General features: G+C 48.6%; 2 protein-coding genes and 1 pseudogene across 3 annotated transcripts; 2 read left to right on the top strand and 1 right to left on the bottom strand.

Moving 5' to 3' along the window:
• Positions 1 to 37,606: 37,606 nt before the first annotated feature.
• SMPD1 (sphingomyelin phosphodiesterase 1) lies at positions 37,607 to 42,223 on the top strand. Its single transcript, XM_028116944.2, has 6 exons — positions 37,607 to 38,106; positions 39,006 to 39,778; positions 40,299 to 40,470; positions 40,885 to 40,961; positions 41,158 to 41,303; positions 41,468 to 42,223. Exons 1-6 carry the CDS (start codon positions 37,807 to 37,809, stop codon positions 41,875 to 41,877), a joined length of 1,878 nt encoding a protein of 625 aa, XP_027972745.1. The 5' UTR covers positions 37,607 to 37,806; the 3' UTR covers positions 41,878 to 42,223.
• A 366-nt stretch (positions 42,224 to 42,589) lies between these two features.
• Positions 42,590 to 64,354, bottom strand: APBB1 (amyloid beta precursor protein binding family B member 1). 2 transcript variants are annotated; one of them, XM_028116911.2, is made up of 14 exons: positions 64,271 to 64,354; positions 56,709 to 57,455; positions 50,841 to 51,019; positions 50,684 to 50,740; positions 50,519 to 50,604; positions 50,341 to 50,404; positions 49,741 to 49,890; positions 49,238 to 49,365; positions 48,712 to 48,826; positions 48,487 to 48,571; positions 48,131 to 48,214; positions 43,570 to 43,685; positions 43,247 to 43,423; positions 42,590 to 43,162 (listed from the first exon to the last, which is right to left on the bottom strand). In XM_028116911.2, the coding sequence occupies exons 2-14, from the start codon at positions 57,439 to 57,441 to the stop codon at positions 42,995 to 42,997; spliced, it is 2,142 nt and encodes a 713-aa protein (XP_027972712.1). In that variant the 5' UTR covers positions 57,442 to 57,455; positions 64,271 to 64,354; the 3' UTR covers positions 42,590 to 42,994. The 2 variants fall into 2 exon arrangements, with proteins under 2 accessions (XP_027972712.1, XP_027972713.1); XM_028116912.2 differs by having other exon boundaries at positions 50,841 to 51,016.
• LOC148162645 (uncharacterized) lies at positions 63,541 to 64,962 on the top strand (annotated as a pseudogene).
• The last annotated feature ends 5,931 nt before the right edge of the window (positions 64,963 to 70,893 follow it).

Raw genomic sequence — 70,893 nt, 5'->3', positions numbered from 1 at the left:
ACCAGTGAGAAGCAGTGACAGGAATGGGGGAAATACCACTCATGGGCCGAGTTTGGTCATGGGCCAGTACTACTGTATTTGGAGTAGTGAAACCTGCTGGTGTCATTGATGCTCCTTGGCTTTCCCTGAAGCCAGCTCACCTGTCCAAGAGGAGTCACCATCATATTCATTGCCAGATGTGCCCACCCTGAAGGAGAGCCTATAGACTATGGTGATATCTTGGCAACAAAAGTTGAGAAAGGAAAGGAAAGAATGCACTGCTTTGCTTTATGTCTATTCCCTCCCCTTAAATAACCCTCTGCTTTGGCTCCTCACAGGACTTGCTTTGTTTTATCTACACGAGTGAAGGGGAGGCAGAAATAAGCTTTTTCTACAGCTGAACAATTTAAGCCCTCCCCCCCACACCATGATCCCAGGCTTAATCTAGGACCTGAGCCTCTATAAGATGCCTGAAGAGGGCAACACATAGGTCTTGGTTGAAACCAAAAGCAGTAACCATAGGGAAACTTTTGGCTTCCCCATGTAGTGCACAAACCTTGTGGGACCCGGATCTTGAGGAAGGGGTGTGCAGAAAGACCTCCTGACACGACTCTCAGAAAGTGGCCTGCACTACCGAGTCCTTGACTAAAGCTTGTGTTCGCCAGGTCAGGGACTCCCTCTCATATCTTTCCAGCCAATCAGGGACCATTAGAATGAGAGGGCAAAATAAACTGGGAAGATTTGAAATGTCATATATTATGAGGAAGAGGGAAAGAGAGAGAGAAGGAGAAGTTGGTTAAGACTAGAGTTAAAAGCTCAGAAAACAGATTGAGTTAAACATTAAAAGGGGCACCTGGGTGGCTCAGTCGGTTAAGCGTTGGACTCTTGGTTTCAGCTCAGGTCATGATCTCAGGGTCACGGGATCAAGCCCAGTGTCAGAAGATCACTGAGCTCAGTATCAGGAATTAAGCCATGCTTCGGTCTTCACGTCCAGCAGGAAGTCTGCTTCCCTCCCTCTCTGCCTCTCCCCCTGACACTCTTTCTCTCTCTCTACAATAAATAAAATCTTAAAAAAATGTACGAAATAAAATAAAAATAAGCTAAATTTAAATCAGATAAAATCCCATCACATTTGGATGAGAAATTGATGGTTGAATTTTAGAAGTAAAACTGATCTTTATTTTGACTGTCCTCTATAGTGCATCTCCTGTTTCCTAGGCTCTTAACCAGTACCTACACTGGTTAGGGTTTCTTTACGAGGTGAACTGACCCAAACCTTCATACCAGAAGAGTCTGAACCCTTGGTGAATTAGTCTAGAATTGTGCTAATATTTTAAGTAATCTTTACTACCATATATGGCAGAATAAGAAGTCATGCCAGGGCTCCTCACATTCTACCCATAATTCTTCAGGCCCCTATTATATTGGGTGCTACTTAGTCACTTTTTTGCAATAAGCAGAAGCCCACTCAAGCTACCCAGGCTTCACTAAACTGCTCTTCCCAGGATGAAAGAATCTTTCCCACTTGATACCATGCAGCAATGCTAGAGACAGTATCCACATTCTTTTGAGGCTCTATTGCTTGCAAACCTAGTTGTCAGAACCCCTTTCTCTTCTAGACAAGGATCAGTTGGTTGCAAGGAACAGAAACTATCTTGATTAATTTAAATGAAGGTGGGTTTATTATAAAAGAATTGGCAGCTACCCCAGCTCCCAAAGCAGACTGTTGAAACAATTTATTGAGTCTGGAGCCCTTCCTGAATTACCAAAAGGGAGGAGCCATTAAAGGATAATATAGCTTATTTATTCTTTCAATAGCTTCCCAGGCAGAGCAGGAAAGAAACCAGACCTCTTTTCTGAACAATAATGGGGCCCACTAACTGTGGGAAAAAGGCGAGATGTCCTTCTAATTGAGGAAATATATCCTTTTTCAATATGAGTCTAGATTGTACTCTCTAAAAATTAATGTCTGTTCCTGGGAGCAGTTGATGAGCTAATATAACCATTCTATTAATCAAATGAACTGACATGATCGCTGCTCACACATATAAGATTATGGAAAAGGAAATCTGGCCAGGAAGATCTAAATCCACAACTAACTACAGACCCAGAAGTTCTTCTTCTTCCCCCCGCCCCTACCTCCTCCCCTATACAGTTCTGCAAGACTTGGGTGAAAACAGGCATCATTTTGAACTAGCTTAACATCCTGGGGGCTCAACTCAAACTGGCACAGTGAGACTTGGGACGTTGGGGTGAGGTAAGGATGATGAATTTGGAGAGAAAAAAGATCCAAGAAGTGAGATCCCTTCCTATGATTGGTGTGGAGACTGGCAGGGTTTCAAATGGGACAAATTTTAAAAGGAGGCCCATGAAGAAGAAAACGTTGTCCAGCTAAAATCCAGGGAGCCTGAAGGATCTAGAACCGTACATACCATCCCTCTGAGAACTAAAGAAAGTCTCAAAAAAAAGTTAGGAGCACTTTATCCTTCCCCTCTTTGACACTGAATCTCCCTTCTGAAATTGCTTCAACTCTTTGGTGAAGAAACCTGCATATAATGACTTAGGCTGTTGGTAATTTGGGAGAGACTAAAGGAAGAGACCTGAGAGGGGAAGGAAGATCTGCCCCAAACACCTCTTCCTTTGATGTAATGGAAAGAGACCTAAGTGGGCTGTAATGAGGAGCTCCTGGTGGTGACAGGCTATATTGAGGGCAGGGGGAAATAACCATAATGATAGGACAGCCTGGCAGACATGACAAATTTGAGGGGCAATATGACTGAAGCTTTGGGGTCTTTGTGTAGATTACAGGACTCTACCCTCAAAAGAGGAAGTGAAGGAGGCTCACATTCCAAGTGACTGATATCATCCAGTTACAGTTAGTTCTAAACCTCCATTTCAAGCCCAAAGTTCCACACACTCTGATCCACTTCTACCATACACGTGCACACACACACACACACACACACACTCTCAGGGCTCCTACAATCCCTTGGGCTGCCTTGATTCTTCCAAATGAATCTGTATGCCAAGCACAGCCTCTTCATCAACTTTCACTAAGAACATTGAAAATTTCCTATTTCAAGAGATCAGAACTCTGAAGTTTCGGAGGGTTGGTCATGGGAAATGTCACATCAAAGTCGCAGACTCTACGCCCCACACTCTTACTCTCTTTCTTCCTTCTCTCTCCAGAGTAAGAAAATGCTTTTCCTTGCTCCAGCAGATGTTTTGTCCATACTCAGACTCCTTGGCTTCTTAGCTTCTACCTCAAGTGAGCCCGTCACGAAAGTTCTTCCAGAAAACTACAGTGCTGTCTCTTCAGCAAGTCCAGGGAATACAGTTCCCTCCATCTCAACAACCTAGGGTGAAGTGACCATCTCACTGACTCTAAGACCCAAAATAAGCCTGTGGGACTAGAATAAGGAGGTCAGAGAGCCCGTCTTCTGCCTCTGATTCTTAAAGATCTCCTGATCACTTATCTCCACTCTTTCTGTGTGCCTGCTCCATGCCGCTTCCCTGAAGCTGAGTCTCTGTACCTACTTATCAGCAAGGCACAGGGCCAGAAAATATCTCTCCCAATCCAGCTCTTGAGCCTACCATCAGATAATTAAAGTCACTGTGTCTTAGTAGAATTTCCTGAAAGATAAAGAGAATGAGCATCTAACTGGTAGCTTTGGGTGAGATCCAAACAGCTATTGCCCAGGGGTGAGGAAATGAGATGAATACTGTAAATACGGCCAACTCTTTTTTTTTTTTAAGATTTTATTTATTTATTTGAGAGAGAGAGCCCAAGCATGAGCGGGGCGGGGGCAGGGGCAGAGGAAGTGGGAGAACCAGACTCCCCGGTGAACAGGGAACCTGATGTGGGGCTCGATCCCAGGACCCCAGGATGGTGACCTGAGCTGAAGGCAGATGTTTAACCAACTGAACCACCCAGGCGCCCAATATGGCCAACTCTTAATAAGACCTGTGGGCAAGGATGGCACAGAAGCTTGTCTAACACAAGTAGCTAGTCTATTTATCCCTGGTGGTTGTTGTAGAGTTTAGAGGCTCCAATAAATAATACCCACCCCATTCTCTGCCTGAGTTCTGAATCAACTGAGAAATAATGCAAAAGAATAAGGTAATATGAGAGGTCAAAATAACAACACTACTGATAGAGTTGATATTGATAGATGTGGCTTTATCATTTAGTAATTGGGCTTCTTGATCCTGAACCCCAGGATTAGGGAAACTAGCCCACCCATTCATAGATTGTGCAAGAAAACCGTAGCTCTCCCAACTCCCCACTCCATCCTCCACCCCATCCAGGGAAGATACCTTTAATTTTACTTCCTGGAGGAGGAAAGTAGAATGTATATGTCCTGGGAGAGTCTGGCTAAAAAGAGCCAGAGGAGTTGTATTGAGCATATTCAATTCATTCTTTTCAAATTTACCAGAGAAATGACCACTTTGCCCCAAGGGGTCAAATCAAAAATCAAATCTGAAGCTGATCAAATCTCTATGTCTAACTACTAATTCACCAGCAATATATGAGACAAAGAAACATTTTCAATGATATCTAAGCAATTCATGCCTACTGTGGGACCTTCTGCATGATAAATGACTCAGGTTCCTCAGCCAATAAATTTCAAAGAAAAAAAAAGATGGAAAATAAATGTATAGATTAAAAGAGATCTAAGAAACTTATAAACTAATATTAATGGTTGGATCTTATTTGGACTCTGATTCCAAAAACAAGCTGAAAAAAATTATGAAATAATCTGGGAAATTTGAAGGCTAATTGAATTTTTAAGGCTAAATGAACATTAAATAATATTAAGGAAATAAGTTTGAGTGTCATAATGGCTTTGTGGTTATGTTGGTGTTTTTTTTTAAAGTGTTTTGAATTCCCACACAGTTGAGGGTACTGTAGTCAAAACCTTGTAGAGGTGAATTGGAATGTTCTTGGCTACTGTTCTCAGTAGATAAACTGATAAAGTCAATAGAATATGTCTGGCATACAAAAAAGTAAACTACAACTTTATAATTTGCTCACACTATGATTTCTCTCATTTTGAGAAGCTGCCTCTTACAGGGTTTCCTAAATTTAGCATCTTTGAGGGAGTCATTCCAGTCAGCTCTGAAATCCGGACTTTTTTTCTCTCTTTCTAGATTTATTTAGTATCTAATCACTGTTTCTGAGCTAATAAAAATTCAGACATCTTACTCTGTTCTTATACCCTCTTTAAGAGCAATTAGACCTAGATGCATCTCCTTTTCCCATTTTTATTCACCCATTCTGGTCTTCTCAACCTGTAGTGAGAGGAGGTTAGTCTCTCCATGGTTCTCTCTCTTGGGTGAGGTAATTCAAAACAGCATTATTTTGGATCAAGTTTGGAGCAGTCTGATGAATAATACAACTGGTAAACAATTGTTTTGCACCTCCCATGTCTGAAAGGCTCATATACAGAAGGACTCTTTCCTCCACGACTGAAGCCTTCCTGCTTCAGCTACCCCTGTTTATTAAGGCACTGCAGCCCACCAGCATCTCTGTGTGGCCCCTATGTGACCCATGCACAAATGCTAAGTCTAACAGCCATGTAGTTCAAGGATAAACTGCAGCCATTGTACCCAAGGCTCTTGCTTTTACTGTGGCTATGCCTTTTCTGAGAGCAGTGTGGCCAGCATGTGCTTGCTAGATTCTGTGTAGCAGGCATCTGCTGAGGCCAGTGTCAGCTGAGCCATTCCCACCTGCCCCACCCCTCGGACCCTGGCCCAGGGTGGTATCTGCCTAAATCCTGCCCTTATAAATCGTGAGGCCACCCACATGCACTGAGACAGAGTAATTTTGGCTGAAGGCAGGAAGGCCTGCCCCTCTATCCTAAAGCCAACACACCGTCCTGCCTCTATAAAAACAGATCCTCACCAGTAGATAAAGTCCCGAGTCATGGGGATCCACCAAGAAAAACCCCACACACTGGCACCAAAAACCTGAAGCTGCCATCCAGTTACAACAGATAAAAACCAACTCCACCCATAAACAAGCCATCCACATGACTCCATGTAAGCCACCACAAACCACACAGTCACAAATACATACTTACTAAAGTCCATACATACCTAAAGCTATGGATCCTGGCCTCACCAGAAGCCTCTTCATATGTTAGTTGGATCCCCAAATTCTACTCCTTGTTTATTTCTTAAGTCTTCTTTTTTTTTTTTTAAAGATTTTGTTTATTTATTTGACAGAGAGAGACACAGTGAGAGAGGGAACACAAGCAGGGGGAGTGGGAGAGGGAGAAGCAGGCTTCCCGCGGAGCAGGGAGCCTGATGTGGGGCTCAATCCCAGGACCCTGGGACCATGACCTGAGCCAAAGGCAGACGCTTAACAACTGAGCCACCCAGGCACCCCTATTTCTTAAGGCTTCCGATTCAGTGAAATTGGATCTTGAAGTTCTATGGATCCTCAGTAAATAGTCCCCTCTTTCCCTCTCCTCAGTTCAAAACCAATTAAAAGGTAGAAGTCAACCTATTACTTTTATTATTGATAAAGCTCATATTGGAGAAGGTGATTTATATAACTGGATAAACTTTCTAATAGTGAGTCCCAGAAATAAAGAGAGGTTTACCTACCCAGTTACAGATCATCCTGGAAAACGGTCTCCCTGCTGGGGCAAGTCCCTCAAAAACGTCCTACAGAACACATGCTTCTGTGGCCAGTCCGACTGCCAAAGAACGACATGGAAGAGCTGAACCAGTGTGCTCCCCCTTGTTCATCTCAAATTTTCTGGTAAGTTACAAACTTCTCTTCTGAGGAGAGAGGCCAAGAATGTCACTCCAGAGGAACTCCCTCTGTATGAAACAAACCCCTGAAAGGGAGGGAAAACCACTTTTCTCCAAGAGTAGTGTTAAAAAGAAAACCATTGGTACACACCACTTGCCTGAGGACCTCCGCCCCAGGCCACCTGCTCCTTCCACACTATCCTCAGTGCTTGTATACTGGGAAGCACCCTCTGCTCAGCCTCTAGCTCACCTTTCCTGCTGGCTGACCAACTGGGAATGTTCTATATCTTGACAGAAGTATAGGTTACATAGGTGTGTGCATTTGTGCAAATGCACTGTACTATACACAAAAGATCATTGTTCATGTGTGGATCATGTTCAATCACACTGTGTTGATGTTCACACCATCCTATGGATTTGCCAAAACCTGTGTAACTGTCTACCACAAAGAGTAAATATTACTGTATGTTAGAAGGGAAAAATTAATACCCCAGGTAGCGGGGGGAATGCAAAATAAAATACAAACCATAGCAAATGAGCCTACCTGCTTGACAAATGAATAACATAACTACAATGAAGGAGGTGAGCAGGAAACCAAATTTACTCTGGAAAACTATATTTTGAACAGATACTGTAAGACTGAATATAAAAGTACTGTCCATAAATTACTCTGTATTTCTTTTTTTTAAGATTTTATTTATTTATTTGAGAGAGAAAGAGACAGCATGAGTATGGGGGGGTGGAGGATAAGGGGTGAGGGGCAGAGGGACGGTGAGAAGCAGACTTCCCACTGAGCAGGGAGCCTGACAACAACTGGACAATGACATGGGGCTCAATCCCAGGACCCTGGGATCATGAGCCAAGCCAAAGGCAGATGCTCAACTAACTGAGCCATCCAGGGGCCCTATTCTGTATTTCAAAGATGTGTTCCTCATAATGATATTGATTACCAGTTCTGAAATGATGTGTATACTAGGGTTGATCAACTATGTATATATAATATAGTTTATGAGAGCCAGTGTCTCCTGTCAAAGAAATATGTTACAAACAGGGGAAAAGAGAAGGGTGGAATAAACACTGTGGTGTTAGATTGGAAAAGAAAAAAAAGAAAAGAAAAGAAAGCCACAGGACCAAAATGGAGTCACTTAAGCCAAGTCACCAAACCAGGTCTTAATAGTAACTTAATTGTGTTAACCAGGATGCAACGGGAAGTTACTCAAATAAGAGGGCTGAAAGCTATCAGCAGAAGGGGGAAGGGGAAGGGACAAAAGCAGGGAAGAACTATTTTTTTTGCAGAACCTACAATTGCAGCCAAGGCGACACCGAACTAGGTGTTTCACCTGATAGCCCCTTGCTAAGTGTGTCTCGCCTGGTATCTCCTTACTGAGCCAGTTTGAGCCGGATTGGAGCTGAGGACATGTGCAGAAGTCCCCCTGAGTTGTCCTGAAGTTACCTTTAGTTCATTATAATACCAAGATCTCCTTCTACGGCAGTTTTCTGCCATTTTTAGAACATATGATGTATGCACTAGCATGTTGCCATGCTAGGCATGCCCAGTTGAACCAGAAGTGCCTAAACTCCCTGCCCCGCCCACTAATACACTAAATCAAAGCTTCCTGTGCTAACCCTACAGGGAGACAGTGCTTTGAGAGCTATCTCCCTGTCTCCTTACTTGTACCAAGTAATAAAAAGTTCTTTGCTTACAAATTTCCTTCGGTTGTGTTCAATTTGATACCCCCAAGTGGCAAACCCCTGGAGTTCAGTTAGAAATGCAATTTCAATCTCCCATAGAAATGTGATCTAAACCAGTCAGTCGGAAATGTTCTGGTCAGCACCAATGAGGCTATCTGTCACATGGGCCCTGCCCATTCCCTGCGCTCCAAAGGAAGATGAGCTAATCTGCCTGGTAAGACCCCCTGCCATTTCCCCCAAGGGAAGGTGACTCTGCCTGAAACAATCCTTTCTTTTCCTTCTGCTAATAATGTCTTGCCACACCCTCCTTCCTATAAAAATCTTGTATTTTTGTACAACTTCTCAGAGCATCTCTCTACACCTGCTAGATGGGGTGCTACAGGATTCACAAATCACTTAATAAAGCCAATTACATCTTCAGATTCACTCAGTTAAAGTTTTGTTCTTTAATAGTCATCAAGATTAATCATCCTAGACAACGCTAGGACACCTTTTGTTCCTTTTCTGTTGTGTTTCATGAGAAATGTAAAATGACCAGTTTCCAATTTAGTGGAATCATTACTACAGCCCCCTAGTGGAAATGTTCCTGAGTTGGGTAGTAAAAGAAACTTGGTGTCAGGAAGCGAACATTTTGAGAATGGTTACTAAAGTATAATTATGAGTAAGGACACTCCCATCTTCCAAAGAACATGTGTCTTTTGCAGAGCTTTCTGCCAATCGGGCATTTTTGTTGTTACAAAAAAGCTGCAATGAATATCCTCAGGGCCCTTCTGTCAAAGAGCCTGAGAGTCTAGTGGAAGAGACTAATATTAAGTCAATAGTTATGAAAATAATTACTTAATTATCATCGTGGTAAATGTTAGAAAATGTTGGGACAGGGCATTATGCAAAGATCTAACCACATGGGGTTGAGGGTGAGTCACAAAAGGCTAAGGAAGTCACATTTAAGGAAGTCACTAAGAAAGTGACATTTAAGCTGACACTTGAAGGATGACTAGGAGCTGGTCAGGCAACAGGGTAGAGATAGGTACACAGACGAGGCGGAAGGGTCAGTATATGTGAGGGCTTCTGGGCGGGGTGTGCACCACCAGCACACCACATACACCAGTGCATACAGGCAAGAGAGGTGGGCCCTTTAGGGAGTTAGTTGCTAGCGCACCTGGCTGCCTGATCCTTGGAATGGGGCGGGGAAAGGTGGAGGGTGGCAGGGACCGGATAGCCAAGGACTTCATGTGCAACTGGGAAGGGCTTTGGCTTTAATTTATCCCATACACGGTAGAGGGCTACTGGAGGGTTTTCAGGAAGGATTTTCGGAAGCTCTAGCTTGTGGCAGTGTGGAGGGTGGTCTAGAGAAGGATAAGGCTGAAGACAGGAAAACCAGGTTGGGGACAGAACCAGCTGTGTGACCTTTGTTTGGCAAGTCACATGGCCTGGCTGAGCGCCAGTTTCTCCATCTGAACATGGGGATGATAATTCCTACTTTACAGAGCGTTGTCATGGTGGCTGCGATAAAGTGTCACAGACGTTAAATGCTCAGTAAATATTCACATTTATTATTCGCCTAAATTCTTCATTCTTCCTAACTTTTCACATCTACTTTGGTACAAAATCCTATTCATCCTCCCTCCTAAACACCCCTATATCTGTTTTCTCCTCCCTATCTCCCTTCTTTACTTAACGCTCATAAATTATAATTTGGTTGCCTACCGGGGTTCCTGCATGCAATCTGTTCCTCCCCCAAGCCACTCCACACCTTGGCTACTGGCAAATTAAACAGAACCCTGAATTTCATCTGCCTACCTGAAAACTCCCCTGATTCTTCATGCATTAAACAGCCATAACCAAATCCCCAAATACGGGTTATAAGATTCTTAATGACCCCCCCCACCTGTGTATCTGTCATCCCTACTCCTTACCATTCTCCCAGGCCATCCCCATCCCTCTACTGCAGACATTTGGAGTGCACAATGATCCCTCAACACCCCATGCTCTTTCACACCCCACATCTTTGTTCACACTTTTGCTTCTATTCCGGGAAAGTTCCTCACAAACAAAAACCCTGATCATACTTGGAGACCTTGGGTCAATGTCAACTCTTTCTTCCTTTATGTTCACAAACTCTCCAAATTCTATATTTCTTCCTTCCCTAGACTTCTACAGCATTGGGTACATCCTCATAGTCCTTATCACATGTATTATAATTATTTTGTTTATATTAATGTTTCACCTCCAAGACTATGGATTTCTCAACAACAGCAACCTTCTTTAATCACCCTTGTAACCTCCCTCAGTGCCTAGTACAAACTCTATCAGGTACTAGACCTGCTGAACAACTCAAGGTATGAATGAATCAAATGTAAAAAGTCACACTGCATTTAGTCGGCCTGGCAATTAAGAGGACTTGGCCTCTAGGCGGCCTCTGTTTAGGGGATCTGCTTGGGCAATCGTAGCCTGGTTCCTCCCTGCCTCCAGGGAATCTGGTTAGAGGAGCAACTAATTCCCTCTCTCTCGGCTCACCTGCTTGCACCTGGACCCCACCTTGGGAAGCCAGCCAGCAGCCCTGTCCTCCTGTGAGACTGCAGTGCCATCTACTGGTGACTGGAAGACCTGCAGATCAGGCTGAAGGAGGAAGGGGAGGAGGAATTAAGGGCCACTTCGGCCTAATCTGACCATAGAATCTCAGTTATTGGACCCCACGCTGGACAGTTTTCCCCACCTATATGAGCCCAGACTTGATGGAGGCCTTATCTGTATTTCCCATTGACCAAAGACCCTCAGCCATCTCTCAGTGGTCAGAGCTCTTTCTTCAAACCTCTCAAAGCCAGGACCCCCAACCCACAGTCCCCTCAGAAGGTAGAGACCCGAAACATCCTCCTTGGTCCTCTCAGGGAGTAGAGCCTCTCACTTAGGGCCTGTTGGCCACACTTGAGAATCTGTGACAGAAGCCTCTCCTTTAGACTTTGGTTAAGCAGATGCCTCCATCAAAAGCTTCAGTAAGCAGGGCTACCGACAGATGCCTCAGTGATGAGGTACACTTCCTCAGGTCCTCCATGACCAGAGCACCTCGTTAGGCCCCTCACTGACCAGAGCCAACCCTCAGCAATGTCAGTGACGGGGGACCCTCACTCAGACCTCAGTAATGACATCCCAGGTCAACCCCCTCAGTGACCAGGACCCTCACATAGACCCCTCACTCAGTTAGCCAAGCTTTTCCCTCTGTTCCCCCCAGCCCCTCACTCAGCCTCTCAGTGAGCCAGTTCTCACTCAGGTCTCAGTGACAGGGTCTCTACCTCAGACCCCTCCTCAGGCATGGCATTACTGAAGTAGAACCACCAAAACAAAACTGAAAAAAAAAATTTTTTTAAAGAATTTGATATTTGCAGAAAAGCATCAATGTAACCGTCACAGGATAAACCTGAACTGTATTACTGAACTAAACTTATTTTGTGGTTTGTTTTACTTTGAATGACATAATGGAGACCAACCACAATCTTTAACATGTTTAGACCTTTCAGAGTCTTGATCCAGCCCCATTCCCTCAGGGACCTAGTGCCCATCACTTAGGGCTCAGAGATCGAGGGGCCTTCATTAAGGTCTAGTGAGCATAACAAGAGCTAGACAGTCCCTCCAGACCGCCCATCTCCTTTCTGCTTCCCTCTGGTCCCCAAAGAAGCTGCCAAAGCCCCCTGCCTCCAAGACCTCTACCTCCTGCTTTGTCCCTGGGCCCCTTGTCCAGACAGGGGCCACAGCTGGGCCCAGGTCTCATGAGGAAGAGTGAGCCTGCTGGGCTAATTGGTAAATCCCAGGGATAATCTCCCAAAAGGTCAGCTTTGGCCACCTCTGCCCCAGCCCACATGCATCAGAAGTGATTAGCAATAACCCTCCTTGAAACGTTGCTGCCAAACAGTAATCCACATGAACAGTGTAACAGATAAACAAACCAACTTCTACTTTTACCCCAGGTCCCCTGGGAACATAGTACAGAGTGCAAAGTAAATATGATCATGGAAGAAACTGGTGGGATGGCTGTAGGAAATTGTGACTCACCATCCCCACTCCCATTCCCAGTCCTCCCAGAACCTTTTGTTCCCTCTGTTTTGGCCCAAACAGGCTCCCCTGCACTTGACCAGACTGCCCATGGAGTCCCTTTAAGCATTAACCACTGCTGTTGGTCGCCAACTGCCCCAAGGCCTATTTTCCCCTTTCACAAACAGATCCTTCAGCATTAAGGCTTCTTTTCAAAGAAACAAAACCATGCCCTGCTTATCAAAATTATTGTGGGCCAATCATTCAATTCATTTGTTCGTTCATTTATTCATTCATTCATTCCTATCACACATCTTTATTGAACTCTACTATGTGCCGGGCCCTGGGCTAGATGTTGGGGATACAGCAGTGAATAAGACAGTCAGAATCCCTGCCCTTGTGGAATTTACCTCCAAATGGGAGACACGGATTAGATAAACTACACAGTTACTTATTTAATAAACAGTATGATATATGCTGCAAAGGAGTGCGTCTAGCATACATCTAGGCCTGTGCTATATGCTCTGGGTGACTATAAAAGAAGTGGGTAAGACATAAGTATACTGTCAAAGAGTTAAATCTAGGTGGAAAGCCAACCTAGAGCTCCTGCTAGGGGAAGGAGAAGGTTGGAGAAATCTTGCACTCTAAATAAAGTCCTTGAGAGTATCTCAAGGGCTCCTGATGACTGGAAAAAATGAAATGTGGGTAAAGGAGCCCAGAAAAGAGGGCCAACAGGTCAGGGCTGGGATGCTAAACTAGCACCAACAGGCCAAACAAGAAAACAAACTAAATTTAGAAAATGTAGCCTCAGAGAGCAGCTGGTAGTACCAGCTGAGTGGGAAGAGGGGCAAAAAGGGAAGGCAGGGTTTCTTAGAGTCAGGGTAAGAGGCGTGCAGGCTTCCCTCAACTGTTCAATCAGTCTGCACCAATCAATGTCAGGCATTGTGCTGGGCACTAGGGATACAACAACCAACAGAAAAGTTTAATGGGAGAAATACACACACAACACAATAATCGCTATAAAATATATGCATGAGGCTCAGTGGTGACCCACTACTAAGCTTATCCCTATAATAATGTCACCCTCACTAATTTGGGAGAAAAAGGGGTGGTGTCACAGCCAGTACTCAGGAATTGCTTCTCCAAAGCCTGTGCCACACGCACAGTAGCCAGGAGTGGGCAGATTGCTAACACACCAAGAGGCATGCCAATTTCAAGTCATCCTATTGCATTAAGATGTAATAGTTATTTTTACCACCGACTTTCACTTCCTGCAAAAATCCTGACCAGGTTTAGATAAAATTGGGTTTAACCTTTGAGAGCGTGTATGAATATGGATGTCATCCATCACACGTGGTGGGTGGAGAAAAGATTGAGAATGGCTGATGCACATGGCTGAAAATGGGTCCAGTTCGTTAGACCAGGGAGACAGCTGAGTGGGAGGCCAGAGGGAAGGAGCAGCAAGTATGAATCAGGGTTTTGGGTCCTGGAGGCAACAGTGACATCAGGAGACCTCTTCCATGTGAAGGAATGGAGGGGCCCAGACCTCGCAGGTCTGGAACTGGGAGGAGAGGAAGCAGCCCAGGTGCCTGGAAAGCTTCGTGGTAGAGCAGCATCTCCTGACTATGGGATCTGCATGCTGTCCTTGGAAATCTGACTGCTGGTGAACTATTTCTGTTTTCTATTTTCTCTTCTTCTCTCTTCTTCAGAAAAACTCTCAAAAATGCCAGCTATATTTGTACTTTCTCCAATGAATATGTATTGCCTGCATAATTTTTTAAGATATTTATTAAAAGTCATATAAAGAAAAGACTCTCAAATGATAATGCTAGTTGAGCTCTACTTAGAGGAATTAAAGCAAGTTTTGCTACATTCCCAGAAGAGTTGTAAAAAAAAAAAAAAAAGAGCAGTTCAACCCCAGTGAGGAGTTGGGGGTAGGGGTGGGCAAGCAGCTGGTTTTTAGGTCAGAAAACTCCAAGGTTGCAGGGAGGGTGGGACAGGGCAGTCAGGGTCCTTAGCTAGCTCCCTACTCTCATGGCCACAGCATTCTTCCAGAACACCCCTCTGCCAGACCTCCCCGAGTTTCCACAATGGTTTGTCCCCATGAAGAAACCTGTTTCCATTACAGATGGATAATGGTGGCTGGAGAGACACTAGGGAGACTCTCCAGCTCTAGGCCTCAAAAGCCTTGCAAATTCAGAGGGAAGCCAGGAGAGTCTAGTGAACAGGAAATGCCACCCAAATGTGTGGCATCTCTTCCCTCCATCTCTGTCAGTCCATATCTGCGAGAACAAGTTCACACTCCACCTCCCCTGTGGAATTTTCCCTGACACTTTTGGCCACCATGGACCTCTCCTTCCTGGGGTTGGTTATCTTTAATTATCAAGATTAAGCACCCTTCTGTCCTTCTGGAAACTATCTGCTACATACTCTGCCTGTTTATTCATTGGGGCCTCAGTGTATTCTTTTTTTTTTTTTTTAAGATTTTATTTATTTATTTGACAGAGAGAGACACAGCGAGAGAGGGAACACAAGCAGGGGGAGTGGGAGAGGGAGAAGCAGGCCTCCCGCTCAGCAGGGAGCCCGATGCGGGGCTCGATCCCAGGACCCTGGGATCATGACCTGAGCCGAAGGCAGACGCGTAATGACTGAGCCACCCAGGCGCCCCTCAGTGTATTCTTTTAAAAGAAATTTATGGAAGTTCTTGTGGCAGCTGACTGTGAATATTTCCCTAGTTTGTTTGCCTTTTTATTTGGGTTGCCTTTTATTTTTTTTTTAACATGCAAAAGTTTAAAATACTTCTATAGTCAAGTCAGTTAACCTTCCCCTTGCTATCTGCTTCTGGTGCTTCTTTTTTTATATGGAAATCTACTTCCTTCCAGAGATGTGATAAATAGTTTAGTGTTTCCAAGGTTTTTAAAGCTCCTCAGTTCATCTGAAAAATTCTTGGTATACAATGTGAGGAAAAGTTGTTAATTGTTTTTTTCTTTCATGGTAGCCAGTTTTCCCAAACCATGTACAGAATAAATCTGTTCCTTTACCAGTAATTCCTGATTCCACCTTTATCGTCTGTTGAACCCATGTGTATCTGGGCCATCTTTCTTCCAGGCAAAGTTTTCAGTTCCAAGCAACCACTATTTTGACACTTGACGGTACATTCTGTACTTCTCTCTGTTAACTACACTTGAAATTGTTTAAAGAAAGAAATCACATATTTTTCTTCCAGCTTTTCACTCAACAAATATTGGTTAAATGTCGACTATGGGCCAGGCACTTGCTGGGTGCTGGAAACTGAGTAGAGAATAAGACAGGCACAGTTTCCGCCATCACTGTGCTCACAATCAAATACACAATGATGATGAAGTTTGGAAAGTGTTTAGCAGCACCCCGTGTATCTTAGAGGTGATGGAGGGAAGGCACAGAGAAGGCCCCCAGAGGCTTCCTCCTGACTCCCAGGAGGTGAGCAGCACCAGTACAAAGAGGAGGAGGCTGGCAGAATCTGGGATTCTGCTGGCTGTCCTGAGCGGGAGCGGGGGAAGGGGGAAGAGTTCCAGCTCTGTGCAGGTGTCATGACATCATTTCCACGTGGTTCTTATTTCATTCTCAGAACCCTCCCCGAGGTTGCAATATTTACCCCACTGCCTACATGGGGAAGACAAATGCTCAAAGTGTTTACATTACACACCTGCTGGGGGCCCAGATCCCAACATGTTCAGGATGAAGGAAGGCCCTGAAGTATGGGCACAGACACAAGTTGTCCTGGTGTCTCCCTTCCTTGGGGGAAACACTGCCATCCCTGGACCTTTGTGCTTCCTGTTCTCCTGTCATGCAATCCTATACCTAAGTTGTCCCTACACTGTGCAGACTGACCACAGTCCATGGACTGGCAGGGGCCTGGGTCAGACCCTGGAATCTCTGGGCCCATACCCATTGTTGTCCTTTCAAGTCCTACATACATTCTCCACCCAGACACATTTAGAGCTCAGTGAGCACACACGCAGCCCTCAGCACCTGCTGCTTGTTGCAGGTATTTACACTGACGCTTCAGTGCAATGTACACAAATGCAGAACCGCAGCCTTACCAGGTATCTTTTGGCACTGCTTTCCCAAAAGCTTCCCATTCCTGCCATCTCGTTCTAAGCAGGCCATGCCCAAGGCCCACCGTGTGGCTACCATCTTCTTTGTACCCTGTGCTCTAACTGCACGCCAGTTGCCTCCTACCCTATGACTCCCTTGCTGTCCTGCTGTAAACAGAGTCACTATTCTTCCTACCAGTGCTACTCAAGGTGTGGCCCGTGGACCAGTGCCAGGCCACAAATTCTTTGTGCCAGTCCATGATGAGATAAGTTCATAAATCAAGAGTAAGTGCTTAGAAACTTGTATAGCAATTTGACAGAATGATTATGTGATTTGAATCCAATAATAAGAAGTGCGCTAAATGCAGTCGGTAGTGCACTGGCTTGGATCCTGAAACAGAAGAAGGACATTAGCAGGAAAACTGCTAAAATCTGGAGTCCATAGTTTAGTTAATGGTATTATACTGATATTAACTTGTTACTTTTGACAAATGTACCTTGGTTATCTAAGATGGTGATGTTAGGGGAAGCTGGGTGCATCTCCACTCTCTTGGCAACTTTTCTGTAAATCTAAAATTATTCCAAAATGAAACTTGTATTTTTTTTTAATATGGGCTTATGTTTTGTATGTTTTTTCTTCAATTTCATTTTTTGAGCAATTCAACTGCATTTTACAAAAGGGTCAATCTGCAATGGATCCAAAATGTAAATTTTAAAAATAAAACTGGTCTTTCACCACAGATAGCTGGAAGAGAACTGCTTTATCTGTATCTCCTATGTCACCATGATCATTATGGATGCTGATCATGAATACTTGCTAAAGTCACCTGGGTATCTCAGTCGGCCAAGTGTCTGCCTTCGGCTCAGGCCATGATCCTGGGGTCCTGGGATCGAGCCCTGATGTGGGCTCCCTGCTCAGCGGGGAGTCTGCTTCTCTCTCTGCCTGTGCCCCTCTCCCCCACTCATGCTCTCTCTCTTGCTTGCTCTCTCTCTGTGTCAAGTAAATAGATAAAATCTTAAAAAAAAAAAATAATAAAATAAATGAATACTTGCTGATAATGGCCAAACTCACAGGTACAAGTTTGTGGACCAGTTACTGCACACTGTGGATATAGTCAGAGCCCAGGGCTCTGTATCACTCAAATTCAGGCCCATTTCAGGGCTCAGTCACATACCCAGTACTGTCACAGCTCAGGGCCAAGCATGGGCTGTGACAGGACCCTGGGAAGTACTGACAGGACAAGCTCTGGGTTGTTGACAGGGTCCTAGGATATTCCTTTATTCCAAGGATGACAAGCCCCGCTCTGTGACTATATCTGAGGTACAACAAAGCCCTGACATGTGACATGGTTCTGGAATGTGACCGGGCCGTGGGATGTGTGGTATCGACGAGTGCTGGGCTATGACAAGTTCTGGCTATGGCAAGGAACAGACTCCAATTCTCTCTGGGTTTCAAAGGGCACTGGATGTTCTGCGAAACAAGAGCTCTAATGTTCAGGGTGGATCCTAGTTTGTCTCGGATCTGTGGACTGGGACAGCTGAACCAACACAGAGATGAAAGTGCATCTGGGTATGTTAGGCCCGATTTCGGGTTCTTGTTCTATGCTTCAGAACTACTGAGCAAGCCTGTCCTGATTCCTGGGGAATGGAAGAGACACAGGACTCCTAACCCACGGCACAGAATTCTCCGCTTCCAGGGGAGAGGCCTGGGGCCATCACCCCAGGGAGTTTGGTTGGAGTCCACCTAATGTGCCCCCTACCCTCTAGGCCTTGCAGCTCCCAAAGCTGGTGGAGGCTCCCCTGAGCCTATGTCAGCTGAGCTTCACCCCCAAGGACTGCTCACTAGCTGCCCCTCTGAGTCCAGGCTGCATGGGGCCACAGTGCCATCTGCTGGCTGTTGTGAGCCATGCTGGTCAGACCCAGAACATGCAGGGTGCTGGGCGGACTGAGGGCACTGGGAAGCCCTCCCTAGGCACCGCAGCTCAGGATTAATGGAGTGGCCTCCCCCTCAAGAACCCAGCTACCAAGACCCTCACTAAGACTGCAGTGATCAGAGGACGCTGCTCATGTCCCTTACTGGCCGTGGCCCCCAGGCCCCAGGGATCAGGCCCCTCACTCGGCCCCTAATTCCAGTCCCCAGTAACCAGGGCCTTTCACTCGGGCTTCAATGACCCAAACCCCTCACTCAGGTCCCACAGTGACCAGGGCCTCTCACTTAGGCCGAGTGACGTGGCCTTACACTCAGGCCACTCAATGGCCAGGACCTATAGCTTATGACTCCTAGAGACCAGGGCCCCTCAGTGACCTGGAGCACCTCATTCAGGACCCTCTGCACCTCAGCAACTAGAGAGCCTTACTCAGAGCCCAGTGGGTATGTGGAGTGGCATTCTGGGGAGCTCCTGCCTCCCCAAAAGCCAGGCAAGTCCCTTCTGGTTCCCCCATCTATCTGCCTCCCTCCCTCCAGTATCCAAAACAGAGGCTTCTGGTCCCCAGGACTTTCCACCTTTTTTTGCCATTGCTCCTGGCCCCTGCTTCAGATGGGGCCACAGCTGTGCCCTGGTCTCATGAGGAGATTGGGCTTTGCAGGGGGAATTAACTCCATTCCAGAAACTCTGGCCTGAGAAGACGAGATTCCATAGCATGGCAGCCTACGCATTAGCACCTGGAGCTCACTTCTGCTGGCCCCCCAACACCAGGCCACACACGTATGTGTCACCCCACACACACACACAGACCCGCCACAGACAAGCCACACACGTATGTGTCACCACACACACACACACAGACCCGCCACAGACAAGCCACACACGTATGTGTCACCCCACACACACACACAGACCCGCCACAGACAAGGCCTCCGTCACATCATGGTCCTGCCGTACTAAGGCTGCATGCTCCTCAGACCCAACATCCCACCAGGCCCAACACCTACCCCAGGCCCTGGTGCTGACTCTTCCATTCTCCCTTTCTTCCAGACCCCAGCACGAGTCAGGCCCTTCCCTCCTTGGTCTATCCCACTCAAGTTCATCTACTCATTCAAACAAGCATTAAATGAGCCTCTACGTGTGTTGGGAATCACCTAAACGGGGGTTTGGGGGTTTGCACGCAGGGTACAGCAGCACAGAAGGGGCATTTGGTCTGAGATGCGGAGGATGAACAGGAATCTGCCAGAGGGCCAAAGGATAGGAAGGTATTTGAAAAAGGAACTGATGTATACAATGCCCAGAGGGCCAGGCCATTGACAGAACTCCATACCCATCTGGCAGGGCACAACATGAAAAGCAGGCAAGGAGGGAGGGAGAAAACACACTTGGACAGAGTCGGCTATGGAAAGTAGACTACGAGGTTGAGGGCAAGGGTGGACGTGGGGAAACCGGTTAGGATTAACTTGAAGCCATCTACGCAACAGATGACACAGCTTTGGCTAAGACAGTAGCTGCAGAGGTGATAAGCAGCAGCAGGATTTAGGATAGATTTTGGAGGAGAAATAGATGTGACTTGGTGATGAATAAAATTTAGAGATAAGAGAGTTGAATGCCAAAGATGACTTCAAGTCTCTAGTACAAATAATTACGTAGATTGAGGCACCTAAATCCCTAGTTGGGAAGACTGGAGCAGTATCAAATTCAGGAAGAAAGATCCCAAATTCCATTTTAGAGATAGTTAAGTTAGAGATACCTGCGCTCAGAGGTGGGGACTGGAGATACAAATCTGGAACTCATCAACACCTAAGAAGTATGTGAGGCTGTGGGTGTGGACAAGATCACTGGGCTCTCAGGAGAAGCAGGGATACCTGGTTCTGGGTCAAGCTGACCCAAAAAAGTTCCTAGAATAGCCAGCAGATCTTCCTTATCACTTTATAGACAGCTAGATTCCCCTTATCTTATTTTTCCCCCTTGGTCAGAAGTGAATCTCTGCATTCCAGCAAGGTCTTTAGACCCCTATAAGCAAGGCCCCTGCTCTGACCCCATCACTTGGGGGATCAAAGTTTTCTGTGTCCTGTGGTGCCTGGGACTGGCTGGGGCCGGCAGTGCTGCTGGTAGGTCTGGGTCCAGACCCATGTGGCCAATGGTCCCGATTTCCTCCCTTCAGAAGAAGCAAGCACAGGATTTTTGTAAAAGGGGATCTTGGAGGATGGAAGATCTTTCTAGGTATGTTCCAAAACTCATAACCCATAAAAGAAAAGATCAAAATTTTAACAACGGAAAATTGAGATTCTGCACTGAAAAAAAAAAACTACCATGAAAGAAAAGACAAACTGGAAAAAAACTGATACTTGTATTAGGGACAAATGCCTAATTTCTCTAATATGAAAAAAACTCCTAGAAATCAATCATAATAATACCAACAGAATAATAATCCAACAGAAAAAAATGGGCAAAGGAAAGGGTTCCAATAAAAGAATATACGGATAGCCCTAAATATTAAATGATCACCTTTACTTATGAAAAGAAAAAGCACAAACTTAAACAACTCTGAAATATCATTTTTTATCTGATCCTATTAGCAAATATAATGCTTTGCTATGGTGAAATTTTTAGGAGACAGGCAATCTGAGTATTTATTTTTATATGCACAGAAGATCTCTGGAAAGACACCAAAGAAACTGGTCATAATTTTTGCCTCTGGGAAGGGGAGCTGATGGGGACAGGAGATAGGAATGGCACAACAGATTTGCTTTCATTTTATGTCCTTTTGTACCTTTTGAATTTTGAACTATGCAAATGTGTTACCTTTTTTAAAATTTTTAATAAAGTTCTTCTAATCAGTAAAAGGATATAAATTGAAATCAATGAATGTGCTTATTGCCTGAGCCCAAATCTATGTCTTCATAGATTGCTTGGAATGTGCTGTCCCTCTGCTCGGCCCGTCCAAATCCTATACAAACTGTAGGACCCAGTTCAGGTACTACGTTCCTCTGGAGCCTTTCTTGATCACCTTAGCCCTCTCTCCCTTCCCTGAAGGGTCACCTTCTACAATCTGAATCAAGTAAATACAGGTGGTAAAAGAACACCAAACTAAAAATTAGAATGCTTGAATTTTTATCTAAGCTCTAGCACTGAGTCATCCAGTAATTCCACACAGCCTCTGAGCTTGCATGGGTGAAGAAGGTGAGAGCACTGAGCAGGTGAGAGAATGCAAGGAGGGAATGTCAATTAAATGTTAATTAGCCTGGCACTGAAGGGTTACACATTGCAACAGAGGCTACAGTGCTGTGCAAGACCTCTGTTCTCTTCTCCTTCTTTGGCCCACAGACTCCCCGGGGCCTTCTCTTTGCCCCACTTCCTGCCAAGGGAATCCGAGCAGTAGCAGCAGGTACTATTGCAGGCCCAGGGCTTCATGGAAACTGCTTCCAAGCCTGGATCACCTCTCTCTCTCTCTCTTCCCACCCCCACCCGCACCCTCACCTGCTGCCTGGATTTCAACATCCAGGTAATTCCAGGAGTCATGAGCTGAAGGTGATAGAACCTCTGTCTACCTGTGTCCCCCTTACTGCTTTTTCACCACAGACCCACAGTGGACAGTGACAAGAGCCAAAGGTGAATCCATATTGGGTTAAGTTGCTGATATTTTAGGACTGTTTCTTGAAGCAGCTAATGTTACTTATCCTGACGGATACATAAGTATGGAAATAGAATAATAGTCCTATAAATCCAGTATTGTCCCATAGCATTAACTGTGTTTCCCTAATCAATTGGCTTTTGTGCTGTCTATAGCACAGCTTTCTCATTTTCCTCAAATCACCAACTTCGCATCCACACCCTTCATGTATGCCTTCATACTACAGTGGTACGGATCTGTCTGTCCAAGGACAGAAAACCAAAGCTCCATTCGTAAGCTAAGGAAGCAGACCACCTCCTTAGTCATTTATTGCAACTCCAGCTATCTTCTTACCCAGCCAAGGGCCAGAAAAAAAGATCCTTTTTGTTTGCTTGTGTTAACGTTACTCATTATGTTCTTGGTAGGCACTGGAATGCCACACGCATTTCCCACCTTTTCAAGGACGTCCAGTCCCTGGGGCACGCTTGCTCAGAGGTTTACATGGCATCCTGATATCTATAGCTTTTCCTAAATTGGAGGAAAGCTTGACATTTTATTGGCCTGTCTCTAGCTGGCAAGACTTTCACAATGGAATGTGGACAGAGAGAGGCATGCATTGGAATTTTGAGAGCATGGCCTGGAAGCAAGTCCCAAGTCTTAATTCTACTGATCAGTCATTTCATCTCTCTAAGCCTCAGTTTCTTGGAAACTGGGGGTGATAACAGTACCTGTCTCAGGGTCATGTTGTCATAATTTGATTAAATTCTCTACTTCCTGGCTTCCTCCTCCCTTTCTTAGCTGCTAAGATACTAGGGCCCAGCTCCAGAATCTGACTTTACTCCCCACTCCCTCCAGACTGTGTGCATTACATTCTGACTGCAGTAAAAGAAAATAAGAATTTGAATACTTTCAATCCAAAGAAATGGTGAGAGGGACAAACAAGATTTCAACATAAAGGATATGACAGGCTAGAAGGCCACCTGCCCTGCCCATACTGTACAGCTGCACAGGACCTGGAAAGCAGCCAACTCTCCAGTGAGGTGGGACCTACAGACCTCAGCCCCAGTGATTTCCATGCATCTTTGAGTAGTTGAAGTGTCTACTTTAGCACATGAGAGTTAAAGCAGGAGGCTTGCTTTTGGCTAGAGTTCTGCAGCAGATAAAAAGCAAAAGAAAGTCCATTATTGGCTACTGGTAACATTGCATACAGTGTCAGAAGGGAGGAATAGATAAGAGATATTTTTAAGAGAAAAGCACTAAAAAAAAAAAAGAAAAGAAAACTGTTGCAGAAAATAATATATTTGCCTTGCCTCTTGGCTTGGATTTAAGCAAGGCAAGAAAGATAAGGGAAATAACAAGGTTCTGAGCCAGGCAGGCAGGAGGCCCAGTTATGAGATATGTCCTTATGTTAGACAATGACTTCACATACTTTTAGGTGATAGAGGCTGAAATTAGCTGCCTTGGTTAAGAGGAAGCTCCCTCTCCCACCCCCACCAAGGGCAAAATGCAAGTATATTACAGGTTGCTTATGTCAGAGTTGAGTGTTCTAAGGGGAAAGAGCATAAAGCCAGGAAGGGCAAAGGGCAATACTGGGAACTGAGTGTCACAGATAGGATCTAGAGTTTTTGATGCTATTTGAAGCCAAGAGCAGAACCACGATTTTGCTTATCAGCCCAGATGACTTGCCTTGCATCTTGAACTCTCCACTGATGCTAGGCTGGGTTAGCAGGTAGCTTGTAAAACCAAGGTCCTTAATCCCTCAATAATATCAGATAATGGGTGAAGAGCACATGTCACCTTGTCACCTCGTGTTTGCAGCATCCACAGGAAGTCAATGTTGTGAGGAACTGAGAAGGAACAGAAGGGTTGGGGGAGGTGGGAAAGAACAGCCAAAACTGAGGTGTCCGAGAGAAGCAGAGAGAAGGGAGTGCTTGAAGATAGAGTAATCAAATATGTCCAGATCCAGAAGAGAAAGACTGAACAGTGTCCACTAGATCTGTTCATGGGGAGGTCATAAGTACCTCAGCTTTTCTGATAGATTGGTGGGGTCAAGACGAGATGGGAGTGTTTTGAAGGACAAATAGGTGAGGAACTGGAGACAGCACGTGTGGAGAGCTCTTTCGAGATGCTGCTCCCTATTTAAGAGAGCAGAGAAATGGGGAGAGTTGGAGGCCAGGTTAGGTCAGGAGAGGGGATTACATTTGTTTTGTCTTGCTTATGTTTGCTTCATCTTTAAAGAGGGAGTGTCAGTTGGATTTTCAAGTTGAATGGGAGAGGTTGAAGATGCCAGAGAGGTAGACTACGCTGAGACTGTTAATGTCCTCCAATAGCCTTTCTCCTATATTCCATGGTAGTTGAATCTCTGAATTTCATCTGGGTATAGGGCCTCCTGATGGTGGGGCACAGGCTGCTCAGCCACTTGATGGTGACCCTGGCATAACAGTTCCTCCGGTCTGACCTTCTCCTCCAGACTCCCAGCCCACCTCTTACCACCAAGTCCTTGCTACCAGAGGTCCCAAAGGTCCTTTTCTAGTTTCTCCAGGGCAAGAAGGGGGGAATTAAATTATCTGCTTTGTTCTGTTCTCTATCGCCGTAATGACACAAAGTCTATGTTTTGATTCCCCTTTCCTTTTCATTCTCAAAAACTTATTTGAAAAGAAACATACATACCAGATACCAACACACCGCTCTTAATGTTCCTACTATTACAACAATCCTAATTTTCCTTGAAATAATACAGCTATCCCCACAGTCTAGAGCAGGGCTCAGCAAACATTTCCTATAAAAGGCCAGATGGCAAACACTTTGGGTTTGAGGGTCAGAGGGTTTCTGTGACGATGACTCAGCTCTACCATTCCAGGGTAACAGCATCTACACACAACAGATAAATAAGGGTGGCTGTGTTCCAATAAAACTTTATGGATACTGAAATTTGAATTTCCTGTAATTTTCATATGTCCTGATATACCATTCTTCCCTTGGTTTTCTTTAATCATTTAAAAATGTAAAAACCATTCTTAGCTTGTAGACTGTCCCCCCACCCAAAAAAAGGCAACAGGTCAGATGTGCCCACCCCAGTCTAGACCTGGAACATGCAGAAAGGGGAAGAAAAACAGGCACACAAAAATATTCCAGGATATCTTATGATAGTGGAATACTATCCTGATTTTAAGTTTTAAAGTAGGAGGAGCTACTCATCACTTCCTTCTTTAAGTTTTCATGGAGGGGAAGGATTCTGCTCCATTCTCCAGAAGAAAACTCTACTGGAAGAATACTTCTGGTCTCTTCTCCTCTCACTGAACAAGTAACTCAGATGCTGAGATGAGGCAAAGTATTTGCCAAACCACAGCCTAGTCTCCTGGCTCCTGCTCTCTCGTAGGACCTGAAGGCCAACATGGAGCACACTGTTCCTCTACTTCTGTTCTCCAGTCAGACCTAGATTCTCCTTCTAGGACAGCGGGGCATGCCCATCTCAGGCGGTGCATAACCCAATCCACTCAGGTGCAAGGATAAAACATTAGATAATTAGAGCTGTTATTTATTTATATTTTAATAAGTTGCTAAAGAAAAACAGTCTGACTGTAAATTTATTACGTAATTTGTAAATGAAGGAACATTTGAGGATGAGTGCATCAAAAATCATAGGGATTTGTAAATAAAAAGTTTGGATATTATTATTTGAGAGACAGTAATGAAACTGTGTTGCTCTCCTCTCCCAGGTAGATGGGCCAGGTGCCAGGCTATGATCCTGGATGAGGACCCATCCCAGAGTCTAAATCTAGTGGGAAGGTCTCGCTCTGGCCTCAGGCCCAAGCATCCTTCTCCAGTACAGTACCAGGTTGAAGCAAATGGTACCCCTCAATCCTCATATGCCTCTGGGCATTTACCCTCCATTCAGAATCCAGTGAGGAGCCCATGTGATTCACTGGCTCCCTCGAACTCTCCAGAAGTTAGCTCTCTGCCAGTTGATATGAAAAAGATACTTTGCTAAGCAAAAGAAACAATGTACTGTTTTCTCCTTTGTGTATTTTGCATGACAGCCTATAAATTCAGATGTAATGGATTTACTTAGTGAACTGAATTCAGTGAAGCACAAATATTCCTCAGCTTTCTTTCTGAACACAGCCTTCATACATGCTGTACTGAAACCCCTTCTCACACCACCCCTCCCATGATGTCTCGAGCTAATCCCACAGATGGACAGTCACTTTCAGATAGAAAAACGGTTTCAAGTTGATCATTACAACTAAGCTCACGTCTGTGCATTAAAATGATTCAGTCCTGCCTAAATCAAAACAGAAACACTTCCAATTCACTCTCACCAGCCCTGTACTTCCAACTCGAGCTAGCTCTGTGGCTTGGGAACTTGTACTAATAAAAGGAGATGTGAACAGTGCTTTCATTTCCCATCCACCCTCCTTCACCTCTGGCAACTGCCTCCTCCGGAGTCCACATGGGGTGTTTGGGTGTGAGTTTATACATGTGGCAATGGCCTGTTAGAACTGAGCTCTGGAGAGTATAGAGGTATAGAAGTGTCTACATTTGCCTCTCTCCTGGGGACATGTGTGGATCTCTGAGGCCCTGTACGGATATGGATGAGGTACGGTTCCCTGACTTGGGGGCTGGGGAAGAAGGGGGCAGGAAGGGGTATGCACCCTCCAGCTAATCTCCTGAGTCCCCATCTCCTCAGTTCCTCTCCACTGAAGTATACTCCATAGTCTCTTATTGCCAGTACCAAGTACCCCCTGGGACAAGGTTCCTTCACGTTCAGCTCTCTTCTTTGATCTTCACTTGACTTAGACACATCATACTCTGAGCACACAGACTACCCCACTGCTGCCTTCTCTCCTCGCTCTAACACTGAGGGCTACTCCAGTTGGCCTCCACCTGAAACTTAGGCAGGTGGAAAGGAAGCAACAGAGTCCATGTCACATATGAAGCTCTTCTAAGAACTGTCTCACCATACTTTGCTCTGGTAGCTATACTGGGATTGTGTTGGGTACACGTTTCTGCAACTTCCCAAGCCTTTCTCCCCAAGAAAGATACCAAATTCCCAAGCACTCTTAGTGGTTTTCTTAGCAGCGTACCCCCAGGTCCCCCAAACATGTACACAAACATACACACACTTAGAAAAATCATAGCACTTGCCCCTGTGCTTTAAATGTCATAGAATTTTTAGACTTCTTTTATATAGACCAAAGGTGGATGTTAGGATGAGAGTCAAAGATCTGTTCAGTCAACTTTTTTTTTTAAGTAGACTCCGCATCCACCATGGAGTACAACGTGGGGTTTGCACCCATGACCGTGAGATCAAGACCTGAGCTGTGATCAAGAGTTGGACACTTAACCGACTGAGCCACCCAGATGTCCCTATTCAGCCAACTTTTAAGTAATGCTTTGGGTATATATATATAGTCTAACCTTAGAGCTTTGATCAAAATATTGAGGCATCAGAAGTCCCATTCAACATTCTATCATACACATACACACACACACACACACACACACACACACACACACACACATAACAGAAACATTCTAAAAACACACACAAAAAAAGAAGTTATGTTTCTCTCCAGAGAAAGGTTCAGGAGTTTGGGGGTAGGAAGAAGCATTCTCTATTTAAAGCATACCCTTTGGGGCATCTGGGTGGCTCAGTCAGTGGGCATCTGACTTCTGCTAACTTCAGCTCAGGTCGTGATCTCTGGGTCCTGGGATTGAGCCTGCACTGGGCTCGCCACTGAGTAGGGAGTCTGCTTCTCCCTCTCCCTCTGCCCCTCCCCCTGCTCGTGCCCTCTCTCTCAAATAAATAAAATCTTAAAAAAAAAAGAAAACATACCCTTTGAGTACTTGAAAAAAATTTTTATGATATGCAGACACTACTTTTCTGGTTTTAAGAAAACCAGCTTTTAAAATGAAACACTTTAGGGTTGCCTGGGTGGCTCAGTCATTAAGCGTCTGCTTCCAGCTCAGGTCATGATCCCAGGGTCCTGGGATCGAGCCCCACATGGGGCTCCCTGCTCAATGGGAAGCCTGCTTCTCCCTCTCCCAGTCCCCCTGCTGTGTTCCCTTTCTCATTGTGTCTCTCTCTGTCAAATAAATAAATAAGATCTTAAAAAAATAAATAAATAAAACACTTTATTGGGGTGTGGTCCTCACACTGATGTAACAAAACAGTGTGGGTGTTATTACTCACATAAAGCAAAGCAAGGGCTTTGTTAACGCAACTTAGACAAGTTGATTTCAAGCAAGGGTTAAAGTTTTATTTCAAACTTCCCCTCAAGGAAGCTAAGCTTCCAAGAAACACAGTTGAAAAGATTTCTTCAGGGGAATGACTTTTTACTGGGGGGGGGAGGGGGTGTGTATATAAAATTATTAGATTAGACACAAGAAAACCACTCCTTTCTCTTTGAACAAATAAACAGTGACAGTGAGCCTTTACCATGCCCCAGGCACCATGCCAGGGAATGGGGATAAAATGGAGTCACTGAGTCTTGCCCCACAGCCCAAGCCCCATCACTCGTGGTGCCTCAGTGGAGAAACCACTGAGTAATTGTCTAGTGTTGGGTACCGGATAAATATGCTGTAGGTGGAGCACGGGGAGGGTGCCCTGTGTGTGCTGGAGTGGCTAAGCTGAAACTGGATAGACAAGAAGTTGGGCAGATGGGGAAGGAAGCAGGTCACCAGGGCCTGTGTGACCTCGATTCCTGACAGATCACCTGACTTTGAAATCCTGCTTTCTGTTCTCCTACCCCTACTGTCAGCCTCAGAGGAAGCTATATCCCTTTTCTTGTGCCAGCAACTCTTAACATGCGTACTCCAGAAAGAAACCTTGGTGACTTTAATTCAAGTGTTCCCTCTGTTCATCTGTTTACTTACAGATCTGAGGTGGCCCCTCAGCAGGTATTAAGAGCCCTTCAAGGTGGTTCTATGGATGTTGCTTTTCTTGTACCTCTTCTATCTATTTCCCCTGCAGAACACCACCCTTCTTCAATCCCACCTTTCAGAATTCATCTCTAACCTCACCCATTACCAGCTGATCTCTCTGGCTCTCCTCACTAAAGCTCCATAGGCTATCAGGACAAACTCCAATAAAGTCCTTTAATGACTCAGTTGCCCAGATTTGCAAACAAACTCTTCAAGACCTAGGCCCTACCTACCTCCCTGCATCTCTTCTCACAACTAGCTTTCACTTAAACTTTTGGAAATTTCCCCTTTTGCATAGTGCTTCATGCCTTTGGCCCCTTGCTTATACTCTCACTTCTAATTTATTCAAGCAACCAATCTTAAGGAGGCACTGGCAGACACTGTGGTGAGTATTGGGGACACAATGGGAGCAAAACCAGACATGGTCCCCACCCTCATGAAGTCTACAGTCTACTGGAAAGGCAGGAATTAATTAAATAAGCACATAAACAAACACAAAATTTCAACTGCAATTAGAACTATGGTGGAGAATGAAGAAGGAGGAGGAGAAAGAGGGGAAGGGGAAAGAGGAAGAAAAAGGAAAAATAGATCAGGGAAAGCATCCCCAAGGAAATCAGAATTGAGCTAAAGAATGAGTAGCAGCTAATTAAGTGAAAGGAGAGGGAAGATATTTTTAGGTAGAAGGAACAGCAGGTGCAAAGGCCCTGAGAAAGCCGGGAGCGTGTTGTATAGACTCTGAAAGAACATTAGTGCATCTCAAGCATTGAAAACGAAGGACAAACCCCTTCCCAATCTTGTCCTTCAGGCAAATACTAACTCATATTTCAAGACTGGCCTCCTGGAAAAATTTTTCTCTCATCCCCATCAACCTTTACTCTCAGGTCAGCAGGAATCAACCACTTCTTCCTTTGACCCCTACAGTACCAAGTAAACATGTCACCAAAAGCCCTTTCTTGTAGGTCTATGCTTCATGTCTGTTTCTTCCCACAGGTCCATGAGCTGTCCCAGGAGGTGCTGGTGCACGGTCATCTCTGTTTCAGGGTCCCTAGCACAACACCTGGCACAGAACAGACTTCTAAGTGTGAATGGCTGGCTGGATGGATAAATGAACAAAATTAATAAGAAACGCACCCATTCCTTTGGGGATTAAGACTAAACTCTGATGTAATCCTCCTCCTCAGGTGCTAGTGCCAGTCTCCAGCCTCAGCCTTGCACACGCTCCAACTCCCTACCAGGGCTTGAGTGGTCATACTGTCTTCGTCCTCAGTTCCCAAACTTGCCAGCCCTTCCCTGCCACACGACTGTGTATGCAGTTCCCTCTGCGGGGGCATTAGTCTCACCCCACCTGGGCACTGTTCAGGCCTGGTATAGACACAACTCACTTCCTAGGGAACCTGCATGAAGGCCCTCACCTCCAGGTGACATGCCTCCTCTCTGCTCCCATAACTCCCCATTCATCCCTCATGGAAGCTCTTATTGGACTGATTAGAATTGCTTGGTTACTAGTATAACAATAGAGGGAAATTTCTAAATCATATTTCTCTTAGATGCAAAATCTCTCTCTCCCTTCTGAAGGGAATTGTTGTTACTGAAAGAATCCTTTCATAAGGAATTTCGGGTGGGGAGAGTGAGGCTGCATGAATAACAGTAGATGACTATAGGGCTTTTCTAGGGACGCTGAATTCTGTGAGGGTTTTGTTTAGACAAATCAGTGTGTGTGTGTGTGTGTGTGTGTGTGTGTGTGTGTGTGCGCGCGCGCGTCTTGAGCGAATAAATGTATGACTGCCTGGCAATAAAAGGAGCCAAGTCACCATCTGTTAAGTCAATGCTCCTCACATCTTCCATGGGTCATTAAGGGAGGTGAGTCAGGGAAAGGCTTTTTTCAAAGTTTCCCACATTCTTTCCTTTGGCCTTCACCTCACCACAGTGAGTTCCTCTCCCCTGGCAATGGACCCTATGAATGGGGTGTGGGGAGCAGGGAGTCCTGGGAGCTGGAACTCATTAAATCAGTGATGGTCAATACAGATGGGAGATGTAGTTTAAAAGGAGGGCATCAGATACTAAACACTTCCTCCACACTACATACTGCTCTGAGCACTCCGGATCTCATTGAATCCTCACAACAACCTTGTACCATTATTATCTCTGTGTCATCTAGGAAGAAATCGAAACTCAGAAAGTGATGTGTTTTGTCTAGGTCACACAACCACTGAGTGGCAGAGCCAGAATTCTAATACAGGAGACTGAATCTAAAGCCCATCCCCTCAGCCACTGTCCCTACCACTGAGGGTTTTGGACACACTGTTGGAATTCCCTGTCAGAAGACTCCACTCTTCAGGGTCCATGCCCTTAAATTCATAGATTCCTAGGTCTCTGGTACTCCCTAAAAAATCCACAAGAGGGGGACCTCTTTCTATCAGTTCTAGGCTGCTGTGGGGAATTATGGATTTAATTAGCAGTTTCGCAGGCAGCCGGAGAGTTGGCTGGTTAGCTGTAGAAAATGTGAACACGTTTCCTGACACAATGGAGCATACCCTAAGTAGGTACCTGATCCAATTAGCCCAAATTAATTAGGAAGTTCTCTGTCCCAACCAGGCAGCCCATATTATCCCTCTGCCGATCACTCTCCAAGCCTGGCACCCAGTTTGCTATGGAAGCAGGAGCTGTGTGAGCTTAGATCTTTAAACACTAGGCTCCTCTCCCCTTCCCCAAGTTTTACCCATCATCTAGTAGCCTGAGAGCCTCCAAAATAGGTTTCAGAGGTTCTAAAATCCAGAGAATATAAGAAAGAATAAAGTTGCTTTTGCCACTCTCACTCCTAGCCCCACAGAGCTCTGCCCCTAATAATTCTTAGGCCAGAGGATGTTCGAATTGTATCTGTGCCCTTTCTTAAGGATCCTGGGAACAGGAGTGCAGTGGACACTGCTATGGGTCACCCAGTTTCCCTCTTAGGAATGAAAGACAGTCTCCCTGCTGCCAGGTGTGCTGCTGGAATATGGCCCTCAATGATGTGCCCACCCAGGAGCCTCCATCTAGGAAAGCTACCTGACCCAAGGTCATACCTTCTTCCTGAGGCATCCTATGACTGATCGGTTTGGGAGGGAACAAAGGCCCAGTCCCCTTGATTCAGCCTGGAACACTCCTGAAAGGTCATCTCAGCCTCAGAACTCACTGTAGGGTCAGCTGAGGCCTCTGTAGAGACTGCACCAAGGTTCATCCTCTGCCTCTGCCCAATTCTACTTGCTTCCTTTCCTTCACAGGTGGCAATCCTGAGAGTACTCCCTAATAAACCTCAGGCAAGTTCATCTCCATCTTAGGGTCTGCTATTGGGTCACCCAACCTGTAGAAGTTGCTGCCAGGATGCTCCGAGAAAGCAGATGGTAAGATGGGATTTTGGAGCTGGATCCCTCGCCACCCAGCCAACCAAGATGCCAGCGCCAGTTAGGTGGAGTTTGAGAGTCCCCAGTGAACTGGGATGGTATGCCTGCCACTGGCTGGGTCAGGCCATCAGGCTTCTGAGAAACATGAGGGAAATCATAACTACAAGAATAAGGGAACTGAGTGTAGTTAAGCTCAAGTGATGCTCTAGAAAAAAGTAATGAAAAGTTTAAAATAATTCATCAGCAATTAAAAGCATGGAAAAAGTGATGGCCTGCCCCAAGTGCGGCAGAAACGCCATCACTGACAGAAAGAATAAAAAGGCTCAGAAAGTGGGTGTCAAGAATGGATATATTATGTGAGGTTGGAAAACATGAAATAACTGTGTTCCGTGGGATACACAATTTTCCAAAGTAATAAGGAATGTTTAGTAAGAGGGGCACCAGCATCACTAGGAAAGTCCATAATGGCTCCCCTATACAGGCCAAGGCTGATGGTAGGAAACACCACTGCTGGGCTGGGCTCGCGGACAGCAATAGACATGATAGGACTTTCCACCCACAATAGAGGCTAGGGGGCAGCATATAATCATTAGAAACCCATTACCATAAGCCCAATAGTGTGGGCTCCCACTTACCAAAGCTGATATAGGTTTCTGACACATGTCAAATGTCTAACCTGCTAGCAGCAAAAACAGAAGCCAAATCTCCAATATGGCACCATACCTTGAAGAGACCAACTAGCCTCTTAATGGCAAGTTGACGACACTAGATTCCTTCTACTCCAAAAGGTGAAGCAATTTGTTTTGTCAGGAATAAATACATATTTCATGCATGGTTTTGCCTTTACTGCCCACTGAGACTCAACCATCACCATGCTCCAAGAGCTTACAGTGTCTGAACAACAGGCATGGGATGCCATCACAACAGACCAAGGACCCAGTCTTTAGCAAAGGAGGTGTAAAGTGAGCACATGACTAGGGGACCCACTGGTCACATTACATATCACATCACCCAGAAACCGCCAGCCTGATACAGCGACAGAATAGGCTGGTGAAGGCACAGCGAAAGCATAAACTTGAAAGTGACACCTACAGAAGACAGGATGCCATCTTCCAGCATGCAGTGTCCACTTTAAAATAGCAACCTTCATATAGTGCTTTGTGCCCAACAGATAGAACTCATGAGTCCAGAAACAAGGAAGGAAGCAGGAATGGCCTTCTTACCATTACTCCTGCAATCCACCTGCGGAATTTGCACTTCCTGCCCCTACAACTCTAGGCTCCACCGGTTTAGAGACCTTGATTCCCATAGGGAAAATGTGTCCAACAGGGCACAGAGTGTGGCTGCCACCCAGGAACTTGGGGCTCCTTGTGTGAAGCGACCAGCAGGCAAAAAGAGGCATCACTATCTTGGCCACAGAGTGGATCCTGATTACAAGAACAGAGGAGGCAGGGCAGCTGCTACACAAAGGAGATGTAGGCTGTCCCCATCCAGCTACAGTAGCTGTAATTCTTCCCACTAGCTTTCATTTTCTAAGCTTCCGTCATGAAGGGGAAACTCACCAGAATGTTGAAGGAGCTGCTCCTAGACCTTATATGAAGAAATGGATCCAAGTGGCACACGAAGTGGACAGACTGTGGTGGACAGTGTCATTGTTGCCTGGTTTCCCTTCAGGAACGAAGGACTCATTCTCCCAGGTGTTTGGAGTGCTCTCAACAGAAAGCCTTCAGCAATCCGCTATCAGCCCCCTACAGGTCTATGCTACCCTCTAGTTTCCCCAATGAAGGAAGCCCCCTCTCGCCATTTCAGGACAATTCTGAAGGGTCATCTCAGCTTCAGAACTCCCATAGGGAGATCTCTACTGAGACAGCATCAAAGCTCAACTTGTCCCTCTGCCCAATCCTGCTACCTTTCCCTTCCTTCCACAGCTATGGATTCCAAGAGCACTTCCTAAGAAATCTCTTGTACGTTCATCTCTGTCTCAGAATCTAATTCCTGAAGAATAATGTCATCCACGTCAGGAGAAGAGGGGCTTCTGATCACCTACCCAGAAGGATAAGGGTGTGTGATACGCAGCAATGATGGTGCCACCAAAAGCAACTATATGAAACACTGTGAGAAAGGGAACTGGGCAAATGAGCGAGGAGGGAGGGAGCAAGAAAGATGTTGTGAAGGAGATGGGAGGTGAGCAAAGGAAAGGACCTCCTGGGATAAGGTCTTGGAGAACAGATGGAATTTGAGCCCTAAGAGTCATCAATGTCCTCTTACATAGGAAGGATAGAGACTGAGAGCAGTAACAGTTAAGGAGAAATGGGGCTATTTGAAGTCCCCTTCTTAATAACCATCTAAAGATATCCATCCTGCTGTCCATCAAGATGGACCTTGACCATCCCCTTTGTGTCTCCCCGTTCTCTAGTTAATCTAATGTTTTTATTAGTATCTATAAGACCCATGAGGGGAAGCTTAGACAACAAATTTGATTAAGACTTCTTGGACTGCTGCTTGATTTTGCAGCAAAAAAGTTACATGGAGGGCCCATGCAGAAGTGGCCTGCTTAACCACAGTGTTTACCATGACCTGGGCAATAGGCATATTCAATGGGTGAGTATAAAGCCAGGGTCATCATAAAGCCAGTCCCACATGGCTTGCTTATGAAGCAGATCACCTGCTTGATGTAGGGCATTCCACTTGGCATTTATAGGGATTGTTTATAGTCTCCCTTGTCAGGGTAAACAGACCTCACAGTAGCTTTTATCCAATCCAGCAGGCTAGCCATTTCCTCAGGAATAACCCTCTGTGTATCTGGATCATGTATAGCCATCTGGGTTGTTCCATAGAAAGCTATGGGTCCTGTAACAACCCAAACATGCTCTTCCATTCTGAAGCATATAAAAACAAAGATACTACCCCTAAATTAGTCACACTCAGAGTCCATTTCAGGAAAGGTTCTTCAGAAAGTTGATGATACTAATCTACAAAATAAAACAACTCTCTCATATTATACCTCCTGATTTCAGTAGTTTCTTGGTTTTGTCCTCTTCCCATGTGGCCTATCTTCCTGTGACCAGAGTCTTAAAGGTACTCTGTTTTCCCCACATAATGTTTCCCTTTGGGGGTAGATCTGAGACTAGTGGCAAAAACTGAGACCAACAGAAATCTGAGGTTGGTCCAGCATCAAGGTCTCACCTAGCACTCTCCCTTCCTTTCGTTTTAGGTATTACAGGTAACAATAACCAAAGGATTATATAGTTTGCTTTTTTCATATTAGTTTCCATTGCCTTAAGCATCCAATTAATCAATCCCCCAGGAGTTGGATCTACCTCTAAATTCCATTGGTAAATTTTACCTCTAGCAATTGATTATAGCACAACTGCTGTTCCATGCTTTGGGTGATTATGTGGCCGTGGCCACCCTGGAATCAAAGGTTCCTCATCCTCTCCTCCACCCTCTCATCCTCTTTTCCCAAACCACATGTTTCCACGAGCTAGGGCCTGGCTAGAAAATACTACTTCTTTTTCTTCTTTTCTTTTCTTTTTTTTTTTTTTTTTTAAGCAAATCCTACTCCTGACACCACTTCTGGTGACACCACGCAATTCTCCAATTCTCCAAAACCAACTGGCTATACAACAACTCAATTAAATTCTGACACTACCTGGAGTTAACATCAGATCCCACAAATTAAAGGACTCAGTCCCACAAGACTGCCCAGCTTCAGATGCCAGTTGCAAGCTCCATGTTACCACCGGTACTTCTGATCAACCAGGTACAAATTCTGGGGTTCCATGACACTCTTGTCAGGTTTGATATTTTGCTGGAACAGCTCACAGAACTCAGAAAACACCCTACCTATATTTATCAGTTTATTATAAAAGGTACAAGTCAGGAACAGCCAAATGGAAGAAATGCACAGGACAAGGCATAAAGGGGAGGATGTCATGGAGCTGCCATGTGCTCTCCAGGTGTGCCCCATCCTAGCAACTCAGTAAGTTCACCAACAGGAAACTCTCCAAGAGATAGAGAGCTCATTCTCCAGTCCTCCTCCCTTCCCTGTAGGTTGAGGGTGGAGCTGAAATTTCTCACCCTCTAATCATTTTGTCTTTAAGTCACCAGCCCCATCCTGAGGCTATCCAGGGGGCCCACCAGAAGTCACCCCTCATTAGCATAAATTTAGGTGTGATTGAAAAGGACTTGTATAAATAACATGGAAATTTAAAAGATTTTAGGAGCTCTGTGCCAGGAACAAACAGGAACTGGAGACAAAGACCAAATTCTTATTATACCACAGTTACTCTGAGATGATGAGGAAAAGAGTCACTTGAAAGAAATCCTCAAAGGAAGGAATTGACAGGACTTGGTAGTTCTGGGCCTCTTGGAGAAGAACGCTAGGAATTAAAGAGCTCACAGGTTTTAATTGCTGTTCTGCCACTTAACCTCCCCATGCTTCTTTTTCCCCATCTGCAAAATGTAAGTAATAATAGTATCATACTTACTGCTTAGGATTGTTCCAATTGAAGATAGGATTATAAAGTGTGTGGATCCATGCGGGAACATGTATAGAGCTCAATAAATGTTAGGTTTCACCATCGTGGATACACGGGGATGGGACACCCAAGTTCTAGTCCATGTTCCTGGCTCTCCTGGCTGCACGCTCTGTACCCCTCCTTAGTCACTTCATTTCTGGGCCAGTTTCCTCATCTGTAAAGTGAATGTGTGGGTGTCCCCACGAGGTCAGGGTCCCTTCCTCAGGAAAAGTCTGCATCAAAGGTGACTCAAAGATTCTCAGGGTAACTCAAGGGTGCTGATGCCAGTGGCAGAACATGGGAGACGAAGGGGAGGCGCTCTCTGGCCAGAGGCAACACACTCGGGGACCTGCTTGGTCGTGCTCTCCCCCCGCCTCCCTTCCCGAGTGGGCGGCTGCGTGGAGAGCCAAGTAGGCCTGGCAGTTAGGAATTTAGTCCAGGTTTGGAGAGAGGAGGCGCCTAGGAGCCCCGGCGAGCCTTTCACCAGCCATACCAGATTGGCTCCACAACAGGTGGGTGGGAGGCTGCAGCGGTTTAGACCGCAGCCTTCCGCTGTTTAGACCGCAGCGGCCTTCCCTCCTCTCAGCGGCCCGCGCAGGCGCAGGCGCAGGCGGGGCGGGGGCGGGGCGCGGGCGGGGCGGGGGCGGGGCGGGGCGGGTCCCGGGCGCCCTTGGTTTTCTCCACCTCCCCGCTCTGACAGGACTCCTGGCAGCCGCGGCCATCAGCTGCTGGGGAACAGAGGAAGAGGAAGGGGTGGAGCTGTCTTGCGGCTGGACGCGGAGCAGTCAGCCGGCTGCAGCGGGGGCTTGTCAGCTGTTCCCGGCGCTGCCCGGCTCCTTGAGAGCCAGCACCTAGACCGGCGGTACCCGGACAGGCGAACCAGCCTGTCTAGGAACTCGGGCAATGCCCCGCCACGGAGTATCTCCCGGCGAGGGCCACCCCAGGTCCAGCTGGGAGACGGAATCGGACCGGTCCCGGGGTTTCCGCAGACTGAGGCTTCTGTGGATAGGCCTGGCTGTGGCGCTGGTCCTGCCGGACTCCCTGGTTCTCTGGGCCCCGGTTGGGGCCCACCCTCTTCCCACCCAAAGCCATCCGGCCAGGTTCGGTCGCTTAGTGCCCCAGCTCCGCAACGCCTTTGGGTGGTGGAACCTCACCTGCCCAGTATGCAAAGGCTTGTTCACCGCCATCGACTTCGGGCTGAAGGTGAGCGCTTAAAGGGGCTGCGACGGAGCAGCCAAGGGGAGCGCTGGCGGGGGCAGGGGCAAGGGCGGGGCTGGGCCTGGGTTCCTGAAGAGCAAACCTGATGGGGAGGCTGGCATCAACAAGCCTTCACTGGGTTTGCTGTCCTTTGGGGACACCCATGACTACACGCCGCCGCCACCTCCACTGTGACCTTGTGAAGTAAGGAAAGACTGCACTTTGTATGCTAGCACTGTGCTAGCCGTTTTGTACAGGTTAAATCAAACCTGTGAGGTGTTTCATTACAGTTATCTTCATTTTACAAATGGAGTCTGGGAGAGGTGAAGTCACTTGCCTAAGGGCACACAGCTGGCGCCTAGGGGAAAGGCTGGGACTCCTTTCCTTGTACATCTGACACTGAATCCCCTGTGCCTTAAACTTGGCATCTCTAGTCCAGAGCACCGGGCCTTGTACCAGTTACTCAAAAGGGACTTAAATTCAGAAACATCCAAGGGTGTGGGACTAAACCGGGATGCCTTGACCCTGATGGGATTATGATGAGTGCTAGTTGGTAGGTGAGCTTTGCAGTGCTCTCCAGGGCCTGCCCCAAACTATGGACAGCCATACTACCCAGCCCCAGTTTCAGGGCACTCTGCAGACGGTGCCTGAGGAAGCCAGCGGGGCGAGCAAAAGGCCTGAAATGCCACTGCCTACTGAGGGGAAGAGGAAGTACTGGCCTGGTGCCGCTGAGTCCAGGGCAATATCTGTGGGAAGCAGGGAGTGCGTTGAGGTCTCTTCACCGTGGTGGCACTGAGTCCAGCCTGGCCCCAGTTTGGAGATGGAGGTGCAAAGAGTGGTAGCCAGGGCTTGGCCTGGTCCCTGTGCGGTCTCTGACCTCTCATCACTGGTTCTTCCCACTACAGAAGGAGCCCGGTGTGGCCTGGGTGGGCTCCATGGCCACCAAGCTCTGCAAACTGCTGAAGATAGCACCGCCCACTGTGTGCCAGTCCGCCGTCCAGCTCTTTGAAGATGACATGGTGGAAGTGTGGACACGCTCAGTGCTGAGCCCATCTGAGGCCTGTGGTCTGCTCCTGGGCTCCACCTGTGGGCACTGGGACATCTTCTCATCTTGGAACGTCTCTTTGCCAGCTGTACCAAAGCCTTCCCCACAACCACCCAAGCCCCCAGCCCCAGGTGCTCCTGTCAGTCGCATCCTCTTCCTCACTGACCTGCACTGGGATCATGGTTACCTGGAGGGCACAGACCCTGACTGTGAGAACCCACTGTGTTGCCGCCAGGATTCTGGCCTGCCACCTGCCTCCCGCCCAGGTGCTGGATACTGGGGCGAGTACAGCAAGTGTGACCTGCCCCTGCGGACCCTGGAGAGCCTGTTGAGCGGGCTGGGCCCTGCTGGCCCCTTTGATATGGTGTACTGGACAGGAGACATCCCGGCCCACAACGTCTGGCACCAGTCACGTCAGGACCAGCTTCGGGCCCTGACCACCATCACAGCCCTTGTGAAGAAGTTCTTGGGCCCAGTGCCTGTGTACCCTGCTGTGGGCAACCACGAGAGCACACCTGTCAATGGCTTCCCTCCCCCCTTCATACAGGGCAATTACTCTTCCAGCTGGCTCTATGAGGCAATGGCCAAGGCGTGGGAGTCCTGGCTGCCTGCTGAAGCCCTTCACACCCTCAGGTAGTTGAGGTCCAGGGAAACCCAGGAAGGGAAAAGGTGGATGATAGTGAAGGGAACAGAGTACCTGGGCATTACCTGTGACTGTTCTAGCATGAGTCAGCTCTCCTCACTGGCCCTCCCTGATCTGACCCCAACTTCCACCTCTACCCTTATATCCAGACACCCTCCCTCACAGGGCTGACAGCATACCTTCTCCATGCTGGTCTGTGTCCTTGCTCATGTTGGCCCTCTCTAAAATGCACCCTCCACCTTTAACATCCCAACTTTCCTAGGCCCAGATCATATTCCTTGTGAAGGGCCTTTTCTTCCCATTCTAGCTTACTTTTATCTCTCCCCTGAACTCCTAGAGCCCTTAGCCTTCTGAGCCTACAATCAGTCTGTTTTTTGGTCTTCAGCTGGACTGTGAGCTCCTTGGTGGATGTCCCGTGTGCCTCTGCCCTCCACCCAAATGCTTTGCACAGGGCTGGGCGTGCAGGACCTGGATTATGAATTGAGTGTTGACCTTTCGTGTTCGTTTCAGAATTGGGGGGTTCTATGCCCTCTCCCCACGTCCTGGCCTCCGTCTCATCTCTCTCAATATGAATTTTTGTTCCCGGGAGAACTTCTGGCTCTTGATCAACTCCACAGATCCTGCTGGACAGCTCCAGTGGCTAGTGGGGGAGCTTCAGGCTGCTGAGGATCGAGGAGACAAGGTGAGGGAAAGCAGTAAGAACATGGGGGAGTAGGTGCTGACGGGGGTTGGGGGAGAAGCAGACCCTTCGTGACCAGACTTCTATCTAGAGCCAGAGTACCTCTGAGCAGAGAAGCTTGGTTTTCGGACACTCCCAACAACAGTGGTCCCTGGGAGTTCGGCTCCTGGTGCCCCTGCGAAGCCCTTTCATTCACTCCCCCTCTCTGGCCAGCAATGCCGGCCGTTGTAGATGAGTACTGACTCTTCCTGGCCAGGGCTGCCTGGACCCCTGCTTGCTCTGATAATTAATTAATTAATTAATTAATTACTTTGAAGATCTAATTGGCTTTATTGAACAATTCATGAATCAGACAGCACCCCATCTAGCAAATAGAGGGGCATTCTCCCTGATAACCTTCCTTAACTCTCCCTGCAGGTACATATAATTGGCCATATTCCCCCAGGGCACTGCCTGAAGAGCTGGAGCTGGAATTATTACCGAATTGTAGCCAGGTAGGGGGGAGGTGGGGAGAGGGTTGGATGAAGAGTCTGAAGGTTGGAAATTCCTTTGAGCATCTTATCATTACTGCTGCCCCATTGGGGTAGAGAGGCTGCTTACTTCAATGTGTGGAGAAAGAAGCATCCCATCTCCCCAGATCTCCTCCCCCTCCCTAGAACCTTCTGAACATAATTAGTGTCTTCTGGCCAGGTATGAGAACACCTTGGCTGGTCAGTTCTTTGGCCACACCCACGTGGATGAGTTTGAGGTCTTCTATGACGAGGAGACCCTGAGCCGGCCGCTATCTGTGGCCTTCCTGGCACCCAGTGCCACCACTTACATCGGCCTTAATCCTGGTGAGTGGGGAGTAAGGGAGTTGTTGGGATAGAGGACGTTGGTGGGATGGAGGAAGCAGAAACAGATTTGGAGCCAGGGCTGGCAAGGGGCAGGTGGGACATGTGACCCCTCCCTGGAGTGGCCTCGGCTCCTTGCCTCTCCAGTCAGCCCGCCCTCCTTGCAGGTTACCGCGTCTACCAAATAGATGGCAACTACCCGGGGAGCTCTCATGTGGTCCTGGATCATGAGACCTTCATCCTGAACCTGACAGAGGCTAATGAACCAGGAGCCACGCCACATTGGCAGCGTCTCTACAGGGCTCGAGAAACCTACGGGCTGCCCAGTGCGCTGCCCGCCGCCTGGCATGACTTAGTGTACCGCATGCGGGGTGACACGCAACTATTCCAGACCTTCTGGTTTCTCTACCATAAGGGCCACCCGCCCTCACAGCCCTGTGGCATGCCCTGCCGCCTGACCACTCTGTGCGCCCAGCTCTCAGCTCGCTCTGACAGCCCTGCTCTATGTCGCCATTTGGTGCCGGATGGAAGCCTCCCTGATGTGCAGAGCCTGCAGCCAAGGCCACCTTTCTGCTAGCACCCCCAGGGCCCAGAGTTGGGAAGGTAGAATTCGTAGGAGAGAAGCAAACCCCGCAGATGACAGCTGTGGTAAGAAGAGCATCTGGGCCCTGAGCACACCAGGGAAACAGGACCTTCTTTCATGGAGATGGTGTGTCTAGATACAGGAGGGGGCAGCTGCTCTGCCTGTGCCCAGCATCTAAGCTGCCCTGGGACTGCTGCCTCTCATGGCTTGGAGCAAAGGCCTACGTTGGTACTGCCCCAGCAGACCCGACAGGAGCTGGGCTGGCCAGCCAGGAACCCTGTACTGCTGCTGTTGCCTGGTTGCCAGGCTGTTAAAATAAAGATAAAAGACTTGGACTCCAGACCCCTCTGTGACTGTCCCACTTTCTTCTTTGAAAGCTGGGAGGGCAGGGCGCCTGAGTGGCTCAGTCGGTTAAGCCTCCAGACTCTTGGTTTCATCTGGGGTCATAATCTCAGGGTCGTGGGACTGAGCCTCGAGTTGGGCTCTGCTCTTAGATCAGAGTCCGCTTGGAATTCGCTCTCTGCCCTCCCCCTGTGCGCACGCCCTCTCTCATTCTCTCTCTCTGAAATTAATACAATTTTTTAAAAATAATAATAATAAAAAAAATAAAGCGGGGAGGGCAAGGTGGCTTTGGGAATATGATCCTAACTGAGAGCTGAGGGTACTGCAGGTGATGGTGTAATGCAGGCACCGGAAGGCACACGGCTTAGCAGGGCAGACAGACTTTATTAGTGGTATCAGTACAGCAGAGGTGCCATGGAACAGGGGGGAGGGGACCCATGCCTGAACCAGTCTCCTCCTGCCCCTGCCGGACCCTACCAAGATGGGGCCCGGCCTATACCAGTTCCTCCTGCTCCACCTGAAATGTGGGGGTGGAGAGCCCGGGGCTGGCCTTGCTTCTTGCTCCTCTTATCAATCCAGTATTGTCACTTCCTTGCAGGGATTAGGTCTCTCTCTCCCCAGCCCCTAGGCAGGGAACCCCAGCTACTGGGGAGGGGCAACTTTGGGGGGGGGGCTGAGGCCCAACAATAGCCTCTAGGGCCCCTCCCTGCCCCATACCCTTGAGTTCCCTGGGGCCCAATGCAAGCAGGTGGAAGGAGGACTGAGGGCTTCAGGGGGTATGGGCCCCCAGGCGTTTGGGTTTGAGGGAACCCCACAGCGACTGAACGCCCCTGCGAACAGTCCACCCTACACGCCGGGCAACAGACTCAGCAGGGGGTGCTGGGAGGCAGGAGGTGGAGGCCTGGGAGCGTGCATCCAGACACTTCTGGTAGCGGAGCTGCAAAGAGGCAGGTGGAGCAGTCACTCTCCAGCCTGCCCCCTGTGAGGTGGGCGTCATCACCGCACCACCCTACCCGCTTACCATGCACGCAGCCTGCACGGCCTCTGAGAGGCTGGCAGCATTGGGCTCGCACCAGAACATGTGGCAGCAGAAGGAGGCTGGGCCGGCAGCCATGATGAATGCAAATGTGTGGACATCTCTGCCCACAGCCAGGAAGGAGAGGAAACGCACCCGACATTCCCCCAGCACTGCTTCCGTCTAGAGGGTTGGAATCCGGTTAGAAAGGAACAGCCCAACCCTCTCTTCCACTGGGCACACCCACCTTACTGGCAGCTCTTCCTCAACCCCCCAGGCTCCCCTCCACGGCAAGGCTCAGCCAGGCTTTCTCCCACCGCAGTCTTTACCTGCTGATGCAAGATGGTAAGGGTAGCAGGGGCCACGCTGACGTGACTTGGGGTCCACTGCTCACGGCTACTGGAGGCCAGGACTGACTCCAGGGCCCCATTTATCACATCTACCCCTGGAAGACAAGGACACAAACATGACACCACTAGGGGTGGGGAGAGGATACCCCAGGGCCTTTGCTCCATCCCCACTTCACCAGTCAACAGCCCTGGATGATGCTGCACAGGTATCCCTTCCTTGGTGCCCTCCTCCTTGGCTTCAGTGATTTAGCACTTTTCTGGTTTCTTCCATATTGAATCCTAGGCTTGGTTTTCTTCACTTGACTCTGCCTCTTCCTTCAGCCTCCAAAATGAACTGACCCCCCCCAAAGCTCTGACCCCCCCTTATCTTGGCTCTCAGTGTTCACCCACATTCAGACATCATACTGCATCATACCACAAGGACTCCCAAATCAGCCCCTATAAGCCCCTCCTCTCCCAAGACCCAACCTTTGTTTTGTTTTATATGCACTTGAGGTGTGTTGACTTGTGTCCCGCCCTACATGCCATCCATTATAGTGCACAACCCCCCGTACACCTTACAACAATCTCTCAACTGATTCTTTTATCACCATTTTACAGATAAGGAAACTGAAGCTTACAGTTCCCCTGCTCCTTCTCTTTATTTCCAGTTTTCAGAACTAGAAGGACTGTCAAATCTTAGTTGGATTCAGTAATTTCGGTAATTTCTAGAATGTGCTCCAAGGACACGTAATGCGAGGTTCCTAGCTTTTAGATCAATCAACATGCCTCTGTAACACAGTGGTTCCCTCCACCTCAGACTGCTATCAAACACTTCACTCTTGCTGGCACTCAGCAGAGAATCGGGGCAGAAGCAGGACGTGGCACGGTGGGGGCATGGGCTCTGGTCCCCGCACTACTCATGAATGGGCTGTGCGATCTACTGTGTCTTTACCTTCGCAGCGAAGAGCTTAGAGGAAACCGTGCCAGCGTGGAAGCGTGCAGCTCTGTGGCCCACTCCCGGGTCCTCTCGCCCCTGTCAGTGCCTCTGGGCTCCCACAGGAGCAGACCACATGGACCCTTTGTGGGCAGAGGACAAGCAAGAGGACAAATGTCTTCCTCGAAAGTCCTCCCTCATCTTGGCCTTGCTCATCTTACCTCTGGCTGGATCAAGGCCAAATTCCTCTCCCAAGCACGCAAGTCCTCCAAAAACTGGCCTCATCTGAGCTGTCAAGCCTCACATTTTATTGCTTCCTGAGCTTCAAATGATTTATGTAGCATTTATTAACATTTAGTCTTGGCAAATGCCCTGGTAGGCAGATGGGGAATACAAAGTAAGAGAAGAGGGTGCCCTCAAGGGACACAGGCTGTAACTGTGGAAAAGCCTCTGTCTGGAGTGCCCTCTCCCTCTTGACTATGTGAGAAACTCCCCATTCCCATCCTTCAGGGCTCACCCAGGCCCCGCCCAGGAACACTTCCCTGCTGCAAGGCAGAGAGGGAATGTTGCTGGGACAACTCTTAGCAGCACATCTCAAGGACAGAAGGCAAGTTTATTTCATCTGTGTCCCCAGTCCCAGCACAGGGCTTTTCTACTTAAGGAGTTCCAGATGCATGAGCAAGACACCCTCAAGGCAACATGGGCCAATGCATCCAAACTGGTATAACCAAGTAAGCTAGGAGCCCACAGAAGGGTGAACACACAGGCAGTTCCTGAGTGGGTCAGGTCCGATTGCCAAGGGCTGCGGTGTGTTTGACATTTATGTCAGTCAATGGAAAATCTCGAAGACCAAGTGTGGACAAGGTATCAAAGTCAAACCACTTAATAAGCTCTTAGGGTCGTGGGGGTGGGGCTTGGCCTTGGAGCATGGGGAGGATCAGCATAGAGCTGGGGAAAGTAGTGGAGCAATGTGGCCTAGAAACAGTCTGCCATATTTGGTGACAACTCAGGATTAAAACCTACACCCTGACCCCCAGCCCTGCACTCCCAATCCGCCTTATCCTACTGTGCATTTTTTTTTCATATCAATTGTTGCCTTCCAACATACTACATAATTTGGTTATTGTCTCTCTCTCCTGGCTAGAAGGTCAGCTACCTGAAGGCAAGAATCTGTCAGTTTCGTTCATTAATGTGTACCAAGAACCTAGAATAGTGCCTGGCACAGATTAGGCAACCAACAGTCACTTGTTGAATAAATGAATGATTTATGAATATTGCAGCTTCAGGAGGAGCCAATGTTAAACCCCTGGAGGTTTAGCAGAGAGAGCATAAGACGAAACAGGAAGTGAGTTTAGGGACTCAACAGAGCAGACCCATGGAGGTGACGGGCAACAGAGGGAGCAGTCAAGGCTCGCAGACAATTGCTTCATCATAGTGAGAACCTGTGTAAGGTGGTGGGTAGATAGGGGAGTAGGGGTAATAACTGGAAGAGGCAACAAGGGTTTGGCAGCTGAGGGCGAAAGGCAGAAAGAAATGAAAGTAAAGTGTAGAGGTCAGCCAACCTTCCTTCCTGCTCCCTGAGCATGATTTTCTCACCTCCAGCTCCATGTCTGTGGCACTGCCATTGAATCCAACTGGTATACCAACTCCCTTCTGCAAATCCAGGCCTTCTTTCGAACCCCACCTCGATCATCATCCTTTCTAAGAAGGGTTCCCTTACAGGATATAAGGTGCTGGTCATTAAAGTCAGCATGGTTTGAGGGGAAGAGCAGAGAATTGAGGATGACCAGGTTTGAGTCCTAGGCCTACCATCTCCTGGCCATGTCATTTGAGGCAAGTCTCATTCATTGTTTCATTTGTTTGTTCATTTATCCACCCACCAAACAGCTGAGTTCTTCCTAAGCATCTTTTGATATGACACCTGACCACTTCTTGAATCACTTTCCTTTTTGCCTCCCTCCCCTCTCCTTCTGCTCCCACAATCCTTATCAATTTCATCCTCCTCTGTCCATTAAATGCTGGAGGATCTAAAAGCTAGGCCTAGCCTCACTTCTCTTTTCACTGTGGGCTGCCACACTCATGGCTTCGATTACCTCTATAACCCAATAATGCCACATTTGAATCTACAACCCAGACCTCTCCTCTGTGAATCCAACAGCCAACCTGAGTTTGTCACTCAGCTTCCCCATCAAACTCGGCATGTCCGAAACTGAACTCCAATCACCATACCAAAACTGGCCTCTTCCGATATCTGCTACCTATAGAGAATGGCATCACCATCCGTTAATTCCAAAGCCAGGAAGTCAGGGGTCAGCCTGAATGCCTATCCCTCGTCCCACATCTAGTCAATCACCAAGACCCGTTGATTTTAATTATCTAAACACCTCTTGAATCTGCACGCTCTTCCTCAGCTCCACCATAGTCCATGACACTCTTCTTACCGGCCATGACTACCCAAGATCCTCCTAATTGATTCCTCACATCGACATCCACCTGCTAAACATCTTTTTCCATGGTACAGCCAAAGCCCACTTTTACAAAATTCAAATCTGATTATGCCGAGTGCTTTCCTGAAAACTCAACTATAGCTCCTTGCTGCTCTCAAGATGAAGAACAAATGGTTAGAGTGGCCTCTGAGGTCCCATAAGGTCTGACTGCCACCCAGCTCCCAGCCTCATCTGGCCCCAGTGGCCTTCTCTCAGTGCATTTGAAGTAGCAAAGTACTTCCACTATGGGTCCTCTTCTGCACTGTTCACCCTACCTGGAATGATCTTCCCCTGCTTTATTCCTATCTCCATCCCACTTTACCACATTAGCTCCCATTCAGTTTTTGATCTCAGTTCAAATGTCAATTTCTCAAGCAAGTCTTTTCCGACATAGTTTTATAGCACCTTGCAGCTTTCTTTCAATGAATGACTCAATTCATAATTACACATTTATTATTAATATGATTATTTGACTAATTCCTGTTTTGTTTTGTTTTTTCTGCTGTAAACTTCTGTAACCTCCACGAAAGCTGTGGTCATTGTTCTCCCAGGACCCAGCACATGGTGGGCTTCATAGGTATCTGTTAAGTGAATGAACACATAAATAACAGGTACCGTAAAAGCACTAGAAATAAAAGAGAGAACCAGATAGTCTCTACTCTCAGTTTCCTTATCCACAAAATGGGTATTACCATAATCCCGACCTCATAGGATCGTCAAGATTTAAATGACATATAAGGAAGTACTTCACAAGCAATAAAGCACGTCACAGTTATGCTCACTGCTTCCTCTCTGGATGCTCACAGCTCATCGTTAGTGCTGTAATACCAAACCCAGCTCCCAGCTGCTCCCTGGTATTTCCAGTCATCTAAGACCTGCCTCCCAACCCAATCCAAGCTTTCCCGTGGAATGCAAGAGTGCATCTCCTGATGTGCCTAGTTCATTGGTTCAAACTCAGTGAAGGCATGCCAACTGCTGCTATAGGCAGGACACAGAATGCAGATGGGACAGAGGTACACGAGGGGGGATGCATTTTAAAGAGTGGGGTGACGTCAAGCATGAGGAAGGTCTGGTAAAAAAAAGGCATTGGAAAGCAGAGGGTGGGCAGTGGTCCCTGGGAGAAGAAGAACACACATACCAACAGGTTTAGCAACAGGCACATTCCCCAGGTAATAGACTTGGAACTTTTGTACCAATTCATTCTTAGGCGCTGGAAATTCCACTGCGGGAAAGAAAAGGAGGATCAGTCGTGGTGGCAGACGTTGCTCACTCTCAGTCCCCACCACCAGGGCATAAGCTGGGTATGCACCCAGCCAAAGCCCTACCTACCTCCACTCCTTCCCCATCTCCCTTTAACTTATTTGATCCAAAGAATTTAGTCTCCATGTGCCCATTTTTTTTTAGCATGTCCATGTAGTAGCTTGTGCCTCTTCTTGAGTCACCTCACCTTTGCCAACAAAGCTGAGCTGGACCTGGCAGGGTTGTGGCACTGACCTTGGAAAGGGACATCCACCAGTTTAGAGTGGTCCAGGGAGAGTCCATTTACCAAGCAGCGGGCATTACGTCTTTCGGCCATGATCTGAGGAGAGGAGGGGAGGAGCAAGGGAGAGTCTGTTAGGGCTTCATTGCCCTGGAGTCCCCCACCCCCACTCAATGACCCCACCCACATCCTTGTAGAGCAAAGGTGGCAGCTAGTCCAGGGAGCGGAGGGGGCCGTGCCTTAGAGCAGATCTCATGCAGGCTGGTGGCGATGTTCTTGGCAGGTGCCTCACAGCGAAACACGTGGCACTTGAGCATCTGGGTCAGCTTATCGCGAGCTACGTAGGCAAAGTCCCTGTTGGGGGAGGAGCACCTCAGCGTCTCCCAGTGCCATCCAGTGTGAGGCGTCATCCCTACCCCACCCATGCCCTCCCTATCCATCGCAGCTCCTTCAGGGCTTCTGCCGTCGGGATGGTGTCCTGTGGGTGCTGCCTTCTGGCTGGGGGGTAGACAGGCAAGCATGCCAAGGTGGGGGAAAATGGGAGAGCACAGCGGGCAGGAAGGGGAAGGGCAGAATAGGGAAACTTGGGTGCTTTGAGGCATCTGGTCCAGGTGTGGGAGGAGGAATGGTCAAGGTAAATTAGACATAAGTACCTCTCTCTGGGTCCAGCAGCACAAGAGAGGCAAAGAATAGAGTTAGGAAGGAGGGCCCCCACTCTGACTGCTGGATGAGCCCCCACCCTAGGATCCCAGGCCCAGCTCCCACCTTCCACTGTCCCGCCCGACGCCCCAAACGCGAATGCTGACGATGGGCTGGGCATGCAGTAGGGCCTGACTCTGCGGCTCCACCAGCTTTAGTGTCTCGTCCTCCAGCTGTAGCAGCAGGTCCTTTCCCTGCGGGCCCAGGAAGCAGGCACTCAGTGGAGCCCCAGCTGGGGAGGTGGCTGATCTCTGCCACCTCCAGCTCAGGGGAGGTCAGCCACAGCTCTGGGGTCCCAGCCTTGGTGTTGGACCACCCACCCTGTAGGCCTCGCTCTACTAGAGTCACATCTGCCATCTCTAACGTGACTCCATTTATCATCTGGTCACTGTGAGAAGCCACGTCCCCAGGCCCCCACCTGGGATCGCACACCCATCTCCCTGGGCTGTCACTTGCAGGGTTGGCACCTCCCTCCCCCAGTCATTGCTCTGGCAGCCCAGCTCCCTCTCTCTCTCTCTCAAGCCCCCTCCCCTTCTCCACTGAACCATACCAGCCAGCTCAGCCCTCACCTCCCCCCAGCCCCCAGACATGGGGTCGTGCAAATTGTTCTTGTGGTAGGAGAGCTGACGGATGCAGCTGTTGACGGCCACGCTGCTGCGTCCAGGGGCCAGCTCCTCCTCGGTCATCTCCACCCAGCCTAGGGAACGCACGGCGAAACACTGCCAGACACAGAAGAGGGGGTGGGAGGTAGAGGGTCTGAGCTAGAACCAGAAGTCCCCCAACACAGGATGCTCTCTCTGCTAGGAGCAGAGGAGTTCCTGACTCAGAACGTGGCAGCTGGGAGGGTGTTCTGAGCTAAGACTGAAAAGCTCCCCAAACAGGATACAGTTGGCGGGAGGGGACTGGTCTCAGAGGAGACCCCTGCCAGTACAAGGAAGCATCTGAGCCAAGCCCGATGGACCCCCTGGCAAGGCACTGGATTGGCTGAGTTAAACACTGACGTGCCTCTGGCTCAGACACGGGGATCTGTGCTAAGACTGGAAGAGCTCCTAACTCAGGACCAGAAGAGCGTCCTGAGACCAGAGATGCCCCCCCAGAACACGACACAGGGAGTCTCCTGCACACAGAGGAGTCCCAGCCTAGGGAATGGGCATTGGTCTTGAACAAACCTTGATCCCTGGGTTGGCATTCCGTGGGGGCAGCTTCTCCTCCTCTTGGGGTAATGGCTCTGGGCTGGAGGAAGATGGTAACACTTGGTACAGCTCCCGAAACATGGATCTGTCCTAAGGCCCCTCCCAGAGAGATCCATCCCCCTGCCAGGCCACTGTATCATGCCTTCCCACTCACCTGAGGCCCTGAGCTGGGAAGGGCAACGTCCCCTCCTCAGGGTCCTTCAGTCCCAAATCCATAGGAGCCTCCTCACTGGGTTCATCCTTGGGAAGGGAAGAGAGGAGTCAGGGCCAAAATGATGCCCCTTCTCCAGCTCCCCCACTGTAAAGCAGGTCCCCTCACCTTCCAAAATTCTCCATCCTCAAAGCCTTCTCTGTGGGCAAAGCCTGTCCAAGTGAGCTAGGAAGAGGGATGGGAGCAGTAAGTGGGTCGCTCATCTCGCTCCAGCAGCACCACCCCTCCACCCCTGGACAAAAGAACAACAGGCCTGTGAGCTCACCTGAGACTCCTCTTGGGGGCTGCTGCCCTGTGAGGGAGAGGCCCGGCCCGGGGGCTCCCACTGGGTGGTCCCTGTTGGGATGTGCCAGTAGTAGGTCCCTGAGGTATCCTGGACCCTCATCCATCCAGCCGGCAGGTCGGAATCCGTCTCGAAGGCGTTGGGGTTCCAGAAGGAATCTGCTGAGTGGGGGGACTGATGAGGGTCTGCCCACCCAACAAGCAGATAGTGGGTACTTATGCCCAGTGCCCTCGCGGAGACCTCATGGTGGAGAGGAAGGGATGGGGGAAGGGCTCCAGCACAAGGTTCCTGCTTCCTCCTAGAGCCTGCAGTCTGGAGTCACAACATGGGGGACCACCAGCAGGCGACATGACTCAGGTCTCCTCCTGGACCCTGCTCCTGACTAATGTGCCCACAGAGAGGGAAGGAGGAAGGCAGAGAGTAAGGAAGGAGGTTGGGTGACCCCAACTGACCTCCTATCGTACATATCCATATCTCAGGGGCACGCACTTAACAGCAGCTCCTGCACACACATGCGCACTCAGACACACAACACATACAAGCCTTACTACACACCTGTGCAGCCACCACAAACACAAGGGTGTGCATACACAGAAAATACCAGCAGAGATGGCAGGTACCACAGGGGCACACACATGTGCAGGGGCAAACATACACACACATACCCCAATTCCAGCCATACCCTAAGGCAGACACCATACGCAGAGGTATGCACACACACGGTTATATGGATCAGCTCCCATGCCACACGTGTGCAGAAGCCACACCCACAACAACCCCCCACACATGTGTGGGTACCACCCAGAGAGTGAATGCACACTCAGTCAACCTCTGCCACATGTGTGCAGATGCCACAGACACTCACACCCTGACCCTTGCCACACACAGATGCAGGCAAACGTTTTCTGCACATGCACACATACCTGTGACATACATCCCTCTTCTTCCAGCAGAGCCACACCACTCCAGCTCCGTAACCCAGCTTCTGCCTCTTCTGCCTCTCCTCCCCACCCAGCCCCCATCCCACATCAGGCCCCCTCACCTGGGCTGCTGTCCTGCAGGATGATGGCCAGGAAAAAGTCCTGGGAGAACATGGCGCTGGTTCCCAGCCCCTCCTGCCTCCACCCTCCCTCCTCACAGCCCCTCCAGCCCAGCCAGCTGGGCTCACAGCCTGGTGCTGGGCTGCAGAGAAAAGCTCATCCCGCCCCCTTCTCACCAGGGCAGAGCGCCTGCCAGGCAAGATCCTCCCCCGCCTGGCGCTCACTAAGGAGGGGCCAGGACCACCATGGGAGGGGACCTCCTTGGAGTTGGGATGGAGGCTCCTCATAAGACCCCAGCCCCTCCTGCTCACATCTCTTCTTTCTAAGCCTGGCTCCCCTCCCCCAATCCTGAATCTCCATCCCACCCCACAACGGGCACCACAGTACCACAGTCAACCGTAGTCTTAGGGACACCAGGAAGCTCAGCCCCTTGGGAATACCTCAGCCACCTGGGCCCCCCCCCCCCCCCCCCCGCAAAGCCTGTAGCTCTCAGCACAAAAAGGGTGTGGCTTCGGGGCTCCCAGGGATCCCTCCCCTGCCCAGAACCTGCCCTGCAGTTTGAGCCCAAAAGTGGGCCTTGAGGGCTGGGCCCCAGCAAGCTTGAGGTTGGGCTTGGGGCTTCCCAGCACAGCCCCCCTCACCTGCCAGGGCCCAGCTAGGCTGCAGCGTCTCCTCGGCAACCGCAGCACCAGGACGGCTGGGAGCGCCCAGACTGCTGACGTGCTTCCCGTTACCAGGGAAACCAGGAATCCTGACTGGTCCAAGAGACAGCACTGAGGATATAGGCAGTCCCCAGACCCAGGCTGCTGGGCAACCAGGCACAGAGGGGCTGGGAGCAGGTGTGGTTACCCAAGGTGGCTGCACACCTGAGAGTTATTTGAGCAAGATGTCTCACCACCCTGTTTGCAAATGACGTGGGCTCACAGAGGAGGGGTTCTTCTTGCCTGTCCAGCCTTCTAGGTAGCCATTACCACCTCGTCTCCCTCCACCCTCCCCTCCCCTCACGCCCCAGGGAATCAGAATACCCGCTCTTCCTCAGGGACCCTCCATCACCTTCAGGGCTCTCCTGTCAAACCTTTCAGGAACACCGGCACCCAGGGCAACCGTGCCCTCCACAGCCACACCCTTATTCATGAAGGGTCGTACACCTCTTGAATCTGGGGACCAATTCACCATCTTCTGACAGAGTCACGCACACCAATCCATCTGCCATCCCTGGTAGCCTGTACCTTCCTGCTTCAAAGAGCTTCATCCTTCCGATCTGTCCTGGAGGGGCTGCTCTCCCCCCTCTGACCATCTGGGAGGCCCTTCTGGAGCCTGGCATATCTCCCTCCAAGCAAAGCCCTGCTCAGGCCTTTGTGCCACATGCACACATTTATTCAGGAATGTACATCTTCACTCTTGCATCAACTTATTCAGGCGTTCATGCACAAATTCAAAGGTTTGTGTATCATTCATTCATCCATCCATGCATGCCTTCATGGTGAAACCAGGTGTAGGATTTGCTCAGGAGTCAGTGAATCACGTAATGCTCTCTCCTCTTCTCCATCCCCATGTCAGTACAGTAGTCCAAGCTGCTACCTGCAGCTCTTACCTGGACCACTGCAAGAGCCTCACAGGTGGGCTCCCTCCTCTAGCCTAGTCTCCTCCAATCTGGACTGCACACTATGGCCCACATGATTGTTCCAAAATGCTGAACTATTCTCCACTTTAATACTCTAATTGTTTTCTCTTGCCCTCAGAATAGAACTCAAACTCCTCCCAGGTGTGTGTGCTGTTCTGAGCCCCTAACCTTCTGCCTCTCAGCCTTATCTCTGACCACCCTCCACCCCTCTTGTCTCTCCCTGCTTGGCATGCCCCTCATCCTTCCCAAGCCCACCCTCCCTCCCTCAATCTTCACCTGATTACCACCCACTCCTCCTTCAGGCATACGTGTAAAGGCCATGTCTCAAAACTGACCCATCCCCGCCACCATACACACAGGCAGGGCTGGGTACCCCTCCTGTACCTCCCCATCCCAGTGCTCACCATGCTGATCAGAGCTGCCTGTCTATCTTTGTCTCCTCCACTAGACTGTGAGTGCCCTGAGGGCAGGAACCTCTGTCCCCTGTAGTATGCCTTCTCAGCATTTAGGACAAGGCCTGGCACCGAGTATGAACCCAACACAGGTAGTAAATTTCATTCACTCATTCACTCATTCGTATATTCATTCAGGCACTTATGCATTCAGTCAACAACTTTGTGGCTGGGAAGGAGAAAATAACTTTTGATCAATTCTCCTCCATTCCTACAGGAGCCCAGACTTCCTCCGTGGCCTTCATGATCATGGCGCCACAATTACAAAAGAGTAAGCAGTGACTCGGCCCCTTCCCTAGGCTGGCCCCACACCACTCCCTCCACTTTCCAGAGCCTCCAGCAGAGCTTGATCCTTGGCCATCCCCTCTCACTGAGGTTGCTGCCCACGCCCAGCAGGCCCTTCCCACATCTTCAGCAGCACCAGCCTCCTCCCAGAAGGCTCACAGGTACAGCTACTGCACTGACCATCCCGGCAGCCCCTGAGCAGTCAGGCCCTCCAATATTTGGCCTCTGACTCAAACCACCCCCCTACTAGGGCAGAGGCTGCAAACTAGCAACATACAGACCAATACAAGACTCAGATTTTGTATGGCCTGCATGGTGCTTTAAAAAAAACAGAATTGGTTGCTAACATTTAGAAATTGGGATATTTCACATCAACGTCCAGTTTTCAGTTTACCTTGAAAAGTGGCGTGAACTGGCCCCATTGCAACTGCATTCCCCCGCCCAACTCTATAAATAATCAGCTGGAGTGAAGCAGCAGCTGCTCCCTTTAAAGGACGTCCAAGCAATGATCACCGAAAGCTACTAACATCACAGAAAAGAGAGGCAATCACACTTTGCCTTTGATAGAAGTACTCAGTACCACCTATGAGGTGTCCTTGCAAAAGCAAAACCCAAAAAACCTCTCAAACCCAAATCTGATCAAGTCTCTAGAACACGCTACCAAATTTGCAGGAAATCCAGGGGAAGAGAAACCTGCTCAAGGCCACCACAGGGAGAGAGTCTGCAAATCCAGACCATGGAAAACCCAAGCCAAATAACCCTGTGTCTCCAATTTAAAACAACAACCTGCAAGCAAAAATAGAGACCGTGGGATGGAAGCATAACATACAGCTCAAAAGAAACTTTAAGATACACACCCACCATCAAAAGGTCTAGGACTATTTGATTATTGATTCAAATAATCAAAATTTTTTTAAATTGCAGAGTGGGGGGTCATTTATTAAACAACTGGGAGGGCGCCTGGGTGGCTCAGTTGGTTAAGCGACTGCCTTCGGCTCAGGTCATGATCCCAGGCTCCTGGGATCGAGTCCCACATCGGGCTCCCTGCTCAGCAGGGAATCTGCTTCTCTCTCTGACCCTACCCCCTCTCTCTCTATCTCATTCTCTCTCTCAAATAAATAAATAAAATCTTTAAAAATAAATAAATAAACAAACAACTGGGAAATTGTAAACACTGCCTGGATACTTGATAATATTAAGGAATTATTGTTAAATTTTTGTACTCATGATAACGGTATTGCGGATTGTTTTAAGAGTTTGTTTTCTAGAAATGCATGGGTAAACACTTATGGATTTGAGTGTTTGCTTCAAAATAACCTAGGCTAGGGCCCAGGAGTAGATCAGGGTATAGATGCAGCAAGATTAGTCATGTGTTGATAACTGTTGAAACTGGGTCATGGGTAAATTGGGCTCACTATTCTATTCTTTCTACTTTTGCAGATGTTTGAAAATGTCCATAATAAGTTTCTGGCATGCCCTTGACTCCATGGCTCCATGAACTGCATGCTCCCCTGCAAAGGCTCCCCAGTTTGGGGTCTGGTAGAGTGCCTGCTGCCAGGTGCTCACCAGAGTCTTTCCTAGTCTCTGCTTACACTCCAATCCACAGAACTCCGGGCTTGTAGCTACAACCCAGTATCTCTGTCCTCTGTTCCTCAACTCTGCATCTCTATGTGACATCAGCAAATATGGAGACTCAATGTATTTAAATGGGACACATTTAATGATCAATCCTTGGAGTCCTAATACCTACTTTCTCCTCCTGCCCACCCCACGAACGAGGATGTATTTATTCTTCCTTTATTTCCTAACGTTTAGGCAGTATTCTATTCCTGATACTAAGAATACAAAACGGTATCCTTGCAATGCCCAGAGTGGCGCTCTGCACACAAGCCCCGACCTCAGTCTTTCCAAGTAGACGTGTGTGGGGAGGTGATGCTGCCCCCAGACCCAGCCTGTTAAAAGCCGATTCACGGGCACCCGGCTCACCGTGCTGTGTGCTTCAGTGGCAGGGTAAGCAGGGCCAAGAGCTTGGGTCTAGACTCAGCTCTACTGTGATCCCAGACTGTCCGTGACTGTGGGAAAGCGACCTCACCTCTCCAGGCCCACTTTTCATCACCTTTACCATGGGCATCATAATAGTATCTACCTCACAACATTATTGAGAGGATTCAATACGATAATGCTGAGCATAGGACAGTACCTGGTAAAGCTCCATAAATGCACCGAGCCCACCGCCCATCAGCGTCCATGATGCATGGACCTATCAGTTCGTGCAAGCACTCTGAGTATAGGAATAGTTTCATCCAGGAAAACCTGGTTACGGCCTGCTGAGTTCTGAGGACACGGGCTCTGCAGCTCACGTGCCGGCTGGCCCCGGCCTTGATTTGGAGAGGCCTGACCTCTGCCCTCTTGCCCTCCCATCTTCCCCACGTCACGCTCCATGAGGTACCTGTGTCCTCTGGGGAGCCGTAGGAGGGGCTGCCCTGGGATAAGGTCGCCCAGCTTGAGTCCTCGTCACTGGCTGCACTGTTCCGCATGCCAAACAGGAGGCTGGCGCTCTTGCTGTGCTCTCGGGGACCGTCTGCGAGGGCCTGGGGCCTGGGGGGCACCTCCACACTCTCCGGGGGCTCAGGCAGCCCTTGGGGAGAAGACAAGTCCTCCTCCTCGTCCTCCTCCTCCTCCTCCTCCTCGTCCTCCTCCTCGGCCTCCTCGGCCTCCCCTGCCGCCTTCTCCTCTCCTTCATCTGGCCCCTGCTCTTGGCTGCTGATGATCAGGCCGGACCCTCGGAGCCCTCTGTTGGCCGCATTGTGGGCGGAGAGCTCCAGCTCAGAGTAGAGGTGCATCAGGCCTTTGGGGCCCAAGGGTGCCATCTCGGGCTCCTGACCGGCATCCTCTGCCAGGGTCAAGGTCACATTGCGGTTCTGGTCACGATGGGCCGTGGCAGCCCGCCGGAGCTGGTTCTGGCCCTCCTTTAGCCACTTGGCGTTGGCAGGGCCTGGCTCAGGCCCACCACCCTCCCCCATGGCACTGCGCAGGTCCTTGGGTCCCACAGCCGTGGCCTGCAGCTTGGAGTTGAGCAGCTGGTTGTGGGCAGCGTGCAGGGGCAGGGGTAGGCTCAGGCCGGGGCCTCCGTGGCTGTTGGCATTAATGGCCGACTGGCTCAGTGACGATGGAACAGACATGGCCTTGGCAGATCCTGTGGGGTGAGGAGAGGAGACCGTGTTGAGCCTCCAGGTCGGAACAGCAGCATCCCTGCTTCTGCCTGGGGCTGTGTCTCCCTTATGCTCAGCAGGCCAGCACCCACTGCTCTGTGTCCTGTGAGCTATTTTCCCATGATAACAACTAGGCTCAACTCCTGTCCCCCCTCACCACCACCCACTCAACCACCATCTCCACCAAAGGCTGGGGCCACGCCTACAGTCCACCCTGGCCCCAAATCCCCAGCCCTGAGCTCTCTGAGACAGCACAGCCAGCCCTGCTCTGCCCTCACTCCCAACGGCAGAGCCTCCACACAGTGGCTCTCTGTGCATCCCCACCCCCAGCCGATCCGACCGGGGCTTACTGTGCCAGGGACCCAGCTGGTGTGGGACTGGCTCATGTGTTCTGGACACTGGACACTGACTGCCCCCTTCCTCTCGCCACGTTGCTATCCACAGCCTCCTACTGTGAGCTCCCCAGGCAGTGTTCCTATCATCATAAATCACTGGGCCCAACCAGCCCCGAAGCCCAGCCCTACTAGGGACTGTAAGAATAGGAGAATGAGCTACAGACCCATCCTTCAAGGGCATGGACCTGGGAAGGAAGGTCACAGAGGAAGGGTGGTCAGCTCCAATCCATGGCTCCTTTGGCCGGTTGAAGCTACATTCTGATGAGTGTTTCTATAAAGTATTTCACTTGGGGCACCACTCCAACTGCCAGCCCCTATCATGCCCCACGCCTGGCTCACTACAGGGGCTTTTGCCCTGTACCCCCCAGCCCTTCAGGTCTTGATCCAAACACCACCTTCTCAGTGAGGCTTTCCCCGACACCGTTTTAAAACTGCAGGCCACCATGCCCTCTCTCAGCAACACCCAAAATTTCCCTAGTGCCTAGCACCATCTGTCAAGCTATTTACCAATATTATTATTACTATTTGTTTAATGATTGTCTCCTCATGACTATAATTTCGGTTTCACGGTGGACGATTTTGTCTTTTTTTTTTTCAATGCCATATGCCTAGAGCCTCACACAGTCCTGGTGCAGAACAGGAATTCAATAAGTATTTGTTGAATGAATGTATAACTCTGCCCTCCTATCTCCTCGAGGCCCAATTTTAGCATCTCCTCTGCCAGCTTCAGAAAACACACTTTGGCCATGTTACCGTGCCTCAACCACTGCTCGTGGTGGCCCAACCAAATCCCATCTGCCCTTCAGGCGAGGGGATCTCCTGTTCCACAGTGACAGCCCCCTACCACTTCCTGTCCCCTTGGACCCCCTCACTACAAGCCCTTTGTGCATCACCTTCGCCGCCTACCTATCCTTCCAGCCACATCACCCAACGATCCCACCATCAAGGCCTCATTCCATCCTCCCCATCTGCCCCACCTTCCACTGCTCTACGGTTCTCCTTCCCTGACCCCCACCGTAAAGTGCTTACTCCCTGGGCCCTCACTGCCACCACCTCGCAGGCCATTCTCACTGACCAACCACTACCCAATTCTCCCTCATCCTGGGCCTCCTAGCTCCTACTGCGTCACCTTCCACTTCCCCCATGCCCTCCCTGAGTCCTCCCTCCCTCCTTGACCCTTGTCCCCAGCACACAACTCTCCCTCACTGACTGCCCTTCACTACCCACCTCTCTCTCTGACTCCCACTGTATGGTTCTCTCTCCCCCATTTCTCCCCTGGCCCCACCGAGGTGTTCTCTCTCCCCTGACCCCCTGCCCTGGTTCTCTCTGCACCTCAGCGTAGCTCTCAGCCCTGAGCACAGGTGGCCAGTGTGGGGCTTTACGCTGCCTGAGCAAGGCCCTGCTGTCTCTCAGGTGCAGTGCATAATGCCTTTCCATCATGCCTCTCTCCTCAGACCCTAGCACAACGCTGTGCACACATCTGTGACATGGGTGAAAAAATGCTCCTGTCTGGGTGGTCTGCCTCATGCGGAACTGCTGGGCTGCTTGGTGTGGCTCCACCTGGGCAATAAGCAAACTCATGGTCACTGGCATAAACGAGAAAAATAAACAGCTCTGCCACTACCTAGAACCACAGTAATCTTCCAAAAATGGAAACCAGATTGTGTCACTCCCCAGTTGGAAAACTTAGATAGCTCACTGCTGCCTGCAGGATAGAGTCTGTGCTCACTAGCAGGACACCGAGAGCCTCCTTGAGGCGATTCCTATGACCTCTCAGACCTCCTCCCCCTTCCCTGCCTCCTTCACACCTTACATTCCAGCCTCACAAAGTATGGAAGACTCTAGGAGAGTAAGCCCTGACAGCCCTGGCTCTTTGTTTACAGTGCTCCCCCAGCTTGGAATCCTGTCTCCCCATGTGAGAACCTCTGCTCATGTTTCAGAACTTGACTCGGCAGGCACGGCTCCTAAGCAGTGTGCCTTTCCTGTTTAGTCCTCTTTCTTCACGCTCAGGGGACCATCCTCTCCTCCGTGTCTCACAATACCCAATGCCCCATTCCAACCAAACACCTGAGACTGTGTCTTATTCAACTTCACATTCCCATTACCAAGGAGCGTGCACTGTGTGTGTGCCACAGAGTGGGCCCTCGGTGTGGACAGAGGTAAGGATGGAGGGGACAGATGTCACGTAAGAGGAATTCAGAGGCTCAGAACTCAGAATTTGGAGGTGGGAGCAGACACCGAGATAAGCTTGTGTGGCCCCGTGGGCTGAGAGCAGGCAACGGGATTGTTAGGGAGGGTGCTGAAGAATGATGAACTGTACCCAAGAAGGCAGGGGTCCCAGAGCAGTGAGGACCAAGATCTGGGAAAAGGGAGGGAGCGAGTTAGTGTGAACTGATATCCTGGCCCAAAGGCTGTTCCACGGTGGCATCTCCATGAGTGTCAGGATGTGGAAGATCTATGACTCTGGCAAGCTTAGAGGATCACGGAGACGATGAGCCCTTCTCTGAAGCAGCAGTGTATGCAGCCAGGTTTTTAAGAGGTCAGGATAGGACCCACCTCCTTAGCACTTGGAGGTGTGATCTGGGAAAGGCACATACACTGTGAGGCTGGGACAGTGAAGAACCAGGTCATCTCCAGGGCAGCCCTGTCCCCCCTGGTCACCAGGGCAAAAAGTATTGGGGGAGAAATGAGGAAGCTCTGTTGTGAACAGCACTGAAGCCTAAGCACCTGGTTCAAGGCACTGTGTGGCACTATCACCTAACTTTTTGAGGTCAAAGGATGACCAGCGGCCCGGTATCCTCAAGAAGGAGCACATTTGGGGGTTAGGTGTACCCGAAGCCTCTCAAAGGATGGAAAGAGCCACACGGATTCTGGCTCAAGGCAGGGAGCTGGGCGAAGCCCTCAAGTCAAGGAGCTAAAAGAGTGGCCACTAAGCCTGAAGGAGCTAGGGTAGGGGTGCATCCTACTCAAGGTCAAAACTCCTCTAACCTGCAGCTTATTATTTGCGAGGCACTGTGCTAGGCATGGGGAAGAGTGATGAGTTATAAAGCAATAGTCCCGCCCTGGTGGAGCACACAGTTTAGCAGGGAAACCACCCTTACCATGCAGAGCAGTGCCAGTGTGTGACCAGTCCCTGGCACCGATGTGCACTTCCTGTTTGCTGAATAAATGATGGAGTATCGTGATGGGGGAGGGACAAGGCACTACAGGAGTAGCAGGCTGAGTCTTACTCCAGCCCAGACATCAGCAAAGAGCTGCTTGAGGAAAGGATTTTTAAGTTGAGACAAGAGCCCAACTCTCCTTGGACCACCCCCTGCACCACCCCGCCGTCCCAGAGGAAGACCTCCCACTCCTCCTTCACAGAGGAAATGGAAGCCAGGAGTTGAGGAATGTCCAGAAACACAAATTGGCTGACTTCAGCACCAATCTTTTTCTCCTTCTTCCTAAGACCAACTGCTTCATCGTTACTTGGTTCCTTCCTTTCATGCCTTTCCAGGAATTTTATACCACTGTGTATCCATTTTCTCTTCTAATCAACCTCTCCTTCTCAATGGGATCCACTATCTACCAACTTGCAAGCAGAATGTTTCTTGACCGACGCTCCTCCAGTGCCACTAGCTGCCCTCCCTCTCTCTCTCTCTCCCCCGCTCGAGCAAACTTCTTGAAAGAGCTGTCTCTACTCACTCTTGTCATTTCCTCACCTTGCACTCGCTGCTCAACCCTCTCCAGTCCTGCTTCCACTCCCAGCATGTCTCAGTAACAGCTCTTGCCAAGGTCAGCAGGACCCTATGTCCTCTAATCCAACGCACACATCATCTTGATTGTACTCTCAGCATCCCCTGACACCCCGCCTCTCATCCAACTTTCATCCATGGCTTCCTCATGCTACATCTCTCGGTTTTCTGCCTACACCCTAGTTCCTGTCCGGTGGCTTCTTAGACCCCTATGCCGGCTTCTTAGACACCTTCCTCTACAGGCTGTTACACAACTGGGATTTCTCATGGCTTGTTCTTGCGCCCTTTTCTCTTTCTCACCAAAGATGCAATCTAAGTATTTATTCGTGACCATAGCTTCAGGTGTCACCTATACACTGCTCATTTCCAAATTTACATCTCCATTTCAGACCCCTCATCCAAGCTCCAGACATGTACATTCAACTTCCTACTCAACATCTCTGCTGGGATGTCTCAAAGGCCTCTCAAACAAACATGCCTGCTTATGTTTCTCTCTCCCACACCCTTATTGGTCCTCTTTCAGGATCCTGGTTCATGGAGGGATGTAACCACCCATCCTGTTGTGCAAATCAGAAGCAGGGGTACCATCCTTAACACTACCATCTCCCTCACTTCCCACATTCAATCCATCCCCAGATACTGATAATTTTCTCTGAGGAAAATTTCTGGACTTCATCTACTCTCTGCATCCATTACCATCACAATCCACACCAAGGACAAAGACCTTACGATCAAAATCATTAACGGGGCCTAAACTGTCCTGCTCGGTGTGGCCTCTGCCTTCCACTCTGGCTTCAGCACTCTGCTTTCCAGCCTCACTGGCCTTCTTTTGATTCCTCGAAAACATCATGCTCTCTGCTTCCACAAGGTGTTTGCATGTGATTGTTCCCTTCCGCCTGGAACCTCCTTCTGCTAACCCTCAGCCTAACTAACTCAAGCTCATCCTTTACAACGGAGTTCAAATGTCATGTTCTCAGAGAAGCCTTCCTTGGTCCTCTCTCTCTACCTCCCAGACCAATTTAGCTTGTGCTCTTATGTATTCTCAAGGCATCATCCACCACCGCTTCATGGTATTTATTACACTTGTCATTGTATTCTTATTTGATTCCCTCCTGGATTGTGGGACAAGATCGCAGTCCATTTTGTTCATAATTATACCATCAGTGCCTAACACTACCTAATATATAAAAGGTGCTCAAAGTTTGTCTGTTGAATGAATAAATGATCAGATAGATGCAATTTTTTTAAAGGATCACACTGTGTTGAGAGTATTTAATGGAAGGTAGGCAAGAGGGTAGGGGGGGATAAAAGTTTTGGCCTAGATTAAATTTGGTAGCAGTGAGGATGGAGTGAAACAAATCGATTTGAAAAATATTTAGGTAGCAGATGTGACAGAATTTGGTGACATTAGATTGCAGAGAGTGAGGGAGAGAGGTTAATCTAAAATGTTGCCCAGGATTCCAGCTTGGATAATTGATTGGAAAGTAGCCATTTCTGGGAGATGAAGGAAGAACAGATTTGGAAGAAGGGTAGAGAGGGAACACATGGAAGCTAATTCAGCTTGGGATCTGTAGGTAAGGAATTTCTGTTGAACTTCAATGGGGATGTCATGAGGGCAGCTGGATATGCAGAAAAGAGGTCTGGGCTAGATATACACATCTGAGAATCATCAGCATATATAGATGAAATCTGAAGGCTTGGCAGTGAATAAAATACCAGAGGAGAAAGTACAGAATGAAAGAACACAGCTCAGGACAGAACCAAGAGCTTTACCAACATCTAAAGGGATGGGAGGGACACAGCAAATGAGACCACCGAGGAGCAGACAATGCCGGACAAGAGAAACCAGAAAAATGCTTCCAGGACAGTTAACACACACCACTGAATATTACTAAAAGGTAGAGGGGGATAACAGGAAAGTGTCCATTCGAGTCGGCCACATGGAGGTCTCTAGTGACCTTGGCTCCAGCAGTTTCAGTGGGTGTCAGCGACAGAGACCAAATGAAGTGGTTTCAAGAATGAATGGGAAGTGAGGAAACGAAATGAAGACAGCAAATGTAGGCAAGGTTTTGGCTTTGAAAGAGTAGAGATGGGACTCTGCTGGAGGGGCTGGGAATGCAAGAAATGCACAGGCATATGCAAAATTGGTTCAGAATAACCTCTGAATTGGCGGTAGGAAAACTGCTCTTAATGAGTGCTTCTGCGAGTGCTAGGCCTCCCGGCTGAGCTGGGGACACAGCCGGCCCCAGGGCACACCCCTCGGTCGCCGAGGGCAACTGAATGCGGCTTGACAGATTCCAGACCTGGGACCCTGCAGAAATCCGTGAAGGCTCTGCCTATCTCACCCCACGTCCCATTCCCTGCCCTTGACCTCCCATCCCCCATCCCCCTCCCCCACCGCCCCCTCGCTTCGTGTCCCCCACTCTCGCCCCTCTCCAGCCCCGAGGGACACGAGGTAAAGGTTGAGGAGGGGGCCTTGTGAGGACCGAGGTGGAGCCTACAAGGGGGGACACGACGGAGGTCGGAACGCGCGCGGCGGGCGGACCGCCTGCGGGGATGGGGCCTGACCGAGGGACCCAGGCCGCCGCGGGGAAGGGGCTGCGGGGTCCGCCGACCGCTGGGGTCGGGATCCGACCTCCAGGGCTGGGCCCGGGCAGGGGCAGCTCCTACCTGCGCGGGGAGGCCCCAGGCCCAGGTGGCGGCGGTGGCTCAGGCTGCGGGGCTCCGGCTCCGCGGCGGCTTCTCCATCACAACATCCCCCGCCCTGGAGCGCGCGGGCCGCGGGGCCGCGCCCCGAGCGGCGGAAGCGCGCGCGGGGTGGGAGGGCGGGGGGCGCGGAGAGGCGCCATCTTGGGCCGCGCGCGGGCACGGGCGCGCGAGCCCGTCGCGGGCGGCACTTGCCGCAGCTTAGCCGAGGGCCCCACCCTGCGGGACCGTTGGGCCTCAGTGCGCCCCACCGCGCAGCTGCCCTGGCCAGCCGCCAGCCCTGGGCCCGGGTCCCAGAGCTCCGCCCCTGCCTCGGGCGACCCCTGCCCAGCCCGGCACCGCCCTCCGCGGCGAGGCCCCGGACTCACCCAGCGCGCCCCGCAGGGCCCTGGGCCCGCACCCTTGCGCGCGCCGCACGGACGAGGCTGGAGCGGGAGCGGCTGTGGCGGTGGCCGGGCCGCGGCCGCGTGGGGAGGGGCTCGGAGGAGGCAGCGTGCTCCAGTCTTACGGCAGCAGTCCCTGACGTCCTGGTGGAGAGGCGATGAGGACACAGCCTTGGTAATAATATTAAAAGATCGTATTGATTGACCGCTTACACTGTGCCAGGCTCCGTGTTAAACCTTTTTCAGGCATTCATCCTCACATCAGACATGTGAAGATGCCACTGTTACCCTTATTTTTCAGAGACAGTTGCTGAGATTGAGAAAGGTAAAGCGACTTGCCTCATGTCACAAGTGATGAAATCAGACTGAAAACTAGGTGTTTCTTAACACTCTAGCCCTGCTGCTGAAGGTAAAAGCTGCGACACCTAGGTCTCTCGCAGATATACAAAATAAATCCTCCCCCGGTAGAAATTCATAAGAAGTAAGGAAAAAGGGAGAATGTGGATGAAAAGTATGACGGAAGGAATGGAGGGGCGCCATGCTGCGCAGATGGTGGGATAGTATCCAGTGGTCCAGTCAGTGGCCAAGAGGCTATCAAGGATATGAGGGGAAATGTTACTATCCAGAAACCTTCTCTTGGTTCGTTCCTCTAAGGCAGAGGTTTCAATTTATTGTAAATGCTAACGGTGGAGCAACTGACTGGAGAAGCCCTCAAGGTAAAACCTAAAACTAAAGGTGTCCAAATCTAAACTCATTATCTCACCCCTTTTATGGGCCTTCTAAGAAGTTTCACAGGGGTGAGAAAGGACCCTCCGCAACACACACACACACACACACACATTTGCCTGGATGCAGGTACACTTTGTCCATCCGTGTGAGTGGCACCACCATCTACTGGATTACCCAAGCCAGAAGCCTCAAGCTCATCCTTGACTACACTTTCACTTAACATGAGGTGAACACAAATGTTTTAAGTTTACTTATGGAATATTTCAAATATATACAAAAGGAGACTTAACAGTATAATGAACCTTCATATACCCATCATTTGGTTTCAATAATTATCAACTCCTGGCCAAGAGTTTATTATGATTTGACAAACATCTATAAGAACCATGTACCAGGTCCCAACCTAGAACCTAAGGATCCAAAGATGAATCAGATTTAAATGTAACCCAACCTGAGGGATATAACATCTGACCTTGGTTCTTGAAAGACAAGTAAGTACCCATAAGAGGAAAGGTGTCCTCATTCATTCATTCATTCTCTTTCAACAAATAGTTATTAAATGTGAGGCACTGTCCTTGGTACTAGGAACATATAAACAAACAAGATTCAGTCCCCATCTTCATGAAGCTTGAATAACACGGGAATGAGACATTAAACATGTGGTTAGAAATGTGATGAGTATCTTGAAGGAGATGTACACGATGCTATGAGTGCACTAAATTTGGCCTGGGAGGTTTGGGAAGGCTTTCATAAGGAAGTGACACTTATGTGAGGGGAAGGGGTAAAGGAGATGGAGGTCAGCCAGAAGAGAAAGTTATTCCAAGTCCAAGGAGAAGTACAAAAAGGCCAGTATGGATGTAATAATGGTGAAGTATTCTTATTAGAAGTATTCTCGTCTTATTAGATGAGCTGGAGAGGGTGGTTACGTACCAAGTCAAAAAGGGCCTATTAGGCTGAGGGTTTTGGACATTATTTTAAGGGGAATGGAAAATCATCAAAGTGTTTGAGGCAGGAGAGTGGCATGTCCCCCCTTGCATTTTAGAAGATCGCTTCCAGCTGCTAAGTGGAGAATAGATAGAGCAAAATTGGCAGTGTGGGGACCAGTTAGAAGGCAGTTGGTGTTCTAGGTAGCAGATGATTATAGTGGTAGGAGTAGGAATGGAGAAAGTTGCATAGGTTTAATAAATATTCAGTAGGTAGAATTCACAAAAAGTAGTGATCAATCAATTGATTGGCTATGGAATAAAGAGATGACATCCAGATTTCTGCTGGAGCAAATGAAAAAATCCAGAAATATCACCCATTTACAAAACAGAATACTTGTCTTCCCAACCCCATTGAATAGGGTGGCTGCAATATTCAGGAAAATCTCTTCAGATAACCAGAGACACACAGATAGTCGGGGGTGGCGGGGGAGGGTGGAGAAAGGAGTCTAATTAGCTAAGATGTAAAAAGGAAATTGTACAGTTCACATGTAGTGCATGTGAAGACACACACAGTCTTCATGAATCCCTGAACTCTTCCTAGGTCTGCAGAGCTTCCTGATCAATGGGGAGTCAACCTGTGTCCTTCATCCATCCTCTCTCTATTGTATCTCTTCCCCACTTCTGATGTTCTCCACGACCTAGGAGCAACCAGTAGCCTATGAATTGCCTTAGATGCTCAGTGTGTTGTTCTGACCAATATAGGTCCCTCTGAGACAGCAATCTTTTAAAATCATTACCTTGGACCTATTTAGGAAAAACTTGAATTAGAAGCACGTCTATCCAGAGTCACTTACCAAGAGTACTGGCTTTATCCTATTTGGATTAATAGACCAACCATTTAGCATTACCAGGCAGTTGGCACCATATATGGGAGAATAGATCTTTCATCTCTCTTAGCAGCGAAAACACTTAATGAAGCAAAGGCAGCCTTTTCTACCACTACATATAAGTATTGCTTTGATACTGCAATCTTTCTTGTAGTTGATTCAATAAACCCTCTTTCTTCTGGGTGTTGTTATCATTTGAAAATCTATAAGGAGTAAAATCTTTCCAGATGAACGGAATTCATAAGTCACATGCTCGGCCTGGCAAGGGCTTGCTCAGTACCCTTCTTCAGCAGGACTATTCTAAAACATTCCCAGGAAGAGGATATAGGGTGAGAAGAGAAAAGGGTCCAGGCCTGAACCCTAGGGGGGCCAGCATTTGGGGAGCCGGCAGAGGAGAAAAAGGCTAAGAAGAAAACTGAGAAGAAACAGTAAGAGAAGAATCAGCAGAGAGTAATGTCATGGAAGAAATCCAAGGGAGGAAAGACTTTCAAGGAGGAAGAAGTGGTCAACAGCATCAAATGCAGCAAAGATTTCCAGTAAGTTCAGGGTAAAAAAGTATCCTTTGAATTTGGCAACATTGAAGGCCTGGATCCCCATGATATGATCTGTGTCAGCAGAAAATGAGGGCAGAAGCCACAATGCAGTGAATTGAACAAATGAAAATGAGGAAGTAGAATGAGTGCAGACCTTCCTTTTGAGAAATTTGGAAGGAGGAATAGACTATAGTGAAGAGTGATATGAAGTTAGATTCTGGTTTTGTCTTTTTTAAGATGTTAGAGACTTAAACACAGATATCAACTACAAAAAGATACCAGTAGAGAAGATGAATTTGAAAATAAAAAAGATGATGAGAGATGGAGGGAGATCCTGGAGGCAACAAGAGGAGGTAGGATCAAGGGCTTGTGGGGAAGAATCGGACACCTTAACTTTATAGGCTGACGGGAAAGGGGAGAGGGATATAATAAAGTGGAGCAGGAAAGAGGTTGAAGGGTATCGTGCCCAGGGATATCAACATTTTCAAAGTCTTTAGCTGAGGAAGGGAAGAAGTTTGGATGGAGAACAAGAAAAACCATACAAGGTAAGTATTATCCCGTTGTGAACATGTCATTTTTGTTGTTGATCTGCACAGCATGCACCCCGCCCCCCTTCCTTTTGGTAGCAGCACATAAGTGTTCTTTAAAGATCCATCCCGCCCCACTCTAAGTCTATGTGGTTCAGACAGGAATCACCCCAGTCTCATACCCACGTCAGTGGCTGGGTTCCTAACCCATCATCAGGTCAAAGTGATCAGGTCAGAAATGGGCACATGATGAAATCAGATCCAGGAATTTTCCTGCAACCATTGGGCAAGAGGTACTCATAGGCAAACCTGGTGGACATCCTGCCACCGGGAAAGATGAGCCTGCCTGAGAACAAAGCCAACTCAAAGAAAGCAGAGCTAAGGGGTGGAGAGAGACAAATGCCTGGTAACATCAATTTAACATGTGTATTTACCTCTGCCTAAATTCACATAAGTCAGTAAATTTCCTTTGTACTTAACATTAATTTGAGTTGGGTTTTATTACTTGCAACCAAGAGTTATGCTGAATCTGTGTGGCAGATATTGCCTGCCAGAACTCATCCCCACACCCACTCTTTTCTAATCTCCCCTGGAAAGGGCTGGAAATCTGAAAAACACATTTCTCAGATGCCTTTGTCACTTCATTCCAGTTAGGTTCCGCCAGTGGGAACCATCACATGAGGAAGGGAGAGATCCTCCAGCTCTTGGTGGTGCCTCCGGCAACAGCAGCAGCAGTGGTTGCTGCCTAGCAAAAGCAGAAGTGGTTCCAGGAGCATCAGCAGTACAAACTGCAGGTGCATTAGCAGCTAGTGCAGATTTGTGGGTTCCGGCCTTGATCTTTGGGCTCCCCTTTTCTCCCTTTTGCTCCTCTAAAGCAAGATTAGTGGTAGTTTCCTGGTCTCTGGGTAACTCTGCTTTCCTTTTTATGTTTCTCCGGACTTCCCTTACAACTTTGTTCTTGTTGTTGTTGTTGTTTTTAAGTAAGCTCTGCACGCGACATGGGGCTTGAACTCACGACCCTGAGATTGAGAGTTGCATGCTCTACTGAGTCAGCTAGGCACCCTCCTCCCTTACGACTTTGTAACAAATTCTTTGCATTAAATCCTTCTCTACTTGGAATATCTGGAGTGATTTCTGTATACGTACTGAACAGTCATTGATACGATACACATTTCTATTTGGCATACACGCATGCGTATACACACACATACACCATTCACAAGGCTCAGAGAGGCTATTTCTCAAATATACAGAATTAGTAATTCCAATCCCTAGCTGGGATTGGAATTCGGACATGTCTGATTCTAAAGTTCTCACTCTTTCTCTACCTAACATTGGCTTTTGTATTTCTTTTCCTTTTTTATGGCTTGATTAAATAGACGTTAAAGGGGACAGAAATAAAAGTATTTTTTTTTTAAGATTTTATTTATTTACTTAACAGAGAGAGACACAACAAAAGAAGGAACTTGTGTTCCTCAGCAAGCTTCCTGCTGAGCCGGGAGCCCAATGCGGGGCTCGATCCCAGGACCTGGGATCATGACCTGAGCTGAAGGCAGATGCTTAATGACTGAGCCACCCAGGCACCCAGAAATAAAAGTATTGTTAAGGAAGTTGTTCAGGTGATCGACCTTGATGTTCAATTTGGGTAGGAAAAGAATGGCTTTGAGACAATGGAGGACTGGGAGATAATAAAGGGATCAAACATCTCTAAAGGCAAGGAGCTGGAGGAGAATGAAGTTGTGCAGGAGGCAGAAGGATAAAGACAAGAAGTTGTGGTCACAAATGGGATGGAATTTAAGGAAATTTTTCACAGGTGGAGCAATTGTGAATAATCACTAGGGTTAGAGTTTGGCCATACTAATTGGATGGCTTCACCAACTGAGAGAACATAGTCAAGAGGTTGGAAGATGATGGCCATAAGAATGGTATGGCTCACTTGCATGATGCCAAAGAAGGAGAAATTTAACCTGCATAGAAAGAGGAAGAGAAATGGTACAGATGTGTATGGAAGTCATGCTAAAGCTCATACCATTGCCCATCTATTGGGACAGCTACAGGGAAAGGAGGAGGGACCCTGGGGCAGAGCCTGATCTCAGTTAAAGCTGGAGGTAAAGAGATAGAGTGTGTAAAGAATATAGAGAAGCTTATTAACCATGGAGTGAATTACAAGAGGTACCATGGGAAGTTTGGGAAGGAGAGGTGCAATTATGAATGGGGAAAGGAGCTGTGGAGCCGTTTGGAGGTGAGATTTCTCACTTTCCCTCACCCCTCTGTCCAACCTATCAGCAAGTCCTATAGACTGTCTTCTAACTATTTTTTGGTGCAATTTCTTTATTCTTTAATTTAAATTCAGTTAATTAACATGTAGTGTATTATTAGTTTCAGAGGTAGAATTCAGTGATTCATATACATTTATTGTATATAACACCCAGTGCTCATTATATCACGTGCCCTCCTTAATAGCTATCACCCAGTTACCCCATCCTCCCACCCCCCTCCCCTCCACAACCCTCAGTTTGTTTCCTATGGTTAAGAGTCTCTTGGGGCACCCGGGTGGCTCAGTCGTTAAGTGTCTGCCTTCAACTCAGGTCATGATCCCAGG

Source organism: Eumetopias jubatus, unplaced genomic scaffold (assembly GCF_037043125.1).
Source record: "Eumetopias jubatus isolate StellerSeaLion01/CBP00866 unplaced genomic scaffold, mEumJub1_p1.0 scaffold_13, whole genome shotgun sequence".
NCBI lineage: Eukaryota > Metazoa > Chordata > Mammalia > Carnivora > Otariidae > Eumetopias > Eumetopias jubatus.
This window is presented reverse-complemented; position numbering and strand designations above follow the sequence as displayed.

Bases quoted from the DNA above. Each gene is read 5' to 3' on its own strand.
- SMPD1 (XM_028116944.2), top strand. From the start codon at position 37,807: ATGCCCCGCCACGGAGTATCTCCCGGCGAGGGCCACCCCAGGTCCAGC. The intron at 39,779-40,298 runs GTAGTTGAGGTC...TGTTCGTTTCAG, and splicing joins GAAGCCCTTCACACCCTCAG to AATTGGGGGGTTCTATGCCC. The intron at 40,471-40,884 runs GTGAGGGAAAGC...CTCTCCCTGCAG, and splicing joins CTGAGGATCGAGGAGACAAG to GTACATATAATTGGCCATAT.
- APBB1 (XM_028116911.2), bottom strand. From the start codon at position 57,441: ATGTCTGTTCCATCGTCACTGAGCCAGTCGGCCATTAATGCCAACAGC. The intron at 49,366-49,740 runs GTGAGGGCTGAG...CTGGGCCCGCAG, and splicing joins TGTCTGGGGGCTGGGGGGAG to GGAAAGGACCTGCTGCTACA. The intron at 48,827-49,237 runs GTGGGAGCTGGG...CTCCCCCAACAG, and splicing joins GTCGGGCGGGACAGTGGAAG to GGACTTTGCCTACGTAGCTC.